This window comes from Phyllobates terribilis, unplaced genomic scaffold, assembly GCF_046119375.1.
Source record: "Phyllobates terribilis strain yellow unplaced genomic scaffold, ASM4611937v1 Scaffold_19__1_contigs__length_20705806, whole genome shotgun sequence".
Classification (NCBI taxonomy): domain Eukaryota; kingdom Metazoa; phylum Chordata; class Amphibia; order Anura; family Dendrobatidae; genus Phyllobates; species Phyllobates terribilis.
Window position 1 is genome coordinate 12,423,973 of NW_027362779.1, and position 72,089 is coordinate 12,496,061.

A 72,089-nucleotide genomic window follows, 5' to 3' on the forward strand; every position below is an offset into this window, starting at 1 on the left:
CATAGTGCTCCATACAGAATAATGGGCCCCACATAGTCCTCCATAGAGAATAATGGGCCCCACATAGTCCTCCATACAGTATTATGGGCCCCACATAGTCCACCACACAGTATAAAGGGCCCCACATAGTCCTTCATAGAGAATAATAGGCCCCACATAGTCCTCCATACAATATTATGGGCCGACATAGTCCTCCATAAAGTATTATGGGCCCCACATAGTCCTCCATAGAGAATAATAGGCCCCACATAGTCCTCCATACAGTATAATGGGCAACACATAGTCCTCCATACAGAATAATGGCCCCACATAGTCCTCCATAAAGAATAATGGGCCCACATAGTCCTCCATACGGAATAATGGGCCCCACATAGTCCTCCATACAGAATAATGGGCCCCACATAGTCCTCTATACAGTATAATGGGCACCACATAGTCCTCCATACAGAATAATGGGCTCCACATAGTGCTCCATACAGTATAATGGCCCCACATAGTCCTCCATACAGTATAATGGGACCACATAGTCTTCTATACAGTATAATGGCCCCACATAGTCTTCCATACAGTATAATGGGCCCCACATAGTCCTCCATACAGTATAATGGGACCACATAGTCCGTCCTCCATGCATTATAATGGGCCCCACATAGTCCTCAATACAGTATAATGGGCCCCACATAGTCCTTCATACAGAATAATGGGCCCCACATAGCCCTCCATACAGTACTATGGGCACCACATAGCCCTCCATACAGAATAATGGGCTCAACATAGTGCTCCATACAGAATAATGGGCCCCACATAGCCCTCCATACAGTATAATGGGCACCACATAGCCCTCCATTCAGAATAATGGGCCCCACATAGTCCTCTATACAGTATAACGGGCCCCACATAGTCCTCCATACAGTATAATGGGCCCCACATAGTCCTCCATACAGAATAATGGGCCCCACATAGCCCTCCATACAGTATAATGGGCATCACATAGCCCTCCATTCAGAATAATGGGCCCCACATAGTCCTCTATACAGTATAATTGGCCCTACATAGTCCTCCATACAGTATAATGGGCCCCACATAGCCCTCCATACAGAATAATGGGCACCACATAGCCCTCCATACAGAATAATGGGCCCCACATAGTCCTCCATACAATATAATGGGCCCCACATAGTCCTCCATACAGAATAATGGCCCCACATAGTCCTCCATACAGAATAATGGGCCCCACATAGTCCTCCATACAGAATAAGGGGCCCCACATAGCCCTCCATACAGAATAATGGGCCCCACATAGTCCTCCATACAGAATAGTCATTTCTCCATTATATTGTTGTATTATGTCTGTAGGATTAATATCCTCTAATACATTTTATTTCTTCATCATTTTATCACTATTTTAGAAACAACTGAGCTGTTGGATCCTGACAGTGTAATCTTAGAGATCCCGGAGATCCAAGAACCTGCCGGTGTAAGTATTATAGAGGTAGATGTCTGTGTATCACCAGATCACGGGGTGTAAATGACCCGTCCAGTATTATCCCCCATATAACCAGGGGGCGCCTCTATTATTAGAGGAGATGACACTATTGCATTAGATAATAGCGTTTATATTATAGGGAATCCGTCAGCAGGTTTCTGCTCACCTATCGGATCAGTGACATCAGATGGGACATAATATAGGGGGAGACGTTTCTGCATCTGGAGATTTTCTCCAGCAGCTTCTAGATCTTAATATCATTTCTTCTTCTTCTTCTTTTCTAGGACTTGATGGAATCATTGATCCTGGCGAGAAAGCCGCGTATGAGCGACTACGAAACATCTAAGCTGATCAGCAGCGGATCTTTTGGGTGAGATTTCAGTTGGCATAAGCCACATTTCTCAGGGTTCCCTATGACAATGCTTCAGCCTCTGTGCTCTGCCATTCAGTGTTATCATAGGGACATGATCTGAGGTGAAAGGTGATAATGTGACCTGGGTGAGGGTCCGGCAGACGTGGCATTGTGCAGACTTCCCATAGGTGATAATGTGACCTAGGTGAGGGTATGGCAGGCGTAGCATTGTGCAGACATCCATAGGTGACAATGTGACCTGGGTGAGGGTGTGCAAGATGTGGCATTTTGCAGACCTCCCACAGGTGATAATGTGACCTGGGTGAGGGTCTGGCAGACTTGGCATTGTGCAGACCTCCCACAGGTGATAATGTGACCTGAGTGAGTGTCCGGCAGACGTGGCATTGTGCAGACTTCCCACAGGTAATAATGTGACCTGGGTGAGGGTCTGGCAGACGTGGCATTGTGCAGACTTCCCATAGATGATAATTTGACCTGGGTGAGGGTCTGGCAGACGTGGTATTGTGCAGACCCTCCCATAGATGGTCTATGTAGTATTATCTCATGTATTTCTAGATGTGGATTTCTAGTAATGGTCGGACTTCTGGTATTAAACATTAGAACAGAAGATCATATAATGACTTCTATAGACGGACTGTTAATAAGGATTCACTATAAACCATGGTTTCTTCTTCTCTCCAGGTCCGTCCACTTAGTTCACCATAAAGACTCACAGAAGATCTTCGCTATGAAGAAAATTTCCAAGCGGGACCTGGATACTCCAAAACATGTGGAAGGGGCCTATCTGGAGAGGGACATCCTGACATTCGCTGACTGTCCCTTTGTGGCCTCCATGCTCTGCTCCTTCCCTACTAGATCTCACCTGTGTATGGTCATGGAGTATGTAGGAGGTAGGACATGTACATGTATTATATTCAGCCCATGTCTGCTGACATCTTATCACCGCTCATATCATTAGGACTTGTCCCTGTGGACGGTTACATCCCCGCAGAGCATTTACTATAGATATTATGGAAAGTCATTGATGTGTGTGATCTCCCTGTATGTCCGCACTGAGCACGTCAGTATCGCCAGCTGTAGACGAGATGAGACATCACTCTATTAGTGACATGGACGACATCTCACCATGACCTCAGACTAATATTCTGTGCTCTATACATTATATCTGTATATATTCTCTCCTGCCCCAATGTCTCCGCTCACTTCTCATGATCCATCGTGGTGATCTGCTGTATAAACCCCTCACCGCTCATATTTCCTTTCTTCTATAGGTGGAGACTGTGGGACCCTCCTAAGCACCAAGGGTCCTTTATCTGTCCCCTTGGCCCGCCTGTATTTTGCAGAAGCGATACTTGCTGTGGAATACCTGCACAGCTATGGTGTGTTGCATAGAGACCTGAAACCAGAGAAGTAAGTGCCCCCTGTAGTATAATAAAGGGGGAAAGTTATTTATTACCACACAGCCTGTGAGACTAAAACCATCTTCTCTTTCACAGCCTCCTGATTACACCGGCTGGACACATTAAAGTCGCCGATTTTGGGATTTCAAAAGTTGGTGTCATGATACCAGAAACCAACACCCACAGGGAATCATTGGAGGACATCGCCAGAGAGTTCCAGGACCATGAGGTTGGCATCACTTACAGGAACTTAGATGGTTCTTTACAAATCTCATCACACTATTGTCTCTTCTCTACGTTCTTCATTTCTAGAGAACTTTTCCACTGATATTTTATCTTCTGTCATTGGCTTTTTATGTAGAGAACTTGTCATAATAATAATTTCATCGATTCTTATCTTTATCTTCTGTTGGTTTCCAGGACTGTGGCACCCCGCTCTACATGGCCCCAGAAATCATCCTGAAGAAAGGCTATGGAAGACCTGCGGACTGGTGGTCAATGGGGATCATCCTGCATGAGTTTCTGGTGGGATATGTACCATTTCATGGGGATTCCCTATCTGAGCTCTATAAAAATATTGTCACTGGTAAGTAGAATAATCCGATCATTGCTTTGACTGGTTACATGAATTTAGTTATTTCCTCTACTTTATCTTACAGGCCAAAACAGAGGTTTTATTTTCTGTAATTTTCTATATAACAGGAGACATAATTTGGGATTGGGATCGCTCTCCTCCCCCCGATGCTCAGGACCTCATTAATGACCTGCTCAGAACAAATCCTGCACAAAGACTTGGGACAGGTAACTGATATACTGTATTAGTATTAATATTCACTTTTTACAACGAGGACTCATCGCTCCTGTCCATGAGGATCAGCACTCCTCTACCTGCTTGCCTATTTCTAGTTCTCCATAATATAACTTTTAGTTTGTTTCCTTCGGTTTTGTCATTACTTAAGATATACTGTTCAGATATGGAGCAGCCTCTAGCAATGTCCGCATCACTTTTGTTTTTCTTTTTCCAGGAGGAGCATTTGAGATCAAGAGTTATCCATTCCTGAGTGACTTAGAATTTGAAAACCTTCTAAGTCAGAAGCCAGAGTACATTCCTCGGCTTGTGTCAGATATGGACACCAGCTTATTTATCAGTAAGTAGAAGACATCATCTAGACTAAGCGGCTGTTTGTCTCATCTTCCATAATATGTGACAATCGGTTCCCATTAATAGTAGTGATAAATGGTGACTGTGTTATACTGACAACCACTAATAACACTTCATTACCTATGTATTGTAGATCACGCTGATACAGACAAGCCTATTGTCTCAGAGGAGGAGGACACAAGTGAGGATAATGAGAGCCTTTTCTTCCAAAATTTTACAACATCCTCTAAAAGGCTTTCTAAAGTAAGTGATCAATAAATCCAGAATACATAAAAAGACCTCTAAAAGTAAAAAATAGAATTTCATATCTTATTTTTGTCCTTATTTAGCTCTGTACCACCGTTATCAAGTCCCCTCCAGAGTGTACCCCGGCATCCAGCAGAAACATCTCAGAAATGTGAGTAGATTGTGGAGTCATTACTGGGAGCTACAGACTAATATATGTGCACAACACCAAATATAGGACATAAATACCATCATATCGAATGCAGCATCCACCGCCACATGATCAGCGGTCATTGCGCTTTTGGCTTCAGAATCCGCTGGAGATAACAGCCCATAATTGCTGCCGGTCAGGCATTGGTAGTATTGCCCACATTGTGGGACAGATGTAGTATTACATGCTGGCCATTATTGGTAGTTGTTTTCCGCTCTGCTCCATAGAAGGTAGTTTTGAGCAGGAGACCTTCCCCACTATGACTTTCATATGTCCTATTAGGCCTTATAGTCGGGGTTCTTCTAGTGAGACAATCCCTTTTATACTGAATTTACTTGTGATTGACACGTTTTTCTTCTTCCTAACAGGCAGAAAGGATCTTCTCCTGAATCTGCTAGAGACGATGCTATAACCAGCTTGCCGTCCTCGTCCCCATTGTCAGGTATGTACATGTCTATAGCACAAACAATGTGAATGTTATCATCAACGGTGAAATATTTCCACATGGATTTCTGTAATAGGTCTCCTATGTTATCTATGTTCCATGGATCCCAATTACTTTGCCCATGGGCCCATACTGTGTCTCCATTTCTGTAACTTTGTACAGTATTATCATGGATTCTGTGATACATTGTTGCATCCAGTAACCTCCGTCATCATAATGAGACATCGTCTCCTATAGTAGAATATCGCTCATTAGGGATGCACCACATGGCGGCACACAGGGCGCTCACTGCTCCATATTAGTGACACATCTAATGCCCCTCATATTAGGTCATGTCCGGTATATAGGACTTATTCTGCCCTATTGTGTAATACCAGATTATCAGGACTATAGGGGAAAGGACTAGAACAATCTATATACTATATACAGGAGCGATACAATGCAGACCCCATAACAATATGTCTTTAGTGAGTTGTTGTTTTTTCTTTTTTCTGATCAGAATTTCAAGCTGATGACGAAAAATCAGAAAATGGGAAAAAGGGGAAAAAGAGACGAGGTAAGTGTGAGAGTCATCTCCATGTTGTGTGATGTCGTCAGTGAGAATAATTCATGTGGAGCAGATGTCATCTGTCGGAGATGGGATTGTCACATGTATGATGGCTGACGATGATCCCTGACCTCTGTGTGATGAGATTCCTCTGCCGTCCGGCCACAGTGACCGCACAGTAGTATCATGTCATATGGAGTCCCATCACTTACATTATATTTCCTTCTCTTCTCATAGGTTCCATCTTCCGCCGGATCCTATCATCCTGCCGGCGTGGATTATCCAGGGCTGCTCGCGTATTTGCGTGTTGTCACCGTTCCCCTAGAGACATCTAAAAGACGGTAAACCTCCGCATCCAGCGCCCTGAAGTCCAGCAGATCCACCATCACTGCTGGAGCTGTACAGAAGGACCTTCACCATCTACCGGTGGCCTTCTGACTGTTACATCTCTGCCGGGACAATCTCAGTATCACCTCTGTCACCAGGCTCCGCGGTATTCATACTGCTCGCAGACGTGGCGGTTACTGATCACCTGGTATCTGACCCCGGCTGTTTTCCTGATTATAAGTTTGCCTACTGATTCTGTTCCTGGTTTTGTCCCTCCCTTCTATCCTATTATTAATAAAAAAAAATACAATTATTATTACTGAGATCTTGGTTCATCCATCAAACTTTACTCTGCATTTTGTTAACTGATAAAAATAATTTATTAACACTTCTGCTTTTAAAAGGATATATACAGTATGCTTATAATATATATACAGTATGCTGATTATATATACATGGTGACAAAGTCACTGGCAAAGTGCTGGAGGGGAGGTATGTTTCACTGAGGCTATTAGCTTCAGTGATTTGAAACCCATAAGTTTTACACCAGCACACTATGTGTTGAGAGGGATTAATCGGCCATTTTAAGGGCTGGGTTTTTGTGAACGACCATAGAACGGGTTGGGAGGTCATTCATCATATCTCCACCCCTGGGTGAGGACTAGGATATATATAGACGGCCTTCTAAGGCATTCAGTGTTCAGTAGGGCTGTAGAGAGGAACTCCAGCGCTTTGTGTCCTGAGAAGGAAAAGCTGAACTAGTGGATGGTTGTTCTCCTGAGCGGGCAGATCCCCACAGCAACACGGCTGTATGTTATGTTTTGTTTTTCCTTAGGTCAGAAAGCACGTATTTATTTTTGCTAACTCTTCACTGGCTTATGCAGCATCTTCAAATAAACCAGTGAGAGACTTAAGGAGACAGTGCTCCGGTGGCTACTTCTGTGTGCAACTGAGTGGGCCGATCTACCATAGTATATATAAGGCGGCATGCGTGTCTCTGTCTGAAGCTTCGATAGACTGCGCATGTGTGATGCGCAGCCTGGCTCCAGAGAGAAGCAGGCATCCAGCCGTTACAGGTAAGAGGAGGTGTATGGCGCCAGAGATCGCGGGATGCGTAGACACTGAACGCATACCGCGATCTCCGGCGCCATACTTACATTCTTACCTGACCGGGAGGAGCGTTGTCGCGGCGCCTCTCTTCGCTGGAGACCGGGGGCGGAGTGAAGGCGTCAGATCGACGCATGCGCATTGCGCTATCCGGCGCCATTTTACTGAAGACACATTTACAGTGTGTCTTCAGAAAAATGGCGCCGGACAGCGCGGTGCTCCAGCGCCGCACTTCTCCCTCGGCCTCCGGCAGAAGAGGGACGCAGCAGTGCTGGAGTACAGAGAAGAAAGGTGAGTATAACTGTTTTTTTTTGTGTATGTGTGTACAGTGTGAAAGGGATGAGGGGGCCACACATAACAGGATTGTGGGGTGAGGGGACCATGCATATATCAGGATTGGGGGGTGAGGGGTACCACATATACCAGGATTGGGAGGTGAGGGGTACCACACATACCAGGATTGGGGGTGAGGGGTACCACGCATATCAAGATTGGGGGTGAGGGGTACCACACATACCAGGATTGTGGGGTGAGGTGTACCACGCATACTAGGATTTGGGGGGTGAGGGGTAACACACATACCACGATTGGGGGTGAGGGGTACCACGCATACCAACATTGGGCGGTGAGGGGTGCCACACATACCAGGATTGGGGGGTGAGGAGTGCCACACATACCAGGATTGGGCGGTGAGGGGTACCACGCATACCAGGATTTGGGGGGTTAGGGGTGCCACGCATACCAGGATTGGGGAGTGAGGGGTGCCACGCATACCAGGATTGGGGGGTGAGGGGTAACATGCATAACAGGATTGGGGGGTGAGGGGTAACACGCATACCAGGATTGGTGGGTGAGGGGACCATGCATACCAGGATTGAGGGTGAGGGGTGCCACGCATACCGGGATTGGGGATGAGGGGTGCCACGCATACTGGGATTGGGGATGAGGGTTGCCACGCATATTGGTATTGGGGGATGAGGGGTGCCACGCATACCGGGATTGGGGATGAGGGGTGCCACGCATACCGGGATTGGGGGGTGAGGGGTGCCATGCATACCGGGATTGGGGGTGAGGGGTGCCACGCATACCGGGATTGGGGATGAGGGGTGCCACGCATACCGGGATTGGGGATGAGGGGTGCCACACATACCGGGATTGGGGATGAGGGGTGCCATGCATACCGGGATTGGGGATGAGGGGTGCCACGCATACCGGGATTGGGGATGAGGGGTGCCACACATACAAGGATTGGGATGAGGGGTGCCACTCATGCCGGGATTGGGGATGAGGGGTGCCATGCATGCCGGGATTGGGGATGAGGGGTGCCACGCATGCCGGGATTGGGGATGAGGGGTGCCACGCATGCCGGGATTGAGGATGAGGGGTGCCACGCATACCGGGATTGGGGATGAGGGATGGAGTGCCATGCATACCGGGATGAGGGATGGCGTACCATGCATACCAGGATGAGGGATACCATACACACCAGGATAGTGATGAGGGGTACCATACATACCAGGATAGAGATGAGGGGTGCCACGCATACCAGGATAGGGATGAGGGGTGCCACGTATACCAGGATTGGGGATGAGGGGTGCCACGCATACCAGGATTGGGGGTGAGGGGTGTCAAGCATACCAGGATTGGGGGTGAGGTGTACCACGCATACCAGGATTGGATGGTGGGGACAGGATGGGGACAGCACAAATACAAGGAGGGGGGCAGCACATACCAGCATGGGAGACCATATACCAATAAAAATGCTGTCCACCCGGGCGTAGAACGGGTTCAATAGCTAGTAGTATATATATACTGAATGCATATACCGAATTTTTCGGACTATAAGACGCACCGGACCATAAGACGTACCTAGGTTTTAGAGTAGGTAAATAGAAAAAAAATGTAAGCAAAAAATGTGGTCATTATGCCCTGTTAAGGGGGAGGGGGTCTGCTGCTTACACTGTTATAGGGGTAATGTCCCCCAATTCTGTTAATATCCCCCATCCTGGTATATTTATATACACACTGCTCAAAAAAATAAAGGGAACAATCAAATAACACATCCTAGATCTGAATGAATGAAATATTCTCATTGAATACTTTGTTCTGACAACAAAATCACACAAAAATCATCAATGGAAATCAAATTTATTAACCAATGGAGGCCTGGATTTGGAGTCACCCCCAAAATTAAAGTGGAAAAACACACTACAGGCTGATCCAACTTTGATGTAATATCCTTAAAAAAAGTCAAAATGAGTCTCAGTATTGTGTGTGGCCTCCACGTGCCTGTATGACCTCCCTACAACGCCTGGGCATGCTCCTGATGAGGCTGAGTATTGTGTGTGGCCTCCACGTGCCTGTATGACCTCCCTACAACGCCTGGGCATGCTCCTGATGATGCTGAGTATTGTGTGTGGCCTCCACGTGCCTGTATGACCTCCCTACAACGCCTGGGCATGCTCCTGATGAGGCTGAGTATTGTGTGTGGCCTCCACGTGCCTGTATGACCTCCCTACAACGCCTGGGCATGCTCCTGATGAGGCTGAGTATTGTGTGTGGCCTCCACGTGCCTGTATGACCTCCCTACAACGCCTGGGCATGCTCCTGATGAGGCTGAGTATTGTGTGTGGCCTCCACGTGCTTGTATGACCTCCCTACAACGCCTGGGCATGCTCCTGATGAGGCTCAGTATTGTGTGTGGCCTCCACGTGCCTGTATGACCTCCCTACAACGCCTGGGCATGCTCCTGATGAGGTTGCAGATGGTCTCCTGTGGGATCTCCTGCCAGACCTGGACTAAAGCATCCGCCAACTTCTGGACAGTCTGTGGTGCAACGTGACATTGGTGCATGGAGCAAGACATGTCAAATGAGCAATAAAAGAGAAGAAATCCGGCACCACCTCTGCTTTAAATACACCTCTCATTCAATGAAATGAAACTCCCGGATACATGGTGGTGCATGTCCAAGTAAACAGTCTAGTAATGCAGAAGCAAAAATAAAGGTAGCACTCAACAAAAGTTCCGAAGATGTCCTTTATTAGTACTAACAGTACATGTTGTCTGGCGGCATAGGATGGAGACCCCTAAGGGTGTGCGGGGGAGTGAGAGAGAGGACGATGGCCGTTTCGCTCCCTTCCGGATCTTGAACGGGTCCCAGGGAGCAAGACATGATGTCCCAGATGTGCTCAATCGGATTCAGGTCTGGGGAACGGGCGGGCCAGCCCATAACTTCAATGCCTTCATCTTGCAGGAACTGCTGACACACTCCAGCCACATGAGGTCTGGCATTGTCCTGCATTAGGAGGAACCCAGGGCCAACCGCACCAGCATATGGTCTCACAAGGGGTCTGAGGATCTCATCTCAGTACTTAATGGCAGTCAGGCTACCTCTGGCGAGCACATGGAGGGCTGTGCGGCCCTCCAAAGAAATGCCACCCCACACCATTACTCACCTACTGCCAAACCGGTCATGCTGAAGGATGTTGCAGGCAGCAGATCGTTCTCCACGGTGTCTCCAGACTCTGTCACGTCTGTCACATGTGCTCAGTGTGAACCTGCTTTCATCTGTGAAGAGCACAGGGCGCCAGTTGCCACTTTGCCAATCCTGGTGTTCTGTGGCAAATGCCAAGCGTCCTGCACGGTGTTGGGCTGTGAGTACAACCCCCATCTGTGGACGTCGGGCCCTCATACCACCCTTATGGAGTTGGTTTCTAACCGTTTTTGCAGACACATCCACATTTGTGGTCAGCTGGAGGTCATTTTGCAGGGCTTTGGCAGTGATCCTCCTGTTCCTCCTTGCACAAAGGCGGAGGTAGCGGTCCTGCTGCTGGGTTGTTGCCCTCCTACGGCTCCCTCCACGTCTCCTGGTGTACTGGCCTGTCTCCTGGTAGTGCCTCCAGCCTCTGGACACTACGCTGACAGACACAGCAAACCTTCTTTCCACAGCTCGCATTGATGTGCCATCCTGGAAGAGCTGCACTACCTGAGCAACTTCTGTGGGTTGTAGAGTCCATCTCAAGCTACCACGAGTGTGAAAGCTCAACCAACATTCAAAAGTGACCAAAACATCAGCCAGAAAGCATTGGTACTGAGATGTTGTCTGTGGTCCCCACCTGCAGAACCACTCCTTTATTGAGAGTGTTTTGATAATTGCCAATAATTTCCATCTATTGTCTATTCCATTTGCACAACAGCATGTGAAATTGATCGTCAATCAGTGTTGCTTCCTAAGTGGACAGTTTGATTTCACAGAAGTTTGATTTACTTGGAGTTATATTCTGTTGTTTAAGGGTTCCCTTTATTTTTTGAGTAGTGTATATATATATATATATATATATATATATATATATATATATATACTGTGGCTCTGGGTGGTGGGGGGAATGGCAGTGGCGGAGGAGCGGGGCACTGAAGGCAGCATGGCTGCGGTGGCTGCAGCCTTTACCTGAACGGGATTCGGGCATATGATCTGACGTGGCCATAGACTATAATGGTCCAGACAGAATGAATGTGCCCTCTGTCGTACAGGGGGACATTAAGTCATAGGGGGCACACCAGGCAGGGACCCGATATTACAGGGTGGCAGGAGGGCGACTATTGCAAACAACATAATTAGAGCTATGGGCCCTTATGTGCAGAGTATTCAGGGGCCCCATTATGCAATGCAGGCGGGATACAGAGTCCCAGCAGAGCTCAACAATGACGGATACAATGTTTTATAATGGAATTGACCTAATAACAAGGCACCAGTGTAATGGTATCAGGGGCCCCGGCAGCCGCCTGTACTCAGCTCCTATATATCAGGTGTAAGGGCCACATAGTAATGGTATCAGGGGCCCCGGCAGCCGCCTGTACTCAGCTCCTATATATTAGGTGTAAGGGCCACATAGTAATGGTATCAGGGGCCCCAGCAGCCGCCTGTACTCAGCTCCTATATATCAGGTGTAAGGGCCACATAGTAATGGTATCAGGGGCCCCGGCAGCCGCCTGTACTCAGCTCCTATATATCAGGTGTAAGGGCCACATAGTAATGGTATCAGGGGCCCCAGCAGCCGCCTGTACTCAGCTCCTATATATCAGGTGTAAGGGCCACATAGTAATGGTATCAGGGGCCCCAGCAGCCGCCTGTACTCAGCTCTTATATATCAGGGGTAAGGGCCACATAGTAATGGTATCAGGGCCCCAGCAGCCGCCTGTACTCAGCTCCTATATATCAGGTGTAAGGGCCACATAGTAATGGTATCAGGGGCCCCAGCAGCCGCCTGTACTCAGCTTCTATATATCAGGTGTAAGGGCCACATAGTAATGGTATCAGGGGCCCCGGCAGCCGCCTGTACTCAGCTCCTATATATCAGGTGTAAGGGCCACATAGTAATGGTATCAGGGGCCCCAGCAGCCGCCTGTACTCAGCTCCTATATATCAGGTGTAAGGGCCACATAGTAATGGTATCAGGGGCCCCGGCAGCCGCCTGTACTCAGCTCCTATATATCAGGTGTAAGGGCCACATAGTAATGGTATCAGGGGCCCCAGCAGCCGCCTGTACTCAGCTCCTATATATCAGGTGTAAGGGCCACATAGTAATGGTATAAGGGGCCCCAGCAGCCGCCTGTACTCAGCCCTTATATATCAGGTGTAAGGGCCACATAGTAATGGTATCAGGGGCCCCAGCAGCCGCCTGTACTCAGCTCCTATATATCAGGTGTAAGGGCCACATAGTAATGGTATCAGGGGCCCCGGCAGCCGCCTGTACTCAGCTCCTATATATCAGGTGTAAGGGCCACATAGTAATGGTATCAGGGGCCCCAGCAGCCGCCTGTACTCAGCCCTTATATATCAGGTGTAAGGGCCACATAGTAATGGTATCAGGGGCCCCAGCAGCCGCCTGTACTCAGCTACTATATATCAGGTGTAATGGCCACATAGTAATGGTATCAGGGGCCCCGGCAGCCGCCTGTACTCAGCTCCTATATATCAGGTGTAAGGGCCACATAGTAATGGTATCAGGGGCCCCAGCAGCCGCCTGTACTCAGCTCCTATACAGTGGTGGCCAAAAGTATTGGCACCCCTGCAATTCTGTCAGATAATACTCAGTTTCTTCCTGAAAATGATTGCAATCACAAATTCTTTGGTCTTATTATCTTCATTTAATTTGTCTTCAATGAAAAAACACAAAAAGAATTGTCCTAAAGCCAAATTGGATACAATTAGCAATAACTAAATCACACTTGCAGCCAGTTAACATGGATTATGTTATGATCTGCAACATAAACTAAGGAAAGAAAGGGAAAAGCTGTCCCTACAGTAAGACTAAGCTGAATCCCTACGATGTAGCGGGCAGCCTGTTCCTTGTGAACAGACCCGCCTTCGTCCTCGGCTAGTCTGAACAGAGACCTATAGAATAAAGGGAGGGGTCCCTAAAAGAACTAAGGACTGGGACAAAAAATGGAATCCTCCTAACAGAAGTTGTTGCAGAGCAAAAATACAAACTGAACAAAAGGTACTAGAGGTCCAGAGGACCAAGCAAACTAGACAGAGATAGGCACCGAAGCACCTGGCTAGAGAGACAGGCAAAAAACACTGAAGTCCAGCAAAGCCAGAAGGGCGGAGCTGGAATATATAGGCAGCTAGTCACGTGACCGCAAAACACAAGATAGCAAAAACTAACAGGAGGGTTCTAACAGATTAAAGTTGACTCAGCCTCTGTCCTGTGTCCTTGTGTGTACCACATTGAGCATGGAGAAAAGAAAGAAGACAAAAGAACTGTCTGAGGACTTGAGAAACCAAATTGTGAGGAAGCATGAGCAATCTCAAGGCTACAAGTCCATCTCCAAAGACCTGAATGTTCCTGTGTCTTCCGTGCGCAGTGTCATCAAGAAGTGTAAAGCCCATGGCACTGTGGCTAACCTATCTAGATGTGGACGGAAAAGAAAAATTGACAAGAGATTTCAACGCAAGATTGTGCGGATGGTGGATAAAGAACCTCGACTAACATCCAAACAAGTTCAAGCTGCCCTGCAGTCCGAGGGTACAACAGTGTCAACCCGTACTATCCGTCGGCGTCTGAATGAAAAGGGACTGTATGGTAGGATACCCAGGAAGACCCCACTTCTTACCCCGAGACATAAAAAAGCCAGGCTGGAGTTTGCCAAAACTTACCTGAGAAAGCCTAAAACGTTTTGGAAGAATGTTCTTTGGTCAGATGAGACAAAAGTAGAGCTTTTTGGGAAAAAGCATCAACATAGAGTGTACAGGAAAAAAAAAGAGGCATTCAAAGAACTGAACACAGTCCCTACAGTCAAACATGGCGGAGGTTCCCTGATGTTTTGGGGTTGCTTTGCTGCCTCTGGCACTGGACTGATTGACCGTGTGCATGGCATTATGAAGTCTGAAGACTACCAACAAAGTTTGCAGCATAATGTAGGGCCCAGTGTGAGAAAGCTGGGTCTCCCTCATAGGTCATGGGTCTTCCAGCAGGACAATGACCCAAAACACACTTCCAAAAGCACTATAAAATGGTTTGAGAGAAAGCACTGGAGACTTCTAAGGTGGCCAGCAATGAGTCCAGACCTGAATCCCATAGAACACCTGTGGAGAGATCTCAAAATGGCAGTTTGGAGAAGGCACCCTTCAAATATCAGGGACCTGGAGCAGTTTGCCAAAGAAGAATGGTCTACAATTCCAGCAGAGCATTGTAAGAAACTCATTGATGGTTACCGGAAGCGGTTGTTCGCAGTTATTTTGGCTAAAGGTTGTGCAACCAAGTATTAGACTGAGGGTGCCAATACTTTTGTCTGGCCCATTTTTGGAGTTTTGTGTGAAATGATCATTGATTTGATTTTTGTTTCATTCTCTTTTGTGTATTTTCTTTGCAAGAAAATAAAATGAAGATAATAATACCAAAGAATTTGTGATTGCAATCATTTTCAGGAAGAAACTGAGTATTATCTGACAGAATTGCAGGGGTGCCAATACTTTTGGCCACCACTGTATATCAGGTGTAAGGGCCACATAGTAATGGTATCAGGGGCCTCAGCAGCCGCCTGTACTCAGCTACTATATATGGCCACGGCCGAAAGTGTTGGCAATCTTGAAATTGTTCCAGAAAGTGAAGTATTTCTCCCAGAAAATTATTGCAATTACACATGTTTTGTTATACACATGTTTAATATTCTTTGTGTGTATTGGAACAAAAGAAAAAAACAAACAAAAGGAAAAAAGGCAAATTGGACATCATTTCATACAAAACCCCAAAAATGGGCAGGACAAAATTGATAGCACCTTTCCAAAATTGTGGGTGAACAACTTTGTTTCAAGCATGTGATGCTCATTCAAACTAACCTGTGGCAAGTAACAGGTGTGAGCAATATGAAAATCACACCTGAAACCAGATAAAAAGTGGAGAAGTTGACTCAATCTTTGCATTGTGTCTGTGTGTGCCACACTAAGTATGGAGAACAGAAAGAGAAGAGAACTGTCTGAGTACTTGAGAACCAAAATTGTTGAAAAATATCAACAATCTCAAAGTTACAATTCCATCTCCAGAGATCTTGATGTCCCTTTGTCCACGGTGCGAAACATAATTAAGAAGCTTACAAGTCATGGCACTGTAGCTAATCTCCCTGGACGTGGATGGAAGAGAAAAATTGATGAAAGGTTGCAACGCAGGATAGTCCGGATGATGGATAAGCAGTGCCAATCAAGTTCCAAAGAAATTCAAAGTTGTCCTGCAAGCTCAGGGTGCATCAGTGTTAGCGCAAATAAGCGCTAAGGCAGGAGACCCAAGAGAACCCCACTGCTGACACAGAGACATAAAAAGCTACACTGAAGTGTGCCAAAATGTATGCAAGCCAAAATCCTTCTGGGAACGCATCTTTTCGACAGATGAGACCAAGACAGAGCTTTTTGGTAAAGCACATCATTCTACTGTTTACGGAAAATGGAATAATGCCTACAAAGAAAAGAACACACTACCTACAGTCAAATATGGTGTAAGTTCAAAGACGTTTTGTGGTTGTTTTGCTGCCTCATGCACTGGGTGCCTTGACTGTGTGCAAGGCATCATGAAATCTGAAGATTACCAACGGATTTTGGGTCGCAATGTAGTGCCCAGTGTCAGAAAGCTGGGTTTGCGTCCTAGGTCATGGTTCTTCCAGGAGAATGACCCAAAACATACTTCAAGAAGCCCGCAGAAATGGATGGAAACATAGCGCTGGAGAGGTATGAAGTAGCAGCAACTATGAGAGACATGGAGCAGTTTACAAAAGAAGAGTGGTCAAAATTCCAGCTGAGAGGTGTAAGAAGCTTGTTGATGGTTATAGGAAGCGATTGATTGCAGTTATTTTATTCCAAAGGGTGAGCAACCAAATATTAAAGTTGAGGGTGCCAACAATTTTCTTCAGACCATTTTTGGGGCTGTGTGTGAAATTATGTCCAATTTGCCTTTTTTTCTGCTTTTTTTGTGTTGTTGCAATACACACAAAGAAAATAAAGTGTGTATAGCAAAACAGATGTAACTGCAATAATTGGGAGAAATACTTCATTTTCTGAAACAATTTCAAGGGAGTGAACACTTTCGGCCATAACTGTATGTGTAATATATACATATATACATACACACACACACACAGTTGAAACCAGAAGTTTACATACACTATATAAAAAGACACATCTGCATGTTTTTCTCAATATCTGACATGAAATCAGAATAAACCTTTCCCGTTTTAGGTCAATTAGGATTACCATAATTTTTAAAATTTGCCAAATGCCAGAATAATGAGAGAGAGAGAGAATGTTTAAGTCATTTTTATTACTTACTGCAAAGTCAAAAGTTTACACACACTAAGATTACTATGCCTTTAAACAATTCTGGACTGCCCATATGATGATGTAATGTGTTTGGAAGCTTCTAATAGTTTTTTTGGCAACATCTGAGTTAATTAGAGACACACGTGTAGATGTATTTTAATGCACACCTGAAACACACTGCTTATTTCTGTAGTATCATGGGAAAGTCTAAAGAAATCAGCGAAGATATCAGGAAGAGAATTGTGGACTTGCACAAGTCTGACTCATCCTTAGATACAATTTCAAGATACCTGACGGTGCCTCGTTCATCTGTACAAACAATTATACGCAAGTACAAACAAGATGGGAATGTACTGCCATCTTATCGCTCAGGAAGGAGACGGGTTCTGTGTCCCAGAGATGAACGTGCTTTGGTCCGACATGTGCATATCAACCCAAGGACAAAAGCAAGAGACCTTGTGAAGATGATGGCGGAAGCTGGTAAGATTGTGTCAATAACCACAGTGAAACGAGTACTGTATTAACATGGGCTGAAAGGCCACTCTGCCAGGAAGAAGCCATTACTCCAAAAGAAACATAAAAAAGCCAAATTAATGTTTGCAAATGCACACAGGAACAAAGACCTTAATTTTTGGAGACATGTCTGTGGTCTGATGAAACTAAAATTGAACTTTTTTGGCATAATGACCATCGCTACGTTTGGAGGAAAAAGGGAGAAGCTTGGAAGCCAAAGAACACCATCCCAACTGTGAAACATGGGGGTGGCAGCATCATGATCTGGGGTTGATTTGCTGCAGGAGGGACTGGTTCACTTCACTAAATAGATGACACCATGAGAAAAGAAGATTATGTGGCAATACTGAAGCAACATCTCAAGACATCAGCCAGGAAGTTAAAGCTTGGGCGGAAATGGGTATTCCAAATGGACAATGACCCGAAGCATATTTGACGCACCCCTGGGCCGGTGTCGCGCAGCGTTGCGCACGCGGGAGCTTACCCGGAGCCGGATCTGTTGAGGGTTGTAGTCTCGTGGCGGTGACCCGGTCCGTGCCCAGGGAGTCAGACTAAGTGGCGCTGTATCAGCGGTAGATGTTGGACGACTATGCCACCCGTTGAGTACAGCTAAGGAGCTGCTGCTGCAGGGCAGACCGCTGAGGCCGGTGGTAGGATTGTGCAGCGTGATAGTATAACCCCCAACGGGAGGGATATGGCCTCAGGGCAGCCGACGTGGATGATGGGGGTAGCAGGAACCACTCGGAGACGGTACGGTGTAGTTCAGGGTCTTTACTGGAGACAAAGATAGACCCTCCCGGAGTACTGGCTAGCGATTGGGGCCTGGTCAGTCCTTGAGCAGATGGGATCTCCCCTGACCAGGCGGAGTTGTAGGCCTCCCAAAATAACTGTACTCTTCTGGCTACCTTGCTAGAGGCGGGTATAAGTAGCCCACGTCCCTGAGTGTACCATGTGGTGCTCACCCGTATGGCCGGTGACTCGGGGCCTTCTAGTAGCTTCCACTCCACGACGGCGGTGCTGGTCCCATGCGTGTGACCGTGCCTTCGGGTTTCTTGGCCAGAGGACCTGAAATCCCCTGCCTGATGGATTCTGCTGCTGGGTAGGAGTTAGTCCCCACAGCCTCGGACTCCGGGTCCGGTAAGAAATCTTCTCAGTCAGGGCGAGCTCTGCAGCTGCCAGCCCCTGACTCCTTGTAACACTGCTCCCACAGAGCTCCTGTTGTTTCTTCCCATAGCTGCTTCTCTTCTCTGTCTCTTCTTCTGGCATGGCCCAGGAGCTGGGCCCAGCCGGAGCCACAGCTCCCTGTCAGCCCTCCTGGCTGAACTCTCCCTCTGAACTCCCCAACCCTGCCTCAGCCCCAGGTTTATATAGGGGAAGTCCTTCCCCTCCCAGGACTGGGCAGGAGGTGTGGCATGCATAGGATTCCTGACCAAGAGACCTCCCACCTGCTCTCAGACGTAATATCTCTATCACTGTGGCAACCAGACCCCTGGGGTGTCACATTCCCCCCTAGTGAAATTTAGTACTCCGGGACTAAACATATTTTTAGAAAAACATAACAAGGTATAAACAATAATAATACAATAAGAAAAACACATAAAGATGGTCACGGCGTGTCCGCAACCGGGTGCAGTTTTTGAAGAAAAGCAAGGTGTCCATTTCACCAAAACAGGGAGACGTAACCAGGTAGGGGTCTGTCCTGCCCCGAGTCCTTAACAGTCTTTAGTCCATTCCTGGGTTACGCTCCAACCATGTACAAAGGATTCCCGGTAAATCCACCAAAGACTCCCATAAATTACTAGAAACACATAATTATTTACAGGATATGGCCGCTCTCAGTCCTCGGCCAGTGGGGATAAGGAATGGCTGCTCACAGTCCTCAGCCTGGTTTAAGATAGGGGCACATGGGGAACAATTCACTAATCCCAACGGGGACCATATTTTAATTAGCAGCAGTCCTTGTACCCTTACGGGTAACTATTTACAGCTCTTTATTCACGCTACTTCCCTTCAGTAGCTATGTCCTCTTTGTGCTCCCTCCTGAGGGTAGTCCTCAGACCCGTCCGGGTCCTCTTGGCTTTCCTCGTATTGGTAGTACTGCAGCTCCTCCTCGGTTAGCTGGGTTAGTATCTCTGCGACAGTCCTCCTCCCAGGTGGCCAGGACTTTACCTCCCTTTGGGCTGCCCCGGTTAATTGGGCCACCAGGATGCTCACGTTTTGCTTCTCTGTGAGGGGATACACCTGGAAGAGGCTATCCAGCTTTTCTCTAAAGTCATGCAGGGTATGTGACTCCCCTGAGTACTGGGGTAGCCAGGCTGCCCCCGGGATATAGGGCATGGTGAAAGGCATGACCGCAACAGCGGTGGCGCTGGCGGGGGTTGAAGCGGTGAAGCTCTCCTCCGTATCCGACATCCTTCTCCCCCCTAGTGGACCGTGGCCTACCTTGCGATGATCCTCTTCCGTAGGCCGCGGCTCCGCAGTGGATCGTCAGGGTTGAGGACCTTCCGTCGCGCTCCTGTGACGTCGGCGTCTGCTGGGCTCCTTCCAGGACCTTACGCAACGTCCGGACGTGAGGCGGGGCTTCAGTTCTCGCGCGCTTTCGGAGTCCACGCCCCTCTTCTTCCCGCGCGGCGTCTTCAAGATGGCGTCCAACGGCGGGAAAACTCCACGGATGGCGGGAAGAAGGCAGAAGATGGCGCCGGATGGCGGGAAAACTTCGCGGATGGCGGGAAGAAGACAGAAGATGGCGCCGGATGGCGGGAATCTTCACCACTGGTAAGTTTGAACAGTCTTTTTCAGGCACGCAGTACCCGGTGGTTGCGGGCACGAGATCCTGCCGACTACGCCAAAAGTTGACGCACCCCTGGGCCGGTGTCGCGCAGCGTTGCGCACGCGGGAGCTTACCCGGATCTGTTGAGGGTTGTAGTCTCGTGGCGGTGACCCGGTCCGTGCCCAGGGAGTCAGACTAAGTGGCGCTGTATCAGCGGTAGATGTTGGACGACTACGCCACCCGTTGAGTACAGCTAAGGAGCTGCTGCTGCAGGGCAGACCGCTGAGGCCGGTGGTAGGATTGTGCAGCGTGATAGTATAACCCCCAACGGGAGGGGTATGGCCTCAGGGCAGCCGACGTGGATGATGGGGGTAGCAGGAACCACTCGGAGACGGTACGGTGTAGTTCAGGGTCTTTACTGGAGACAAAGATAGACCCTCCCGGAGTACTGGCTAGCGATTGGGGCCTGGTCAGTCCTTGAGCAGATGGGATCTCCCCCGACCAGGCGGAGTTGTAGGCCTCCCAAACTAACTGTACTCTTCTGGCTACCTTGCTAGAGGCGGGTATAAGTAGCCCACGTCCCTGAGTGTACCGTCTGGTGCTCACCCGTATGGCCGGTGACTCGGGGCCTTCTAGTAGCTTCCGCTCCACGACGGCGGTGCTGGTCCCATGCGTGTGACCGTGCCTTCGGGTTTCTTGGCCAGAGGACCTGAAATCCCCTGCCTGACGGATTCTGCTGCTGGGTAGGAGTTAGTCCCCACAGCCTCGGACTCCGGGTCCGGTAAGAAATCTTCTCAGTCAGGGCGAGCTCTGCAGCTGCCAGCCCCTGACTCCTTGTAACACTGCTCCCACAGAGCTCCTGTTGTTTCTTCCCATAGCTGCTTCTCTTCTCTGTCTCTACTTCTGGCATGGCCCAGGAGCTGGGCCCAGCCGGAGCCACAGCTCCCTGTCAGCCCTCCTGGCTGAACTCTCCCTCTGAACTCCCCAACCCTGCCTCAGCCCCAGGTTTATATAGGGGAAGTCCTTCCCCTCCCAGGACTGGGCAGGAGGTGTGGCATGCATAGGATTCCTGACCAAGAGACCTCCCACCTGCTCTCAGACGTAATATCTCTATCACTGTGGCAACCAGACCCCTGGGGTGTCACATATTGACAAAATGGGAACAAAGTGGCTTAAGAATAACAAAGTCAATGTTTTGGCGTGGCCATCACAAAGCTCTGATTGCAATCCTATTGAAAATTTATGGGCACTCTTGCTGCGAGCAAGGCGACCTACAAACCTGGATCTGTTACACCAGTTTTGCCAGGAGGAATGGGTCCAAATTCCGACCAACTATTGTGAGAAGCTTGTGGAAGGCTATCCCAAAAGTTTGACCCAAGTCATTCAGTTTAAGGGTGATGGTACCAAATACTAATGAAATGTATGTAAACTTTTGACTTTATATATATCAAAAATTGATTCTGCTATAACCAGAACCCTGGTAGGATAAACAAAAACATGAACACTTCAAATAATATTAACAATATAATTTTATTAGAACATAAAATAACAATAATTAAAATACCAGGAGCCTCAAATGTGAGGGACAAACAAATGCTGTACCCTATTCCTGAAGGAATTGAGGGTAAACTGATTAAATTTGCTGATGACACAAAGCTAGGAGGGATAGCTAATACTAGAGAAGAGAGAGAGAGGATTCAAAAAGACTTAAATAAACTGGAGCAGTGGGCAGCAACCAACAGAATGGTTTTTAACAGGGAAAAATGCAAAGTACTACATCTGGGCAATAAAAATGAAAAAAGCATATACAGAATGGGAGGAATAGAGCTAAGCAACAGTACATGTGAAAAAGACTTAGGTATACTAATAGATCATAGACCGAACATGAGTCAACAGTGTGATGCAGCAGCAAAAAAGGCAAATACAATTCTGGGATGTATTAACAGAAGCATACAGTCTAGATCACGTGAAGTCATTATCGGTCTTTACTCCTCTTTGGTCAGACCTCATCTGGAATACTGTGTACAGTTTTGGGCACCACATTTTAAAAAAGACATAGACAAACTGGAGCAAGTTCAGAGAAGAGCGACCAGAATGGTGACTGGTCTGCAAACCATGTCCTATGAGGAACGGTTGCAGGATTTGGGAATGTTTAGCTTGCAAAAAAGAAGACTGAGAGGAGACTTAATAGCTGTCTACAAATATGTCAAGGGCTGTCACATTGTAGAAGGATCATCTTTATTCTCATTTGCACAAGGAAAGACTAGAAGCAATGGGATGAAACTAAATGGGAGGAGACACAGATTAGATATTAGAAAAAACTTTTTGACAGTTAGGGTGATTAATGAGTGGAACAGGCTGCCACGAGAGGTGGTGAGTTCCCCTTCAATGGACGTCTTCAAACAGAGGCTGGACAGACATCTGTCTGAGATGATCTAGTGAATCCTGCTTTGAGCAGGGGGTTGAACCAGATGACCCAGGAGGTCCCTTCCAACTCTACCATTCTATGATTCTATGATTCTATATCTGCGCAGCAAGAGTAATAACCATATATTACCCCATTACTGAAATAATGTGACTATACAAATGCATTGCAAAACATTTCAACCTGAATAACCGCTCATGTGGCAAAAATAGAAAGAAAGAAATACATATGCTATTATAACGGTCACTAGACTATCACTGATGAGTTTGAGATACGCCTATAAAATGTAAAGCGGCAGTGCATATGATGATATAGAGTCGACTGTCCAGAAAAAAAGTGCAAAGTGCTTAGATAAATATAACGTATTGTTTCCAGCCTCAAAGAAACTAATGCATATAGCAGTTAATAATGTTAGTATATCTATCAGGGGAGACTGGGTACATAAAAGAGGCTGGGTACGGTCCCATAGAATAACTATAGTGTAATAGTGGCACTGTCCACAAATAGACAAAACAGCTCAACACATCATGAGAAAGAAATACCTGGTTAGAATGGCAGCTTCTAGGCAGGGTAAGCACGCGTCCCTCCACCCCGACGCGCGTTTCATCAACACTTCCTCAGGGGTCGTGCCAGGGAGGGGAACGCCAGATGTTATATAGGGAGCCTAATCCAATCATGAACCGAGCCGGAGAGAAAAAGTGTGTCACCTGACTTTCCGGTATGTGTTCTGGCTGGTATACGGCGTGAGACATTCTGTGCCCGCCCCAATACATGTGACTCTGCGGCTTCTGGCATTTGACCCGCAAGCCGGCAGTGCAGTCACGGACATGACGGCAGTGCGTGCCAGCAGGGTCTAAGAGCCAGAAACAGCCAAGGTCAGGGGGAGGCGCCCATAAATGCTAGCGCTCAGCAGCCATACACTCTAACCTGATCATACATAATACTAAGGTGTGAATAGGCAGAAATTATGGGATTCTATTGTGTCGTGAACAAATATACACACTGATTGGGGATTAGAATAATGTTAAGACTTTGCAGTAAGTAATAAAAATGCCTTAAAACATTCTCTCTCTCTCATTATTCTGGCATTTGGAAAATATCAAAAATGATGGTAATCCTAATTATCCTAAAACGGGAAAGATTTATTCTGATTTCATGTCAGATATTGATAAAAACATGCAGATGTGTCTCTTTATATAGTGGATGGAAACTTCTGGTTTCATCTGTATATGTATTGATTTCATGGCTCTAATGATTTTTGGGGGAATTGCTCAAGTTTTTAATGTAAGCATCAAAAATTGTAAAAAAATTTTTACACTTTTATATTTTTTACATATTTCTATGTCGCCAACAAATTCTGCAAAGTTCAGTTTTTTTCTCATTAATAAAACTTGCATTTTTCTAATCATTTATTGTATCATAAAATATTACACACAATGCAGATTGTTCAACTTTGCCAAAATTTGACTTTTCCCATGTGTCCACCAGTCTTGACCAGCACCGGCAAAATTTTGAAGCCTTGCGGAGCTTCTTGGGGAGAGGCTTAACAGCGCCGCAGGTTTTTCCAGCTAATCCTTCACTAAAACAGGCATGTAAAAGGCCAATCTTCATGAAATGGGACATAATCTTGTGTAACTGTCTGCCCAGAAACAATGTAGGGCTGACAATTATCTAATAGGTTTGAGGCCTTAAAGGGACTCTGTCAGCACAGAATGACTGTTCAAACCAAGCACAGGCACTCGATGCACTCTTGCTGCGGCCAAACATTTAAGTGCATCTTCTCATCTATTTCTATCCCTGTTACAAAATGGAGCGTCTGGTTGGATGCCCGACCACTGATCCATTCATTCTCAATGGAGCTGTTGGAAAAAGCAGAGCGCTCTGCAGCCCCAAAGGGCAAGAATGGAGGTCAGACTGAGCATGTGCACCGCTGCCCAATTCCAAAAGTGATAAAAGTGCCGCATTCTGCCCATCAGTGCCGCTCTAAGCTGTTGGACACCACCGATCACCTTGGATAGGTGATAAAGGGGTCGTCTGATGAAAAGAAGTTCTCTCGATTTATGTACGGAAGCATCGTTATAAAATACAGTTTTCTCTCATAAAATGTGAGATTTTAGTATTACGTTATACCAGGGATGGCCAATTTATTTTCCCGAGGAGCCCTCCACTGTTCTGGAGGGAAAAATCAACAGACTGAAATCAATTCTGCTCAATATTAGAATTGATACATTCCGCTGACTCGCTGCTACATGTTACGATAGAGCTTATTGTATCGTCTATCCTTACTTGTAGTGACTCGCCCCCTGGGCCGTGGGGCTCTCGGAACCGGACAACAGGGCAATGCTGGGAGTAGTAGTGGCGACCCGGTCCCGTGGCTCAGGGTGGTCAGACCAAATGCTGTGGCAGTGTATTTGTAGGTTTTGAAAGTCCGACTACGCCACCTGTGGATTGCGGTCAGGGAGGACCGCTGCTGCGGGGCAGACCACTGAGGCTGGTGTTGGGGGTGCAGCAGGGAATAGTACAACTCCCCATGGGAGGAGTGTAGCCTCAGGGCAGTGTAATAGGATGCTGGGGGTGATGGTGCAGGCGCAGCAGTAATCACACAGAGTCCAATAATGCAGTCCAGGGTCTTTTACTGCAGATCTTATCACAGACCCACCAGGAGTACAGGGAGGAATGGACCTGGGTGTCTGAGGGCATTCGGGCGAGCTCCACTGGTTAGGGTGAGTGGGTAGGCCTACCGTTCTCTCTCTGCCCTTGCTGACTATCTCCCCCTTTAGTGGTATGATAGCCCACGTCCCTGAGCTGGCCGTGTACTACGCCTGTATGGCTTGCGACTCGGGCCCTAGGTACCTATAGCTTGTCTGTGCTGTACCGGTCCCTCTGTGTGGCGGACCTTCCAGGCTTCTTAGGCCAAGGGACCTAAAATCCCTCGCAAGTAGATGATCTGCTGCAGGACTTGCAATTCTGACAGCCTCGGATCCCAGTGTCCGGTATGTTGTTCTCTCTCAGCCAGGACCAGCTCTCGTCGCCTCTGTCCCTGGCTTGCTGTTCCTCCTTAGCCTCCTGGACTCCTCAGCTGCCGCTGACCTGTCCCTCTCTTCTGGGAACCCTTCTGGATGCTTCAGAAGTGGGTCCTGGTCTCCCTAACCCTGCCCTTAGTACCAGCTTTTATAGGGGCAGCCTGCTCCCCCTACTGGCCTGGGACAGGAGGTGCTGCATGCTAATGGTCCATGACCAGAGTACCTCCCTCCTGCTCTCAGACACAGCCTTACAAGTTTGTGGCATCCAGGCCTGGGGTGACACAGTAGCAGCAAATCCACACCATATAATTCAGTGCTTTTTATAAATCATCTGCTCCCGTTATTCAATCATTGTACGATGATAAACAGCTCTTCACACACACATTATGATGCCCCCACAGTACATTCCCCCGACAAAGTATGATGTCTCCACAGTACATTCCACCACACACAGTATGATGTCCCCACAGTACATTCCCCCCCACACACAGTATGATGTCCTCACAGTACATCCCCCCCCCCACACACAGTATGATGGCCCCACAGTACATTCCTCCCCACACACAGTATGATGCCCACACAGTACATTCCCTCACACACACAGTATGATGCCCCCACAGTACATTCCCTCACACACACAGTATGATGCCCCCACAGTACATCCCCCCACACACAGTATGATGGCCCCACAGTACATTCCTCCCCACACACAGTATGATGCCCCCACAGTACATTCCCTCACACACACAGTATGATGCCCCCACAGTACATTCCTCCCCATAAAGTATGATGTCCCCACAATAGATTCCTCCACACACAGTATGATGTCCCCACAGTACATTCCCCCCACACACTCAGTATGATGCCCCCACAGTATATTCCCCCTCACACACATTATAATGCCCCTACACAGCATGATGTCCCCACAGTAAATTCTCACACACAGTATGATGAACCCACAGTAAATTCCCCCACACTCAGTATGATGTCCAAACAGTACATCCCCCCACACAAAGTATGATGTCCCCACAGGACATTCTCCACACACAGTATGATGTCCCCACAGTACATTCCCCCCCACACACAGTATGATGCTCCCACAGTACATTTCCCCCACACACAGTATGATGTCCCCACAGTACATTCCCCCACACACAGTATGATACCCCCACAGTACATTCCCCCCACACACAATATGATGTCCCCACAGTACATTCCCCCACACACAGTATGATGTCCCCACAGTACATTCCCCCCACAGACAGTATGATTCCCCACAGTACATTCCTCCCCACACACAGTATGATGCCCCCACAGTACATTCCCACACATACACAGTATGATGCCCCCACAGTACATTCCCCCAACACACTGTATAATTCCCCCACACACAGTATGATGCCCCCACAGTACATTCCTTCACACACAGTATGATGCCCCCACAGTACATTCCCCCCACACAGTATGATGTCCCCACAGTACATTTCCCCCCCACACACAGTATGGTGTCCCCACAGTACATTCCCCCACACACACAGTATGATGTCCCCACAGTACATTCCCCCCACACAGTATGATGCCCCCACAGTACATTCCCCCACACACAGTATGATGTTCCCCTCTATGCCAGTCTTTTCACCGAGCTAAATACAACTCTCAGCAAAAAAAGTTGTGGACTGGCTCCGTACCGTCTCTGGCCACATTCACCTGTCCACGTGTTTGTGGTTAGGCAGTCCTTCCACTGGGGAGGGCACGGGTAATGTTGTGGGACCCATGCTTGTGGAAGGCGGCGACAATACCGGAAAAAATAATGGCGGCTGGGGACCGAGTATAGATACCCAGTCGCCGCCGCCATAAGATTGTGGACAGCTTCCGACTCCACGAGCTTAAAAAGCCATATTTCAAGTGCAAGCAGCTGCCCAGAAATCTGGCAGTTTAGTGTTGCGGCCTGTGGGTGGGTGGATGGCTGCATACTTGCACTTGCATTTCAAGTAACAGAAAACTAAGCAGATGGTGGCCTCTATCATCATCATGGCCTCACCTCGGCACTATGAACTCTCCAGAAGGAGAAGCCAGGGCCCGCCGGAGTAGTCTCCGGTTCTCTGGTGGGCCCGTCCAACCCTGCCGAAAAGCTGCCCTGGCTAATAAAATTGTGGGGGAAGGTTTCCGGACATTCTGTGACTGCTTTTTTAATGTGGATCGGCCATGCTTATGCATGTTATTTCTCAAAAAGCATTACAGATCAGGCCATTGTCCAACTCTGTATTCAAGAAATAAAATGCGAAAAGAAAGATGTGTGTGTGTCAAAGCACCACCGACAAGTGCGAGTTGATGTTGGACGGACTGCCATTGCTTCTGCAACAAGCTGAATTACAGGACTTCCTGGGAGAAATGACACCCAGGGTAGATACGGTTTCCCTCTATGCCAGTCCTTTCACCGAGCTAAATACAACTGTCAGCAAAAAAAAGTTGTGGACTGGCTATGTACCGTCCCTGGCCACGTTCACCTGTCCAAGTGTTTGTGGTTAGGCGGTCCTTCCCAGTAAGTGCACTGGGGAGGGCACGGGTAATGTTGTGGGACCCGTGCTTGTGGAAGGCAGAGGCGATACCGGGAAATATAGTGGTGGCTGGGGAAAGAGTATGGACACCCGGCCGCCGCCGACATGAGGTTATGAAAAGCTTCCGCCTCCACAAGCCTAAAAGGCTACATTTCAAGTGCAAGTAGCTGTCAAAAATTTGTCAGTATAGTATTGCAGCCGGTGGGTAGGTGGGTGGCTGCCTGCATACTTGCACTTGCATTCCAAGGAACTGAACGCTGAGGAGGGACAAGGACGTGGACGGTGATTGTTGCAAGTCTGTAACGACAGGTCCATGGCGGGAGGCATCTTCGCATGCGCCAAGCATCTCTTATGATGGGCACACTTTTAGGCAGTGACCTGGGAGTCAGAGATGCTTCCATGCTGTTCCCATGTCTTTTCAGCACTGTATGCATGTGTCTGATGATGTGTCACACACCACATGGCCAGATAAGGTTGTAAAATGTTAAAATGACATTTCCTGGTGAATGCATTTGTGTTGGTTGAAAGCAATGCAAAAGTGCAAAAACGCATCAAAAACGCTACGTGTGAACATAGCCCAAGGTGTGGAGGAGTATTTTTGTTTTTGGTTATTTATTTTCCCTTATATACAAGTCATAACCCTGGAAAGGATGTTCCTTAACATACTTCCCAGGAAAATCCATTTTGGTTTCGTTTTTGTATGTTTTATTGTGAGTCCGTAAAAGTGGCGTAAATACTTTTGACAACGTTGTTGACAGCAGTGACCTGGGAGTCAGAAATGCTTCCAGGGGTCTTCCCCATGCTGTTCCCATGTCATTTGAGCACTGTTCCCATCGATTTGGGCAATTTTTAGGCCCTCTGCAGACCGCCGGGGGGAGCCGCCTGAAAAATGCTCGAGTTTCCCATAGACTTACATTGGGCTCATTGCTCGGGTCGAGCAGCCGAGTATTCCAATGTGCTCGACCCGAGCATCGAGCACCCGAGCATTTTAGTGCTCGCCCATCACCATTAATGACGTAAATGATTGATCACTTGGGGCACTTATCATTAATTCTTCAATATTTGTCACATTTGTTAGTCGTAATCTCTGCAACCAATGAGGTAAATTAAATGTTCTATGGTAAAAAAAAAGACACGTGAGGAATAAATATACACAATATTTCCCATAATATCACTGAGTAATATCTTTGGGAACTGTTCACAAGTAGCGTTTTTTCACATGATTTTTACAGTACCGGCTTGGTGAATGACATTTTTAAAGTCTCATTCACATGCTGCGATTTTTTTCTTGCGTTTTCTTAAAAATTTGCAGTATGTTAATTCTTTCAGGGGTTTTGCAGCATTTTTCACCCATTCAAATGAATAAACAAAAACCCACAAGTATAAACACTGCAAAAAGACAGCAAATAAGTGTGGATTGTATGCAGTGTTTTTCTTGTGTACAACCTGGTTTTTGATGCAGAAAAAAATGCTGCAAAAATGAAACGTGTGCACATTCCCTTATCCTGGTTGTGTTGTAATTGTAAATAAAAGAGGACGGCCAAAACAGCATATTGTTAGTCAGCATGTATTTATGCAGAGCCACCCCTTGAAGATTCCATCACAAGATTCCATGATGACATCACAGGTCATGGTTGGCCATTATGACATCACGGCTCACAGTCACTATATATACAATGTACACAGGGTCACGGCTGCCTTTGTTGGCTTCATAGTGACTGAGAGCACTTGCAGTTTCTCGCTATTCTATAGTGACTGATCGCACTTGCAGTTTCTCGCTATCCCATAGTGACTGAGCGCACTTGCAGTTTCTCGCTATTATATATAGTGACTGATCGCACTTGCAGCTTCTATGGCTGAATTACTTTTGGACAATCTTCAAGTAGAAGCTCTATGGGAGATTCTTACCACCAATCGCCCTGAGATTGTGCTTCTACCACCCGATGGCGTCCTCAGCTTCACTCACCGGCTGGTGATGGAGCTCGTAAGAGACTGCCTGACCAAATACCACCGAGGTCATCTCACCTCAGAGTATCTGACGGATTTACCTCAGAACATCAGGACATTACTACAGCAGGTAAGTGGCGGACGCTCCGCATAAAACTTCTCAATAATGGTTAATAATGGTGGGATAGAAGCAGGAACGTATTAAGAGTAGCCAGGGCCCTGGGCAGTTTAGGAGCCGTGGGCTCCCAGCACCCGATGTATCACATGACATGTCACAAGATTGCCTTTGATAGATCATGTGATAAGTCACGCGATTAACATGCAGGTGCTCGGGTGCACTACACATAACAGAGCGCTATACATAATAGAGCAGGGGTGGGAAAGTAATATTACTGAGGGGCCACATGAGAAATGTGACTGTTGTGTAGGCCGAATCAATAGGCTGAAATTAATTCTGCTCAATATTAACATATTAATTATATTTTATATTATTAACTGTTTCACTTAATATTGAGCAGAATTAAGTGAATTGACATCCCCTTAAATATTGTATAAGCCCAAGCACAGCCTTTTATATACTGTATGAGCCCACACATAGCCCTCTACAAACAGTTAGAGCCCACGCACAGCCCCTATATACAGTAAAAGCCCACACACAGTCCCCCTATATACAGTAAGAGCCTATACATAGCCCCAATGTACAGTATGAGCTCACAAACAGAATCCTATTTAGAGTATGAGCCCTCACATAGCTCACTATATACAGCCTAGTTCTCACATAGCCCTCTATATACAGTATGAGCCCTCACATAGCCCGCTATAAATAGCTGAGCCCTCACAAAGCCCTCTATATACAGTATGAGCCCTCACATAGCCCGCTATAAATAGCTGAGCCCTCACATAGCCCTCTATATACAGTATGAGCCCCCACATAGCCCGCTATAAATAGCTGAGCCCTCACATAGCCCCCTATATACAGCATGAGCCCCCACACACTTTAAATATTGCTTGGCAGCATGTATTTGTGCAGAGCAGCCTCTATAAGATTCCATCACAAGATTCCATGATGACATCACTAGTGATGGTCGGCCATTATGACATCAGAGCTCACAGTCACTGTGTACAATCTACACAGGGTCATGGCTGCCGTTGTTGGCTCCATAGTGACTGAGCACTTGCAGTTTCTCGCTATGGAACATTAGGACATTACTACAGCAGGTAAATGGTGGACGCTCCGCACAAATCTTCTCCACAATAATGGATAATAACGGTGGGATAGAAGCTTCTTCTTTCTTCCAATATAAGACAGGACAAGACCCCAGATATGTAGTCAATGTATCTGCAGAGAGGAGCAGATGTCAGATACAATGGCCGCCTTCATTGTGATCTTTCTCATCTCGAGATTATTCATTTGTGTTTCTTTTCTTCTTTATAGGCTGAAAAAAGATCTCAATATGGAGATTTGTCTTTTGTTAAAGAACTGGCCGAAAAAGTCCTGTGTGTACTGGAAGGTCCGGCCCGCTCATCGGAACGCCCGGTAAGGATCCATCATCTTTAATATCACAAGTCCTTGTTTTCTGATCTTCTCCAGATCACCAGTCAGATATCAGAAGATCTGGTGTTAGATCTTATCGGCCTTCCTGTCAGCCCCTGGCAAGCACAGGAGGTAATATGGCCGCCTGTCTCTGCTGATGGCAGTCTGTATTCTGCTGATGTAGTCACAGCTCAGTGGTGGGAAGTCTGTATTTCCGCCTCTGTCTCCCTCTATTATCCATATTAATGTTTTTGCAATGTTACCTCATCTTAATCCATTTTATCTGAGAAAAGTCCTCATGATGGCGTCTGATCTGTATAGTTACAGTTGGTGTGTCTGTAAATGCAGGTTCAGTCCTTCCTGATTTGTGGATTTGGTGATTTAGTGGAAGGTTCCTCGTGTTAATTCTATATATTCTATCAATCAGGAGACACCAGAAGGCGACACCGAAGACGAGCAAAATGTGACCCCAGAAACCCCTGACCCTAATACGAGTCAGCCGGGGCCGAGCAGCGATCTGACTACAGGTGAGCCGATCACACAACCTTCTACAGGAAATATCCGGATATTAAAGAGAACAGGGGATCAATTCACATTTACTCTTTCCACTCAAACATACAGAGAGCCAAAATGAAAAACTTGGAAAAAGTCACGAGCCAACCAGTATACTGGGTCCCACAAAGTCCTCCATAATGAATAATGGGTCCCACATAGTCCTCCATACAGTATAATGGCCCCACATATTCCTCCATGCAGAATAATGGGCCCCACATAGTGCTCCATGCAGAATAATGGGCCCCACATAGTCCTCCATACAGAATAATGGGCCCCACATAGTCCTCCATACAGAATAATGGGCCCACATAGTCCTCCATACAGAATAATGGGCCCCACATAGTCCTCCATACAGAATAATGCCCCACATAGTCCTCCATACAGAATAATGGACCCCACAAAGTCCTCCAAACAGAATAATGGGCCCCACAAAGTCCTCCATACAGAATAATGGGCCCCAGATAGTCCTCCATAAAGAATAATGGGTCCCACAAAGTCATCCATACAGAATAATGTGCCCCAGATAGCCCTTCATACAGAATAATGGGCCCCACATAGTCCGGCACACAGTATAATGGGCACCACAAAGTACTCCTTACAGTATAATGGGCCCCACATAGTCCTCCATACGGAATAATGGGCCCCACATAGTCCTCCATACAGAATAATGGACCCCACATATTCCACCGTACAGTATAATGGGCCCCACAGAGTCCTCCATACAGAATAATGGCCCAACATAGTCCTCCATACAATATAATGGCCCCACATAGTCCTCCATAAAGAATAATGGCCCCACATAGTCCTCCTTACGGAATAATGGCCCCATATAGTGCTCCATACAGAATAATGACCCCACACAGTCCTCCACACAGTATAATGGCCCCACATAGTCCTCCATACAGGATAATTGACCCCACATAATCCTCCATACAGAATAATGGGCCCCACATAGTCCTCCATACAGAATAATGGGCCCCACATAGTCCTCCATAGAGAATAATGGGCCCCACATAGTCCACCGTAGAGTATAAAGGGCCCCACATAGTCCTTCATAGAGAATAATAGACCCCACATAGTCTTCCATACAGTATTATGGGCCCACATAGTCCTCCATAAAGTATTATGGGCCCCACAAAGTCCTCCATACAGAATAATGGGCCCCACATAGTCCTACATACAGAATAATGGGCCCCACATAGTCCTCCATACAGAATAGTCATTTCTCCATTATATTGCTGTATTATGTGTGTAGGATTAATATCCTCTAATACATTTTATTTCTTCATCATTTTATCACTATTTTAGAAACAACTGAGCTGCTGGATCCTGACAGTGTAATCTTAGAGATCCCGGAGATCCAAGAACCTGCCGGTGTAAGTATTATAGAGGGAGATGTCTGTGTATCACCAGATCACGGGGTGTGAATGACCCGTCCAGTATTATCCCCCATATAACCAGGGGGCGCCTCTATTATTAGAGGAGATGACACTATTGCATTAGATAATAGCGTTTATATTATAGGGAATCCGTCAGCAGGTTTCTGCTCACCTATCGGATCAGTGACATCAGATGGGACATAATATAGGGGGAGACGTTTCTGCATCTGGAGATTTTCTCCAGCAGCTTCTAGATCTTAATATCATTTCTTCTTCTTCTTCTTTTCTAGGACTTGATGGAATCATTGATCCCGGCGAGAAAGCCGCGTATGAGCGACTACGAAACATCTAAGCTGATCAGCAGCGGATCTTTTGGGTGAGATTTCAGTTGGCATAAGCCACATTTCTCAGGGTTCCCTATGATAATGCTTCATCCTCTGCGCTCTGCCATTCAGTGTTATTATAGGAACATGATCTGAGGTGAAAGGTGATAATGTGACCTGGGTGAGGGTTCGGCAGACGTGGCATTGTGCAGACTTCCCATAGGTGATAATGTGACCTGGGTGAGGGTATGGCAGACGTAGCATTGTGCAGACATCCATAGGTGACAATGTGACCTGGGTGAGGGTGTGGAAGATGTGGCATTGTGCAGACCTCCCACAGGTGATAATGTGACCTGAGTGAGGGTCCGGCAGACGTGGCATTGTGCAGACTTCCCACAGGTAATAATGTGACCTGGGTGAGGGTCTGGCAGACGTGCAATTGTGCAGACTTCCCATAGGTGATAATGTGACCTGGGTGAGGGTATGGCAGACGTAGCATTGTGCAGACATCCATAGGTGACAATGTGACCTGGGTGAGGGTGTGGAAGATGTGGCATTGTGCAGACCTCCCACAGGTGATAATGTGACCTGAGTGAGGGTCCGGCAGACGTGGCATTGTGCAGATTTCCCACAGGTGATAATGTGACCTGAGTGAGGGTCCGGCAGACGTGGTATTGTGTAGACCCTCCCATAGATGATCTATGTAGTATTATTTAATGTATTTCTAGATGTGGATTTCCAGTAATGGTCGGACTTCTGGTATTAAACATTAGTACAGAAGACCATATAATGACTTCTATAGAAGGACTGTTAATAAGGATTCACTATAAACCATGGTTTCTTCTTCTCTCCAGGTCTGTCCACTTAGTTCACCATAAAGACTCACAGAAGATCTTCGCTATGAAGAAAATTGCCAAGCGGGACCTGGATACTCCAAAACATGTGGAAGGGGCCTATCTGGAGAGGGACATCCTGACATTCGCTGACTGTCCCTTTGTGGCCTCCATGCTCTGCTCCTTCCCTACTAGATCTCACCTGTGTATGGTCATGGAGTATGTAGGAGGTAGGACAGGTACATGTATTATATTCAGCCCATGTCTGCTGACATCTTATCAGCGCTCATATCATTAGGACTTGTCCCCGTGGACGGTTACATCCCCGCAGAGCATTTACTATAGATATTATGGAAAGTCATTGATGTGTGTGATCTCCCTGTATGTCCGCACTGAGCACGTCAGTATCGCCAGCTGTAGACGAGATGAGACATCACTTTATTAGTGACATGGACGACATCTCACCATGACCTCAGACTAATATTCTGTGCTCTATACATTATATCTGTATATATTCTCTCCTGCCCCAATGTCTCCGCTCACTTCTCATGATCCATCGTGGTGATCTGCTGTATAAACCCCTCACCGCTCATATTTCCTTTCTTCTATAGGTGGAGACTGTGGGACCCTCCTAAGCACCAGGGGTCCTTTATCTGTCCCCTTGGCCCGCCTGTACTTTGCTGAAGCGATACTTGCTGTGGAATACCTGCACAGCTATGGTGTGTTGCATAGAGACCTGAAGCCAGAGAAGTAAGTGCCCCCTATAGTTTAATAAAGGGGGGAAAGTTATCATTTATTACCACACAGCCCGTGAGCCTAAAACCATCTTCTCTTTCACAGCCTCCTGATTACACCGGCTGGACACATTAAAGTCGCCGATTTTGGGATTTCAAAAGTTGGTGTCATGATACCAGAAACCAACACCCACAAGGAATCATTGGAGGACATCGCCAGAGAGTTCCAGGACCATGAGGTTGGCATCACTTACAGGAACTTAGATGGTTCTTTACAAATCTCATCACACTATTGTCTCTTCTCTACGTTCTTCATTTCTAGAGAACTTTTCAACTGATATTTTATCTTCTGTCATTGAGTTTTTATGTCGAGAACTTGTCATAATAATAATTTCATCGATTCTCATTTCTACCTTCTGTTGGTTTCCAGGACTGTGGCACCCCGCTTTACATGGCCCCAGAAATCATCCTGAAGAAAGGCTATGGAAGACCTGCCGACTGGTGGTCAATGGGAATCATCCTGCATGAGTTTCTGGTGGGATATGTACCATTTCATGGGGATTCCCTATCTGAGCTCTATAAAAATATTGTCACTGGTAAGTAGAATAATCCGATCATTGCTTTGACTGGCTACATGAATTTAGTTATTTCCTCTACTTTATCTTACAGTCCAAAACAGAGGTTTTATTTTCTGTAATTTTCTATATAACAGGAGACATAATTTGGGATTGGGATCGCGCTCCTCCCCCCGATGCTCAGGACCTTATTAATGACCTGCTCAGAACAAATCCTGCACAAAGACTTGGGACAGGTAACTGATATACTTTATTAGTATTAATATTCACTTTTTACAACGAGGACTCTTCGCTCCTGTCCATGAGGATCAGCACTTCTCTATCTGCTTGCCTATTTCTAGTTCTCCATAATATAACTTTCAGTTTGTTTCCTTCGGTTTTGTCATTACTTAAGATTAAGATATACTGTTCAGATATGGAGCAGCCTCTAACAATGTCCGCATCACTTTTGTTTTTCTTTTTCCAGGAGGAGCATTTGAGATCAAGAGTTATCCATTCCTGAGTGACTTAGAATTTGAAAACCTTCTAAGTCAGAAGCCGGAGTACATTCCTCGGCTTGTTTCAGATGAGGACACCAGCTTATTTATCAGTAAGTAGAAGACGTCATCTAGACTAAGCGGCTGTTTGTCTCGTCTTCAATAATATGTGACAATCGGTTCCCATTAATAGTAGTGATAAATGGTGACTGTGTTATACTGACAACCGCTAATAACACTTCATTACCTATGTCTTGTAGATCACGCTGATACAAACAAGCCTATTGTCTCAGAGGAGGAGGACACAAGTGAGGATAATGAGAGCCTTTTCTTCCAAAATTTTGCAACATCCTCTAAAAGGCTTTCTAAAGTAAGTGATCAATAAATCCAGAATACATAAAAAGACCTCTAAAAGTAAAAAATTGAATTTCATATCTTATTTTTGTCCTTTTTTAGCTCTGTACCACCGCTATCAAGTTTCCTCCAGAGTGTACCCCGGCATCCAGCAGAAACATCTCAGAAATGTGAGTAGATTATGGGGTCATTATTGGGAGCTCCAAGCTAATATATGTGCACAATACCAAATATAGGACATAAATACCATAATATTGAATGCAGCATCCACCGCCCCATGATCAGCGGTCATTGGCTATTGGCTTCAGAATCCGCTGGAGATAACAACCCATAATTGCTGCCGGTCAGGCATTGTTAGTTTTGCCCACACTGCAGGAGATATGTAGTATTACATGCCGGCCATTGTTGCTAGTTGTTTCCATAGAAGGTAGTTTTGAGCAGGAGACTTCCCCACTATGACTTTGATATGTCCTATTAAGCCTTATAGTTGGGGTTCTTCTAGTGAGACAATCCCATTTATACTGAATTTACTTGTGATTTACACGTTTTTCTTCTTCCTAACAGGCAGAAAGGATCTTTTCCTGAATCTGCTAGAGACGATGCTATAACCAGCTTGCCGTCCTCGTCCCCATTGTCAGGTATGTACATGTCTATAGCACAAACAATGTGAATGTTGTCATCAAGGGTGAAATATTTCCACATGGTTTTTCTCTAATGGGTCTCCTATGTTATCCATGTTTCAAGGAACCCAATTACTTTGCCCATGGCCCATACTGTGTCTCCATTTCTGTAATTTTGTACAGTATTATCATGGATTCTGTGATACATTGTTGCATCCAGTAACCTCCGCCATCATAATGAGATATCGTCTCCTATAGTAGAATATCGCTCATTAGGGATGCACCATATGGCGGCACACAGGGCGTTCACTGCTCCATATTAGTGACACATCTAATGCCCCTCATATGAGGTCATGTCCGGTATATAGGACTTATTCTGCCCTATTGTGTAATACCAGATTGTCAGGACTATAGGGGACAGGACTAGAACAATCTATGTACTATATACAGGAGCGATACAATGCAGACCCCATAACAATATGTCTTTAGTGAGTTGTTGTTTTTTCTTCTTTCTGATCAGAATTTCCAGCTGACAACGAAAAATCAGAAAATGGGAAAAAGGGGAAAAAGAGACGAGGTAAGTGTGAGAGTCATCTCCATGTTGTGTGATGTCGTCAGTGAGAATAATTCATGTGGAGCAGATGTCATCTGTCGGAGATGGGATTGTCACATGTATGATGGCTGACGATGATCCCTGACCTCTGTGTGATGAGATTCCTCTGCCGTCCGGCCACAGTGACCGCACAGTAGTATCATGTCATATGGAGTCCCATCACTTACATTATATTTCCTTCTCTTCTCATAGGTTCCATCTTCCGCCGGATCTTATCATCCTGCCGGCGTGGATTATCCAGGGCTGCTCGCGTATTTGCGTGTTGTCACCGTTCCCCTAGAGACATCTAATAGACGGTAAACCTCCGCATCCAGCGCCCTGAAGTCCAGCAGATCCACCATCACTGCTGGAGCTGTACAGAAGGACCTTCACCATCTACCGGTGTCCTTCCGACTGTTACATCTTTGCCCGGACAATCTCAGTATCACCTCTGTCACCAGGCTCCGCGGTATTCATACTGCTCGCAGACGTGGCGGTTACTGATCACCTGGTATCTGACCCCGGCTGTCCTCCTGACTATGAGTTTGCCTACTGATTCTGTTCCTGGTTTTGTCCCTCCCTTCTATCCTAATATTAATAAAAAAAAAATACAATTATTATTACTGAGATCTTGGTTCATCCATCAAACTTTACTCTGCATTTTGTTAACTGATAAAAATAATTTATTGACACTTCTGCTTTTAAAAGGATATATAGAGTATGCTTATAATATATATACAGTATGCTGATTATATATACATGGTGACAAAGTCACTGGCAAAGTGCTGGAGGGGAGGTATGTTTCACTGAGGCTATTAGCTTCAGTGATTTGAAGCCCATAAGTTTTACACCAGCACACTATGTGTTGAGAGGGATTAATCGGCCATTTTAAGGGCTGGGTTTTTGTGAACGACCATAGAACGGGTTGGGAGGTCATTTACCATATCTCCACCCCAGGGTGGGGACTAGGATGTATATAGTCGGCCTTCTAAGGCATTGAGTGTTCAGTAGGGCTGTAGAGAGGAACTCCAGCGCTTTGTGTCCTGAGAAGGAAAAGCTGAACTAGTGGATGGTTGTTCTCCTGAGCGGGCAGATCCCCACAGCAACACGGCTGTATGTTATGTTTTGTTTTTCCTTAGGTCAGAAAGCACGTATTTATTTTTGCTAACTCCTCACTGGCTTATGCAGCATCTACAAATAAACCAGTGAGAGACTTAAGGAGACGGCGCTCCGGTGGCTACTTCTGTGTGCAACTGAGTGGGCCGATCTACCATAGTATATATAAGGCGGCATGCGTGTCTTTGTCTGAAGATTCGATAAACTGCGCATGCGTGATGCGCAGCCTGGCTCCAGAGAGAAGCAGGCATCCAGCCGTTACAGGTAAGAGGAGGTGTATGGCGCCGGAGATCGCGGGATGCGTAGACACTGAACGCATACCGCGATCTCCGGCGCCATACTTACATACTTACCTGACCGGGAGGAGCGTTGCTGCGGCGCCTCTCTTCGCTGGAGACCGGGGGCGGAGTGAAGGCGTCAGATCGACGCATGCGCATTGCGCTATCCGGCGTCATTTTACTGAAGACACATTTACAGTGTGTCTTCAGCAAAATGGCGCCGGACAGTGCGGTGCTCCAGCGCCGCACTCCTCCCCCGGCCTCTGGCAGAAGAGGACGCAGCAGCGCTGGAGTACAGAGAAGAAAGGTGAGTAAAACTGTTTTTTTTTTTGTGTATGTGTGTACAGTGTGAAAGGGATGAGGGGGCCACACATAACAGGATTGTGGGGTGAGGGGACCATGCATATATCAGGACTGGGGGGTGAGGGGTACCATGCATATATCAGGACTGGGGGGTGAGGGGTACCACACATACCAGGATTGGGGGGTGAGGGGTACCACACATACCAGGATTGGGGGTGAGGCGTACCACACATACCAGGATTGGGGGTGAGGGGTAACACACATACCAAGATTGGGGGTGAGGGGTAACACACATACCAAGATTGGGGGTGAGGGGTACCACACATACCAGGATTGTGGGGTGAGGGGTACCACGCATACCAGGATTGGGGGGTGAGGGATAACACACATACCACGATTGGGGGTGAGGGGTACCATGCATACCAGCATTGGGCGGTGAGGGGTGCCACACATACCAGGATTGGGGGGTGAGGAGTGCCACACATACCAGGATTGGGCGGTGAGGGGTATCACGCATACCAGGATTTGGGGGGTGAGGGGTGCCACGCATACCAGGATTGCGGGGGTGAGGGGTGCCACGCATACCAGGATTGGGTGGTGAGGGGTAACACGCATACCAGGATTGGGGGGTGAGGGGACCATGCATACCGGGATTGGGGATGAGGGGTGCCACGCATACCGGGATTGGGGATGAGGGGTGCCACACATACAAGGATTGAGGATGAGGGGTGCCACGCATGCCGGGATTGGGGATGAGGGATGCCACGCATGCCAGGATTGGGGATGAGGGGTGCCACGCATGCCGGGATTGGGGATGAGGGGTGCCACGCATGCCGGGATTGGGGATGAGGGGTGCCACACATTCCGGGATTGGGGATAATAATAATAATAATAATAATAGTTTATTTTTATAGCGCCAACATATTCCGCAGCACTTTACAAATTTTAGGGGGACTTATACAGACAATACAGAATAAGCATATCTCATATCGAACGGAGTGAGGGCCCTGCTCGCGAGCTTACAGTCTATGAGGAAGTGGGGGAGACACAAAAGGTAAAAAGTACATATATTGTATAATGCAGCCTTGATATACTGAATAGGATAAATAATAATACATGGACTGGTCGCCAGCCAGTATGTGTGCAGTCCTGACAGAGGCTTTTATGTGCATGGTTGGTTTGAACCCGAAGTTGAAGAAGATTTTAATATGGGGGAAAGCTGGGATGGACAGAGTGTGTTTAGGTGATACGCCAGTCTAAAGAAATGTGTTTTTAGGGTTCGCTTGAAACTGTGGTTATTGGGAATTAATCGAACTGTCCTGGGTAGTGCATTCCAGAGAATTGACGCAGCACGCGAGAAATCTTGGAGACGGGAGTGGGAAGTTCGGATTATGGAGGATTTTAGTTTCAAGTCATTGGCAGAACGGAGGGCACGTGTTGGGTGGTAGACTGAGACAAGGGAGGAGATGTAGGGGGGTACTGAAGCATGGAGCGCTTTGTGGGTAAGCGTGATAAGTTTAAAACGAACTCTATATTGGATGGGCAACCAATGCAATGACTGGCACAGGGAAGAGGCATCTGAGTAGCGGTTGGCGAGGAATATGATCCTGGCTGCTGCGTTCAGGACGGATTGGAGAGGGGAGAGTTTAGTAAGAGGGAGACCGATTAGTAGAGCGTTGCAATAGTCAAGACGAGAATGAATAAGAGCGACAGTAAGAGTTTTTGCCGAGTCAAAGGTGAGAAAAGTCCTGATTCTTGAGATGTTTTTGAGGTGTAGATGACATGAACGAGCGAGTGATTTGATGTGAGGAGTGAAAGAAAGATCTGAATCAAAAATGACCCCAAGACAGCGGGCTTGTAGCTGGGGAGTAATGGGGATGAGGGGTGCCACGCATACCGGGATTGGGGATGAGGGATGGAGTGCCATGCATACCGGGATGAGGGATGGGGTACCATGCATACCAGGATGAGGGATACCATACACACCAGGATAGTGATGAGGGGTACCATACATACCAGGATAGGGATGATGGGTACCATACATACCAGGATAGGGATGAGGGGTGCCACACATACCAGGATAGTGATGAGGGGTGCCACGTATACCAGGATTGGGGGTGAGGGGTGCCACGCATACCAGGATTGGGGGTGAGGGGTGCCACGCATACCAGGATTGGGGGTGAGGGGTACCACGCATACCAGGATTGGATGGTGGGGACAGGATGGGGGCAGCACAAATACAAGGAGGGGGGCAGCACATACCAGCATGGGAGACCATATACCAATAAAAATGCTGTCCACCCGGGCGTAGAACAGGTTCAATAGCTAGTAGTATATATATGCTGAATGCATATACCGTATTTTTCAGACTATAAGACGCACCGGACCATAAGACGTACCTAGGTTTTAGAGTAGGAAAATAGAAAAAAAATGTAAGCAAAAAATGTGGTCATTATGCCCTGTTAAGGGGGAGGGGGTCTGCTGCTTACACTGTTATAGGGGTAATGTCCCCCAATTCTGTTAATATCCCCCATCCTGGTATATTTATATATACACTGCTCAAAAAAATAAAGGGAACACTGAAATAACACATCCTAGATCTGAATGAATGAAATATTCTCATTGAATACTGTGTTCTGTACAAAGCTGAATGTGCTGAAAACAAAATCACACAAAAATCATCAATGGAAATCACATTTATTAACCAATGGAGGCCTGGATTTGGAGTCACCCCCAAAATTAAAGTGGAAAAACACACTACAGGCTCATTCAACTTTGATGTAATGTCCTTAAAACAAGTCAAAATGAGGCTGAGTATTGTGTGTGGCCTCCACGTGCCTGTATGACCTCCCTACAATGCCTGGGCATGCTCCTGATGAGGTTGCGGATGGTCTCCTGTGGGATCTCCTCCCAGACCTGGACTAAAGCATCCGCCAACTCCTGGACAGTCTGTGGTGCAACGTGACGTTGGTGGATGGAGCGAGACATGATATCCCAGATGTGCTCAATCGGATTCAGGTCTGGGGTACGGGCGGGCCAGTCCATAACCTCAATGCCTTCATCTTGCAGGAACTGCTGACACACTCCAGCCACATGAGGTCTGGCATTGTCCTGCATTAGGAGGAACCCAGGGCCAACCGCACCAGCACATGGTCTCACAAGGGGTCTGAGGATCTCATCTCGGTACCTAATGGCAGTCAGGCTACCTCTGGCGAGCACGTGGAGGGCTGTGCGGCCCTCCAAAGAAATGCCACCCCACACCATTACTGACCCACTGCCAAACCGGTCATGCTGAAGGATGTTGCATGCAGCAGATCGCTCTCCACGGCGTCTCCAGACTCTGTCACGTCTGTCACATGTGCTCAGTGTGAACCGGCTTTCATCTGTGAAGAGCACAGGGCGCCAGTGGCGACTTTGCCAATCCTGGTGTTCTGTGGCAAATGCAAAGCGTCCTGCACGGTGTTGGGCTGTGAGCACAACCCCCATCTGTGGACGTCGGGCCCTCATACCACCGTTATGGAGTGGGTTTCTAACCGTTTGTGCAGACACATCCACATTTGTGGTCAGCTGGAGGTCATTTTTCAGGGCTCTGGCAGTGCTCCTCCTGTTCCTCCTTGCACAAAGGCGGAGGTAGCGGTCCTGCTGCTGGGTTGTTGCCCTCCTACGGCCCCCTCCACGTCTCCTGGTGTACTGGCCTGTCTCCTGGTAGCGCCTCCAGCCTCTGGACACTACGCTGACAGACACAGCAAACCTTCTTTCCACAGCTCGCATTGATGTGCCATCCTGGATGAGCTGCACTACCTGAGCAACTTCTGTGGGTTGTAGAGTCCATCTCAAGCTACCACTAGTGTGAAAGCACAACCAACATTCAAAAGTGACCAAAACATCAGCCAGAAAGCATTGGTACTGAGATGTGGTCTGTGGTCCCAACCTGCAGAACCACTCCTTTATTGAGAGTGTTTTGATAATTGCCAATAATTTACATCTATTGTCTATTCCATTTGCACAGCAGCATGTGAAATTGATCGTCAATCAGTGTTGCTTCCTAAGTGGACAGTTTGATTTCACAGAAGTTTGATTTACTTGGAGTTATATTCTGTTGTTTAAGTGTTCCCTTTATTTTTTTGAGTAGTATATATATATATATATATATATATATATATATATATATATATATATATATATATATACATACACTGTGGCTCTGGGTGTTGGGGGGAACGGCAGTGGCGGAGGAGCGGGGCACAGAAGGCAGCAGCCACCTGCTGCAGCCTTTACCTGAACGGGATTCGGGCATATGATCTGACGTGGCCATAGACTATAATGGTCCAGACAGAGTGAATGTGCCCTCTGTCGTGCATCAGGTGTGTACGCCTACTGGAGGCGCAGTCTACTAAGCCTATGACCTCGTCAGTGCACACTACCGAATCCAGTTTTGTGGGGGAGTTCGGACCAAAGCCCCGACTGGTCCATGTGAAACTCCGTAAGGAAGAATGATGAGATACATACCTGCATAGACAGAGTATGAGAGTGATGAATGGATGGATAGATGGGGGCATTTTTGTCAGGTTTACACAGTGGCTGTTGGGCAGGAAAGAAATCACTTTGTGCAAACGTTGTCCTTATAGCCATGATTCCTTTTTCAGACCCCACCGCTCCACAATTTTACCACGGCCACTGATTTTACCTCGGCTCCCAGGAGGCTTCAGCCGCGCTCAACAGATTCGTCAACTTTCACAGAAGTCCAGTAGATTCTGCCCTATTTCTGGAAACCTCCATATGGCAAATATGGATGAGACAGACGGATGATTAGATGGATGACTGAGAAGAGGGCGCCCTGATAATGAGCATATATTACAAAGTCAGTACAAAAACAACAGGGGTCCCGGACCCTGGCCGTGTAGACTGATAACTGGTGTACTGCACTTACAGGGGGACATTAAGTCATAGGGGCCACACCAGGCAGGGACCCGATATTACAGGGTGGCAGGAGGGCGACTATTGCAAACAACATAATTAGAGCTATGGGCCCTTATGTGCAGAGTATTCAGGGGCCCCATTATGCAATGCAGGCGGGATACAGAGTCCCAGCAGAGCTTATATATCAGGTGTAAGGGCCACATAGTAATGGTATCAGGGGCCCCAGCAGCCGCCTGTACTCAGCCCTTATATATCAGGTGTAAGGGCCACATAGCAATGGTATCAGGTGCCCCAGCAGCCGCCTGTACTCAGCCCTTATATATCAGGTGTAAGGGCCACATAGTACTGGTATCAGGGCCCCCAGCAGCCGCCTGTGCTCAGCCCTTTTATATCAGGTGTAAGGGCCACATAGTAATGGTGTCAGGGGCCCCAGCAGCCGCCTGTACTCAGCCCTTATATATCAGGGGTAAGGGCCACATAGTAATGGTATCAGGGGCCCCAGCAGCCGCCTGTACTCAGCTCCTATATATCAGGTGTAAGGGCCACATAGTAATGGTATCAGGGGCCCCAGCAGCCGCCTGTACTCAGCTCCTATATATCAGGTGTAAGGGCCACATAGTAATGGTATCAGGGGCCCCAGCAGCCGCCTGTACTCAGCCCTTATATATCAGGTGTAAGGGCCACACAGTAATGGTATCAGGGGCCCCAGCAGCCGCCTGTACTCAGCCCTTATATATCAGGTGTAAGGGCCACATAGCAATGGTATCAGGGGCCCCAGCAGCCGCCTGTACTCAGCCCTTATATATCAGGTGTAAGGGCCACATAGCAATGGTATCAGGGGCCCCAGCAGCCGCCTGTACTCAGCCCTTATATATCAGGTGTAAGGGCCACATAGCAATGGTATCAGGTGCCCCAGCAGCCGCCTGTACTCAGCCCTTATATATCAGGTGTAAGGGCCACATAGTACTGGTATCAGGGCCCCCAGCAGCCGCCTGTGCTCAGCCCTTTTATATCAGGTGTAAGGGCCACATAGTAATGGTGTCAGGGGCCCCAGCAGCCGCCTGTACTCAGCCCTTATATATCAGGGGTAAGGGCCACATAGTAATGGTATCAGGGGCCCCAGCAGCCGCCTGTACTCAGCTCCTATATATCAGGTGTAAGGGCCACATAGTAATGGTATCAAGGGCCCAGCAGCCGCCTGTACTCAGCCCTTATATATCAGGTGTAAGTGTGGCACCCCAGGGGTCTGATTTCCACAGTAATAGCAATATTATGTCTGAGAGCAGGTGGGAGGTCTCTTGGTCAGGAATCCTGTGCATGCCACACCTCCTGCCCAGTCCTGGGAGGGGAAGAACTTCCCCTATATAAAACTGGGGCTGAGGCAGGGTTAGTTAGTTAAGAAGAGGAGCAGCTATAGGAAAGAAAGATCAGGAGCTCAGTGGGAGCAGTGCTACAAGGAATCAGGGGCTGGCAGCTGAAGAGCTCGCCATGATTGAAGAGTTACCACCGGACCCGGAGTCCGAGGCTGTGGGGACTAATCCTTACCCAGCAGCAGAAACCGACCGGCAGGGGATTTCAGGTCCTCTGGCCAAGAAACCCGAAGGCACGGTCACACGCGTGGGACCAGCACCGCCGTCGTGGAGCGGAAGCCACTAGAAGGCCCCGAGTCACCGGCCATACGGGTGAGCACCACACGGTACACTCAGGGACGTGGGCTACTTTTACCCGCCTCTAGCAAGGTAGCCAGAAGAGTACAATTAGTTGGGGAGGCCTACAACTCCGCCTGGCCAGGGGAAATCCCATCTGCTCAAAGACTGACCAGGCCCCGATCGCTAGCCAGTACTCCGGGAGGGTCTATCTTTATCACCAGTAAAGACCCTGAACTACACCGCATCGTCTCTGAGTGGTTCCTGCTACCCCCATCATCCACGTCGGCTGCCCTGAGGCCATACCCCTCCCGTTGGGGGTTATACCATCTACACTGCACAATCGTACCACCGGCCTCAGCGGTCTGCCCTGCAGCGGCGGCCTCATAGCCGCATTCAACGGGTGGCGTAGTCGAACACCGTACCATCTACTGCTAAACTCTGCCACACAGTTTGACTCCCTGGGCACGGACCGGGTCACCGCCACGAGACTACTACCCCCAACAGGCCCGGCTCCGGGTAGTCCCCGCGTGCGCAACGCTACACCAAGTAGGCCCAGGGGCGCGTCATAAGGGCCACATAGTAATGGAATCAGGGGCCCCAGCAGCCGCCTGTACTCAGCCCCTATATATCAGGGGTAAGGGCCACATAGTAATGGTATCAGGGGCCCCAGCAGCCGTCTGTACTCAGCTCCTATATATCAGGGGTAAGGGCCACATAGTAATGGTATCAAGGGCCCAGCAGCCGCCTGTACTCAGCTCCTATATATCAGGTGTAAGGGCCACATAGTAATGGTATCAGGGGCCCCAGCAGCCGCCTGTACTCAGCTCCTATATATCAGGTGTAAGGGCCACATAGTAATGGTATCAGGGGCCCCGGCAGCTGCCTGTACTCAGCTCCTATACAGTGGTGGCCAAAAGTATTGGCACCCCTGCAATTCTGTCAGATAATACTCAGTTTCTTCCTGAAAATGATTGCAATCACAAATTCTTTGGTCTTATTATCTTCATTTAATTTGTCTTCAATGAAAAAACACAAAAAGAATTGTCCTAAAGCCAAATTGGATACAATTGGCAATAACTAAATCACACTTGCAGCCAGTTAACATGGATTATGTTATGATCTGCAACATAAACTAAGGAAAGAAAGGGAAAAGCTGTCCCTACAGTAAGACTAAGCTGAATCCCTACGATGTAGCGGGCAGCCTGTTCCTTGTGAACAGACCCGCCTTCGTCCTCGGCTAGTCTGAACAGAGACCTATAGAATAAAGGGAGGGGTCCCTAAAAGAACTAAGGACTGGGACAAAAAATGGACACCTCCTAACAGAAGTTGTTGCAGAGCAAAAATACAAACTGAACAAAAAGTACTAGAGGTCCAGAGGACCAAGCAAACTAGACAGAGATAGGCACCGAAGCACCTGGCTAGAGAGACAGGCAAAAAACACTGAAGTCCAGCAAAGCCAGAAGGGCGGAGCTGGAATATATAGGCAGCTAGTCACGTGACCGCAAAACACAAGATAGCAAAAACTAACAGGAGGGTTCTAACAGAGTAAAGTTGACTCAGCCTCTGTCCTGTGTCCTTGTGTGTACCACATTGAGCATGGAGAAAAGAAAGAAGACAAAAGAGCTGTCTGAGGACTTGAGAAACCAAATTGTGAGGAAGCATGAGCAATCTCAAGGCTACAAGTCCATCCCCAAAGACCTGAATGTTCCTGTGTCTTCCGTGCGCAGTGTCATCAAGAAGTTTAAAGCCCATGGCACTGTGGCTAACCTATCTAGATGTGGACGGAAAAGAAAAATTGACAAGAGATTTCAACGCAAGATTGTGCGGATGGTGGATAAAGAACCTCGACTAACATCCAAACAAGTTCAAGCTGCCCTGCAGTCCGAGGGTACAACAGTGTCAACCCGTACTATCCGTCGGCGTCTGAATGAAAAGGGACTGTATGGTAGGATACCCAGGAAGACCCCACTTCTTACCCCGAGACATAAAAAAGCCAGGCTGGAGTTTGCCAAAACTTACCTGAGAAAGCCTAAAACGTTTTGGAAGAATGTTCTCTGGTCAGATGAGACAAAAGTAGAGGTTTTTGGGAAAAAGCATCAACATAGAGTGTACAGGAAAAAAAAGAGGCATTCAAAGAAAAGAACATGGTCCCTACAGTCAAACATGGCGGAAGTTCCCTGATGTTTTGGGGTTGCTTTGCTGCCTCTGGCACTGGACTGCTTGACCGTATGCATGGCATTATGAAGTCTGAAGACTACCAACAAAGTTTGCAGCATAATGTAGGGCCCAGTGTGAGAAAGCTGGGTCTCCCTCATAGGTCATGGGTCTTCCAGCAGGACAATGACCCAAAACACACTTCCAAAAGCACTATAAAATGGTTTGAGAGAAAGCACTGGAGACTTCTAAGGTGGCCAGCAATGAGTCCAGACCTGAATCCCATGGAACATCTGTGCAGAGATCTCAAAATGGCAGCTTGGAGAAGGCACCCTTCAAATATCAGGGACCTGGAGCAGCTTGCCAAAGAAGAATGGTCTACAATTCCAGCAGAGCATTGTAAGAAACTCATTGATGGTTACCGGAAGCGGTTGTTCGCAGTTATTTTGGCTAAAGGTTGTGCAGCCAAGTATTAGGCTGAAGGTGCCAATACTTTTGTCTGGCCCATTTTTGGAGTTTTGTGTGAAATGATCATTGATTTGATTGTTGTTTCATTCTCTTTTGTGTTTTTTCTTTGCAAGAAAATTAAATGAAGATAATAATACCAAAGAATTTGTGATTGCAATCATTTTCAGGAAGAAACTGAGTATTATCTGACAGAATTGCAGGGGTGCCAATACTTTTGGCCACCACTGTATATCAGGTGTAAGGGCCACATAGTAATGGTATCAGGGGCCCCAGCAGCCACCTGTACTCAGCTACTATATATGGCCACGGCCGAAAGTGTTGGCAATCTTAAAATTGTTCCAGAAAATGAAGTATTTCTCCCAGAAAATTATTGCAATTACACATGTTTTGTTATACACATGTTTAATATTCTTTGTGTGTATTGGAACAAAAGAAAAAAACAAACAAAAGGAAAAAAGGCAAATTGGACATCATTTCATACAAAACCCCAAAAATGGGCCGGACAAAATTGATAGCACCTTTCCAAAATTGTGGGTGAACAACTTTGTTTCAAGCATGTGATGCTCATTCAAACTAACCTGTGGCAAGTAACAGGTGTGGGCAATATGAAAATCACACCTGAAACCAGATAAAAAGTGGAGAAGTTGACTCAATCTTTGCATTGTGTCTGTGTGTGCCACACTAAGCATGGAGTACAGAAAGAGAAGAGAACTGTCTGAGTACTTGAGAACCAAAATTGTTGAAAAATATTACCAACGGATTTTGGGTCGCAATGTAGTGCCCAGTGTCAGAAAGCTGGGTTTGCGTCCTAGGTCATGGTTCTTCCAGGAGAATGACCCCAAACATACTTCAAGAAGCCCGCAGAAATGGATGGAAACATAGCGCTGGAGAGGTATGAAGTAGCAGCAACTATGAGAGACATGGAGCAGTTTACAAAAGAAGAGTGGTCAAAATTCCAGCTGAGAGGTGTAAGAAGCTTGTTGATGGTTATAGGAAGCGATTGATTGCAGTTATTTTATTCCAAAGGGTGAGCAACCAAATATTAAAGTTGAGGGTGTCAACAATTTTGTTCAGACCATTTTTGGGGCTGTGTGTGAAATTATGTCCAATTTGCCTTTTTTTCTGCTTTTTTGTGTTGTTGCAATACACACAAAGAAAATAAAGTGTGTATAGCAAAACATGTGTAACAGCAATAATTGGGAGAAATACTTCATTTTCTGAAACAATTTCAAGGGAGTGAACACTTTCGGCCATAACTGTATGTGTAATATATACATATATACATACATACACACACATACAGTTGAAACCAGAAGTTTCCATCCACTATATAAAAAGACACATCTGCATGTATTTCTCAATATCTGACATGAAATCAGAATAAACCTTTCCCGTTTTAGGTCAATTAGGATTACCATAATTTTTAAAATTTGCCAAATGCCAGAATAATGAGAGAGAGAGAATGTTTAAGTCATTTTTATTACTTACTGCAAAGTCAAAAGTTTACACACACTAAGATTACTATGCCTTTAAACAATTCTGGACTGCCCATATGATGATGTAATGTGTTTGGAAGCTTCTAATAGTTTTTTTTTCTGTAGTATCATGGGAAAGTCTAAAGAAATTAGCGAAGATATCAGGAAGAGAATTGTGAACTTGCACAAGTCTGGCTCATCCTTAGATACAATTTCAAGATACCTGACGGTGCCTCGGTCATCTGTACAAACAATTATACGCAAGTATAAACAAGATGGGAATGTACTGCCATCTTATCGCTCAGGAAGGAGACGGGTTCTGTGTCCCAGAGATGAACGTGCTTTGGTCCGACACGTGCATATCAACCCAAGGACAAAAGCAAGAGACCTTGTGAAGATGATGGCGGAAGCTGGTAAGATTGTGTCAATAACCACAGTGAAACGAGTACTGTATCAACATGGGCTGAAAGGCCACTCTGCCAGGAAGAAGCCATTACTCCAAAAGAAACATAAAAAAGCCAAATTAATGTTTGCAAATGCACACAGGAACAAAGACCTTAATTTTTGGAGACATGTCTGTGGTCTGATGAAACTAAAATTGAACTTTTTTGGCATAATGACCATCGCTACGTTTGGAGGAAAAAGGGAGAAGCTTGGAAGCCTAAGAACACCATCCCAACTGTAAAACATGGGGGTGGCAGCATCATGATCTGGGGTTGATTTGCTGTAGGAGGGACTGGTTCACTTCACAAAATAGATGACACCATGAGAAAAGAAGATTATGTGGCAATACTGAAGCAACATCTCAAGACATCAGCCAGGAAGTTAAAGCTTGGGCGGAAATGGGTATTCCAAATGGACAATGACCCGAAGCATATTGACAAAATGGGAACAAAGTGGCTTAAGAATAACAAAGTCAATGTTTCGGCGTGGCTATCACAAAGCTCTGATTGCAATCCTATTGAAAATTTATGGGCACTACAAACCTGGATCTGTTACCCCAGTTTTGCCAGGAGGAATGGGTCCAAATTCCGACCAACTATTGTGAGAAGTTTGTGGAAGGATATCCCAAAAGTTTGACCCAAGTCATTCAGTTTAAGGGTGATGGTACCAAATACTAATGAAATGTATGTAAACTTTTGACTTTATATATATCAAAAATTGATTCTGCTATAACCAGAACCCTGGTAGGATAAACAAAAACATGAACACTTCAAATAATATTAACAATATAATTTTATTAGAACATAAAATAACAATAATTAAAATAGCAGGGGCCTCAAATGTGAGGGACAAACAAATGCTGTACCCTATATCTGCGCAGCAAGAGTAATAACCATATATTACCCCATTACTGAAATAATGTGACTATACAAATGCACTACAAAAGATTTCAATCTGAATAACCGCTCATGTGGCAAAAATAGAAAGAAAGAAATGCATATGCTATTATAACGGTCACTAGACTATCACTGATGAGTTTGAGATACGCCTATAAAATGTAAAGCGGCAGTGCATATGATGATATAGAGTCGACTGTCCAGCAAAAAAGTGCAAAGTGCTTAGATAAAAGATAACGTATTGTTTCCAGCCTCAAAGAAACTAATGCATATAGCGGTTAATAAAGTTAGTATATCTATCAGGGGAGACTGGGTACATAAAAGAGGCTGGGTACGGTCCCATAGAATAACTATAGTGTAATAGTGGCACTGTCCACAAATAGACAAAACAGCTCAACACATCATGAGAAAGAAATACCTGGTTAGAATGGCAGCTTCTTGGCAGGGTAATCACGCGTCCCTCCACCCCGACGCGCGTTTCATCAACACTTCCTCAGGGGTCGTGCCAGGGAGGGGAACGCCAGATGTTATATAGGGAGCCTAATCCAATCATGAACCGAGGCGGAGAGAAAAAGTGTGTCACCTGACTTTCCGGTATGTGTTCTGGCTGGTATACGGCGTGAGACATTCTGTGCCCGCCACAATACATGTGACTCTGCGGCTTCTGGCATTTGACCCGCAAGCCGGCAGTGCAGTCACGGACATGACGGCAGTGCGTGCCAGCAGGGTCTAAGAGCCAGAAACAGCCAAGGTCAGGGGGAGGCGCCCATAAATGCTAGCGCTCAGCAGCCATACACTCTAACCTGATCATACATAATACTAAGATGTGAATAGGCAGAAATTATGGGATTCTATTGTGTAGTGAACAAATATACACACTGATTAGTGATTAGAATAATGTTAAGACTTTGCAGTAAGTAATAAAAATGCCTTAAAACATTCTCTCTCTCTCATTATTCTGGCATTTGGAAAATATCAAAAATGATGGTAATCCTAATTGTCCTAAAACGGGAAAGATTTATTCTGATTTCATGTCAGATATTGATAAAAACATGCAGATGTGTCTCTTTATATAGTGGATGGAAACTTCTGGTTTCATCTGTATATGTATTGATTTCATGGCTCTAATGATTTTTGGGGGAATTGCTCAAGTTTTTAATGTAAGCATCAAAAATTGTAAAAAAAATTTTACACTTTTATATTTTTTACATATTTCTATGTCGCCAACAAATTCTGCAAAGTTCAGTTTTTTTCTCATTAATAAAACTTGCATTTTTCTAATCATTTATTGTATCATAAAATATTACACACAATGCAGATTGTTCAACTTTGCCAAAATTTGACTTTTCCCATGTGTCCACCAGTCTTGACCAGCACCGGCAAAATTTTGAAGCCTTGCGGAGCTTCTTGGGGAGAGGCTTAACAGCGCCGCAGGTTTTTCCAGCTAATCCTTCACTAAAACAGGCGTGTAAAAGGCCAATCTTCATGAAATGGGACATAATCTTGTGTAACTGTCTGCCCAGAAACAATGTAGGGCTGACAATTATCTAATAGGTTTGAGGCCTTAAAGGGACTCTGTCAGCACAGAATGACTGTTCAAACCAAGCACAGGCACTCGATCCACTCTTGCTGCGGCCAAACAGTTAAGTGCATCTTCTCATCTATTTCTATCCCTGTTACAAAATGGAGCGTCTGGTTGGATGCCCGACCACTGATCCATTCATTCTCAATGGAGCTGTTGGAAAAAGCAGAGCGCTCTGCAGCCCCAAAGGGCAAGAATGAAGGTCAGACTGAGCATGTGCACCGCTGCCCAATTCCAAAAGTGATAAAAGTGCCGCATTCTGCCCATCAGTGCCGCTCTAAGCTGTTGGACACCACCGATCACCTTGGATAGGTGATAAAGGGGTCGTCTGATGAAAAGAAGTTCTCTCGATTTATGTACGGAAGCATCGTTATAAAATACAGTTTTCTCTCATAAATTGTGAGATTTTAGTATTACGTTATACCAGGGATGGCCAATTTATTTTCCCGAGGAGCCCTCCACTGTTCTGGAGGGAAAAATCAACAGGCTGAAATCAATTCTGCTCAATATTAGAATTGATACATTCCACTGACTCGCTGCTACATATTACGATAGAGCTTATTGTATCGTCTATCCTTACTTGTAGTGACTCGCCCCCTGGGCCGTGGGGCTCTCGGAACCAGACAACAGGGCAATGCTGGGAGTAGTAGTGGCGACCCGGTCCCGTGGCTCAGGGTGGTCAGACCAAATGCTGTGGCAGTGTATTTGTAGGTTTTGAAAGTCCGACTACGCCACCTGTGGATTGCGGTCAGGGAGGACCGCTGCTGCGGGGCAGACCGCTGAGGCTGGTGTTGGGGGTGCAGCAGGGAATAGTACAACTCCCCACGGGAGGAGTGTAGCCTCAGAGCAATGTAATAGGATGCTGGGGGTGATGGTGCAGGCGCAGCAGTAATCACACAGAGTCCAATAATGCAGTCCAGGGTCTTTTACTGCAGATCTTATCACAGACCCACCAGGAGTACAGGGAGGAATGGACCTGGGTGTCTGAGGGCATTCGGGCGAGCTCCACTGGTCAGGGTGAGTGGGTAGGCCTACCGTTCTCTCTCTGCCCTTGCTGACTATCTCCCCCTTTAGTGGTATGAAAGCCCACGTCCCTGAGTTGGCCGTGTACTACGCCTGTATGGCTTGCGACTCGGGCCTTAGGTACCTATAGCTTCTCTGTGCTGTACCGGTCCCTCTGTGTGGCGGAGCTTCCAGGCTTCTTTGGCCAAGGGACCTAAAATCCCTCGCAGGTAGATGATCTGCTGCAGGACTTGCAATCCTGACAGCCTCGGATCCCAGTGTCCGGTATGTAGTTCTCTCTCAGCCAGGACCGACTCTCGTCGCCTCTGTCCCTGGCTTGCTGTTCCTCCTTAGCCTCCTGGACTCCTCAGCTGCCGTTGACCTGTCCCTCTCTTCTGGGAACCCTTCTGGATGCTTCAGAAGTGGGTCCTGGTCTCCCTAACCCTGCCCTCAGTACCAGCTTTTATAGGGGCAGCCTGCCCCCCCTACTGGCCTGGGACAGGAGGTGCTGCATGCTAATGGTCCATGACCAGAGAACCTCCCTCCTGCTCTCACACACAGCCTTACAAGTTTGTGGCATCCAGGCCTGGGGTGACACATTCCCCCCTAGTAAAGTTTAGTACTCCGGGACTAACAAGAAACACGAATACCGGGTATAAATTATAACATAAACACAACAGAGAAGAAAACAACAAACAACACCACATATTGAGTTCTTTAGGTCACAGCGTGGTCTGTGACCGGGTGTCCGTTTCACCCAGTAAGGCGAAGTCTTAACCGGTGCGGGGACATGTCCAAAGCAAACCCCAAGCGTTGGCCCTGGGCGTGGCTGCAAGGCGAAGCAAACTACTTTGGACCACTCGGGGCCACGCCAGACAGGTTTTTCTTCCGTGGCCGTCTTCGCAAGAGGCACCAAGTGCAACTATTTACAAGGTAGTTCGGTTATCCAAAGTTCATAACCTGTCAGTCCATATATGTAGAAAAACTGGAGAAAACACTATTAGTTACAGGTAAAAAACATATTAAATATATACATGGTACGTTTAGATCTCGCACTTATATCCTCCAGCGAGCTGGTGTTTGTCCCCTAGTGCTGCTGGTTGATCTCCTTAACCCACTGTCTGGTGGTGGACCAACCTGGCTTTCCCCACTACCATTGAGGGAACAGCTACTAGCTAGGTTCATAGGTAGGGCAGGCAGCTGTCCGCAGGTTCTTTGGCTTACCGCAGGCATGGCAGGCTCACTGTCAGCAGAGGGATGACTCTCCTGGGCTGCTGGCATGGGTTCTTCTGCCTCTGGGGCTGCTTGTGTGTCACCCTGGCCTGGATGCCACAAGTGTAATTAAAGCTGTGTCTGAGAGCAAGGGGGAAGTTCTCTAGTCAGGGGAACATTAGCATGCAATGCCTCCTGTCTCAGGCCAGTAGGGGGAGCAGGCTGCCCCTATAAAAGCTGGTGCTGGGGGCAGGGTTAGGGAGAACTGGATGGCCTGTCTCAGCATTGAGACTTGTCCCAGAGCAGAACAGGGACAGACAGTTGCACTGCACCTAAGAGGAAGTGTGGCAGGAGGAGAGCCACAAGCCAGAGACAAGAGGCGAAGCAAGCCTGTCTTGGCAGATAAGAGACTGACTTTACCAGACTTTGGTGTCTGAGGCTGGGAGGATTCCACATCCTCCAGCAAAGAACCAGTCCGCAATGGACTGTATATTCCTTGGCCTAAGAAGCCTGGAGGCCCTGCCACAACCGAAGGGACCAGTAAAGCCGTACAAGGCTGGGAGCAGAAAGGAACCCACGTCGCAGGCCATACAGGCGAGAATACACAGAAAGCTCGGAAACGTGGGCTGTTACCCTATAACGAGGAGATAGCCAGAAGGAGCGCAGAAAGCACGGTAGGCCTACACCCTCACCCTGACCAGGGCCAATTTCCCCGTTGCTCTCAGACATCCAGGTCCCCTCCTAGCTGGGACTGTTTATGGGTCAGTTTACCTGTTTCAGTAAAGACCCTGGACTGCAACCTATTGTCTGTGTGCTCCTTCGCGCCTCCAGCACTACCGGTACTGGGACTCTCACCACCATCACTCCCAACATCCATTATACTGCCCTGGGGCCGCACTCTTCCCGTGGGGAGTCACACTACCCTAGCTGCACACCTCATCAGCCCCAGCGGTCTGCATGCAGCGGCGGTTCCTAATAACCGCAATTCACGGGTGGCGTAGTCGGACATAAATATCAGCACATAATGGACTACCACTGGCCTGACCACCCTGAGCCACGGAACCTGGTTGCCACTACTACTCCCATCGGTCCCCCACTGCCCGGATCCGAGTGCCCCACGGCCCAGGGGGCGAGTCAGCTTTGGCGTAGTCGGCAGGATTTCGTGTCCACAACTACCGGGTACTGCGTGCCTGAAAAAGACTTTTGTAACTTACCTGTGGCGAAGTTTCCCGCCGTCCGGAGTCGTTTCCCGCCATCCGGAGCCGATTCCCGCCATCAGACGCCATCTTGGACCGTTTCCCGCCGTCTTCTGCCGTCTTCCCGCCATCCGCAGCTGTTTCCCGCCATCGGACGCCATCTTCAGGACGCCGCGCGGGAAGAAGAGGGGCGTGGACGTCAAAACCGCGCGAGATCCGAAGCTCCACCCACCGCACCGACGCTGCACAAGGTCCTGGAAGGGAGAGAGAGTGACGCTGACGTCATCAGGACGCGACGCCAGGTCCTCGTCCATAGCAGCAGCAGCGGAGCCGCGGCCTACAGAAGAGGATCGTCGGAAGGTAGGCCACGCTTAACTAGGGGGGAGGAAGATGTCGGACACGGAGGCGCCCACTACCACCAACGCAGCTGCAGCAGCGGTGATGCCATTTTCCCTGCCCTACATCCCTGGAGCGGCCTGGCTGCCCAAGTACTCAGGGGAGCCCCATGCCCTAACTGACTTCAAGGAAAGGCTATACAGTTTGTTCCACGTTTACCCCCTGACAGAGGAACAGAAGGTCAGCATACTGACAGGGCAGTTAACTGGCGCAGCCCAAAGGGAGGTAAAATCATGGCCCACTGAGGAGAAAAGGACTGTGAAGGGTATTCTGGCCCGGCTGTGGGGTACCTTTGACACACGTACCTCTGCTGAGATTAAAATGAGGTTCTATGGATGTAAGCAGCGGGCACAGGACAGCATCAGAGACTATGCCCTAAATCTGCCGGAAGCCCTGAGGGCTATTCAACAAACTGACCCTGGCAGTGTGCAGGAAACGGATAAGCTGCTAACAGAACAATTCATAGAAGGTCTGCTGTCTAGCGCCCACAGGGCCCAACTGCGCCTCATGTTCTTTCAGAACCCCGACCTGACCTTTGCCCAATTTAAGGACAGGGCCATCAGGGTGCTCCGTGAATCTGCAACCAGTGGCGCTATAAACCCCTGGCGCCCTGCTCTCACCTACCACCAGGAGGCGGCGCTCTCCTCTATGGACCCCGTGGGGGCTGATGCACAGGCCCTGAACCAAGCCCCGTCGAAAGACCTGCACCACCAAGTCCAGGAGCTGACCAGGAGCGTCGCGGCGTTGACCAGGACCGTCCAGGCGTTACAAGTGGACCCGTCAAGACCCATCGAGCTGGCTTCAAGTCCAGAGGATGTCCCGTGGCGTCGACAGAGGAGGATCCCGTCGTTCCGAGGGAGGCCCACAGACCGCTACGCAGAGGATGGACAGCCCATTTGCCGTCGATGCAACCAGCCTGGACACACTTCCAGGTACTGTAATTTAAACGGGTCCAACCTGGGGCAGAGGGCCAACCCCCAGGCATAAGATCACCAGGCCCTTATAATTGGCGTGATAAGTACGTTGGGGGGCGCCCGGTTTTACCCGTGGTGCTGGACGGTATCCCCATGAGCGCCTTGCTGGATACTGGGTCGCAAGTAACCACTATCCCTTATGTACTTTTTAAGCAGTATTGGACTGATGCTGATATTGTCACGGGTGTGTCGCCACGAAGATCGTCACGATTACACAGCCTGACTTCTCGCAGCTGACTTTTTGGTGCTTGGTGTTTTCGGCAGTGAGGGAGTTAATTCTCTCTCTCTCTGTGCTAGACGAGGTCCAGCCTCACCCAGCTGCAATCAATGTTGCTGTAATGAGACTCCTTCATATGCCTGCTGGTCTGTTTGGGAAGTGTCGGTGAAAGCATTTCACACAGACTTACAGAGCGGATCGTTGTATTTGGAGTTTCTGAGATAAGTGTATTTGGAGTGTTTTTTCCCTTCCTCGCTTTATCATTTATCTCCTTTCCCGTTGGAGTTCCCTCTGTTGTAGTTGTGTAGTTTTTGTATGCAAGGTGGTTTTGGTTTTTCCCTTGTACTGTCTCGTTCGTCTAAGTACTGTGTGTGGGCATATTATTACTTGTCCTCTTTTGTTGTGATCGGGGTCCTTCTCAGGACTAGATTACTTAGGTGCAGGGATCCTCAGGAGGTAGGGGTTACGCTGGCGGCCTGGACCTCTGTACCTTTAACAGTACCTCCAGGTTGAGGGATTAGTCAGGGCCCCAGCTTAGGGTCAGCTTAGGCTCCCTACCTCCAGTATACAGAGACAGCGTGACAGATATCACACGGTATCCAGACAGTAACTTGAGCATCATCGCCAGTAATGTCTTACCCGTGCCGCAGATGGGGTTCAAGGAGATGACCATTAAAATTGGTAAAGTTGAACAGCCGGCACAGGGAGTAATTATTGTGGACATTGACCGTCGTGAAAGTCACCCTAAAATAACTGTGGGTACTAATGTAATTGAAAATTGTCTTTCAGAGGTAATTGTAATTCTACAACAGGTGGCGGTGAATGCTAGTTCCAGCCAACAGAGAGTCCTCAACAAGGAGATAAAAGCGCTGATGAGACGGCAGCAGGTCGAACTGTCTGGTGGTGAGACAAGGTTGAGGGATTAGTCAGGGCCCCAGCTTAGGGTCAGCTTAGGCTCCCTACCTCCAGTATACAGAGACAGCGTGACATTTTCACCGACCCACTTAGTTTTTCTCCAGCTACCATGGATCCAGTAGCCGGTCTAGCTCGGCAGTTGCAGAGTTTGTCCATGGAGCTGGCGGACGTTAGGTCCAAGGTTTTGCATCCTCTGGAGCAAGCCGGACCAGAACCAAAAGTAGCTCTCCCTGACAGGTTCACTGGGGGGCGGGACAAGTTTTTTGTTTTCCGGGAGGCATGCAAATTGTACTTTCGGCTGCGGCCTCGGTCATCGGAGAGTGAAGAACAAAGGGTGGGAATTGTCATCTCGCTCCTACAAGGGGACCCACAATCTTGGGCGTTCTCTCTTCCCCCGGGCTCCCCGGCTCTCCAGTCAGTGGATAGGTTTTTCGCTGCTCTGGGACTCGTATATGATGACCCAGATCGGATCTCCCTTGCTGAGTCTAAGTTACGTAGGATCCAGCAGGGAGATCGTCCGGCGGAGGAATTCTGTTCGGAGTTCCGTAGGTGGGCCACGGACACCCAGTGGAATGACCCGGCTCTTAGGAGCCAGTTTTGTCAAGGTTTATCCGACAAATTACAGGATGTGTTGGCACAGTATGACTCTCCCGCGTCACTGGAAGCCGCTATGGCCCTGGCTATTCGCGTTGACAGACGGCTTCGGGAGAGGTGCGGGATAACTCGACCCCCTGTGATGACTCCACCTCCTACAAGGTCCCCTCATATGGTGGTTCCCCTGGTCAGTCCAGAGGAGCCTATGCAATTAGGAGGGACATCTTTTCGGGGGAGGGGACCGGTGGTGTGCCATAAGACAGGAAGGTGTTTCTTCTGCGGGAGAAAGGGACATTTTATTGGGGGGTGTCCATCCCGTCCCTTGCAGAGTGAAGAGTCGTCGGAAAACTGTTGATCCCAGGTTGTGTGGTGGACGGCAATCTGGGAATAGGTATTTCGTCCCTAGGTTCGTCTCAGTTTCTCGTACCGGCGGAGGTGGTGGTGGGTACGAGAACTGAGAGGATATCTGTTCTTCTGGATAGTGGGGCCGGGGCTAATCTGGTTGATGCTCGGTTTGCCCGGGTTCAAGGTATGCGATTGAGTGAGTTGGCTAAACCCATCCCCATATTCTCGATCGATGCCAGGCCTCTCGGTCAGGGAAGTTTTTTGCAAGCTGTGCATGACGTAAAACTTCAAGTGGGGGCGATACATAAAGAACTGTTGTCTTGCTACGTGTTGGAGGGTCTTCCCGCTCCTATAGTGTTGGGCCTTCCTTGGTTAACTAAGCATAACCCGGTTATTAATTGGCAAACCAGAGAGATAAGCCAATGGAGTAAATTCTGTAATATAAACTGCATGAACACGGTCATCGGTGCGGTTACTCCTTGGGTCTTACCTCCATTTCTGGCGGACTTTGAGGATGTATTCTCGGAGAAAGGGTGTCAGGAACTACCTCCTCATCGCGAGTATGACTGTTCTGTAAAACTGCTCCCTGAGGCCAAGTTACCTAAAGCTAGGTTGTATAACCTTTCTGGTCCTGAGAGGCAGGCCATGAAGGATTATATTTCAGAAAGTCTGGCTAAGGGGCATATTAGACTTTCATCTTCACCGGTGGCTGCGGGGTTCTTCTTTGTTAAGAAGAAAGATGGAGGCCTACGCCCTTGCCTGGATTTCCGTGAACTTAATCGGATTACGGTCCGAGATCCGTATCCACTCCCACTTATTCCCGATCTCTTTAATCAGATCGTGGGCGCCAAATGGTTCTCTAAGTTGGATCTCAGGGGGGCGTACAATCTGATTAGGATGAAGGAGGGGGATGAGTGGAAGACGGCGTTTAACACTCCGGAGGGGCATTATGAGAACCTTGTCATGCCATTCGGTCTGACTAATGCCCCGGCGGTGTTCCAACACTTTGTTAATGACATTTTTCGCCGCCTGGTGGGACAGTTTGTTGTCATATATCTGGATGATATCTTAATTTACTCGCCGGATCTGGTGTCTCATCAGGAGCACGTTAGGCAGGTGTTACAGATCTTGCGGGATAATAAACTGTATGCCAAATGGGAAAAGTGTGTGTTCGCCGTACAGGAACTCCAGTTTTTAGGCTTCCTGGTTTCAGCGTCCGGTTTTCGTATGGACCCTGGGAAAGTGCGGGCAGTTCTTGAGTGGGATCGGCCAGAGAATCTTAAGGCACTACAACGTTTCCTGGGGTTTGCTAATTATTACCGGAAGTTCATTCGTAATTTCTCGTCCATGGTTAAGCCTCTCACAGACATGACTAAAAAGGGGACGGATTTTTCTAGGTGGTCTGACAAGGCTTGTCAAGCATTCTCCTCCTTGAAAAAATGTTTTGCCTCGGCACCCATACTCATTCAACCTGATGCGTCACAGCCATTCATTGTAGAGGTAGACGCTTCCGAGGTAGGGGTGGGAGCAGTATTGTCACAAGGTTCGTCCCCTGGTAAGTGGCATCCGTGCGCCTTTTTCTCTAAAAAATTGTCGTCCGCTGAGAGGAATTACGATGTCGGCAATAGGGAACTCTTGGCCATTAAGTTAGCCTTTGAGGAGTGGCGCCATTTTTTGGAGGGGGCAGTCCATCCGGTCACCGTCATCACCGATCACAAGAACCTGCTATATCTGGAGTCCGCGAAACGTCTGAATCCCAGACAAGCTAGGTGGTCATTGTTTTTTACCAGGTTTAATTTTGTCGTTACATATCGTCCTGGGTCAAAAAATGTAAAGGCGGATGCCTTATCTCGTAGTTTCCCTGGGGCCGGGAATACGGACGACCCGATTCCTATCCTTCAGGAGGGGGTGGTGGTTTCGGCAGTATGTTCTGAGCTGGAGGAGGAGGTATTGGAGGCTCAGGGGGATGCCCCTGTTGGACCTCCAGGGAGACTGTTTGTTCCAGATCAGTTGCGACAAAAGGTGATCGAGGCACACCATAACTCAGTTTTGGCAGGACACCCGGGGAGTAAAGCAACTGTGGATCTCCTCTCGCGTCGGTTTTGGTGGCCTAACTTACATAAGGAGGTGGTAACTTTTGTCGCGTCCTGTGGGGTTTGTGCGCGCTCTAAGACCTCACATACCCGTCCGTCTGGGGCCCTCTTACCTTTGAAGATCCCGGAGCGTCCTTGGACTCATCTGTCTATGGACTTTATTACGGACCTCCCTCCGTCTTCGGGTAAAACGGTCATACTCGTTGTAGTGGACAGGTTCAGCAAGATGGCACATTTTATCGCTCTTCCGGCTCTCCCTAATGCTAAAACTCTTGCGCAGGTGTTCATTGGGGAGATTGTGAGGCTTCACGGGGTACCCTCCGATGTGGTGTCTGATCGGGGGTCTCAGTTTGTGTCCAAGTTCTGGAAGGCGTTTTGTGCACGGCGGGGGATGCATTTGTCATTTTCATCGGCTTTTCACCCTCAGACCAATGGTCAGACGGAACGTATGAACCAGAGCTTGGAGACATATCTCCGGTGTTTTGTGTCAGAGAACCAGGAGGACTGGGCTTCTTTCTTACCTCTGGCAGAGTTTGCTCTTAATAATAGGCGGAGCGAGTCCACTGGTAAGTCCCCGTTTTTTGGGGCATATGGTTTTCACCCCCAGTTTTGTACTTTCAGTAGGGGGGGCTCTTCGGGGGTTCCTGAGGAGGAACGATTTTCCTCATCACTCGCTTCAGTATGGAGAGGGGTGCTGAAGAATCTGAATACTATGGGGAACCGATACAAACGTATGGCTGATAGGAGGAGAGTGTCTGGTCCGGACCTAAGTGTGAACGATCGGGTATGGTTGTCTACCAGGAATATTAAACTTAAGGTTCCCTCCTGGAAACTGGGTCCCAGGTTCATCGGGCCGTACAGAATCAGTTCTATTATTAATCCGGTGGCATTCCGTCTTGACCTCCCCCCTACGTTTAAAATTCACAACGTGTTCCACAGATCGTTGCTTAAGAGGTATGTGGCGCCGGTGGTACCGTCACCTTTACCTCCCCCTCCAGTGGTGGTCAATGGTAACTTGGAGTTCCAGGTATCAAGGGTCATCGATTCACGTTTTAATCGCCGGTCCCTTCAGTACCTGGTTCATTGGAAAGGGTATGGTCCTGAGGAGAGGATGTGGGTTCCTGCGTCGGATATTAACGCAGACCGATTAGTTCGGGCCTTCCACATGACTCACCCGGATAAACCTGGCCCTGAGGGTCCGGAGGCCCCTCGTAGAAGGTGGGGTACTGTCACGGGTGTGTCGCCACGAAGATCGTCACGATTACACAGCCTGACTTCTCGCAGCTGACTTTTTGGTGCTTGGTGTTTTCGGCAGTGAGGGAGTTAATTCTCTCTCTCTCTGTGCTAGACGAGGTCCAGCCTCGCCCAGCTGCAATCAATGTTGCTGTAATGAGACTCCTTCATATGCCTGCTGGTCTGTTTGGGAAGTGTCGGTGAAAGCATTTCACACAGACTTACAGAGCGGATCGTTGTATTTGGAGTTTCTGAGATAAGTGTATTTGGAGTGTTTTTTCCCTTCCTCGCTTTATCATTTATCTCCTTTCCCGTTGGAGTTCCCTCTGTTGTAGTTGTGTAGTTTTTGTATGCAAGGTGGTTTTGGTTTTTCCCTTGTACTGTCTCGTTCGTCTAAGTACTGTGTGTGGGCATATTATTACTTGTCCTCTTTTGTTGTGATCGGGGTCCTTCTCAGGACTAGATTACTTAGGTGCAGGGATCCTCAGGAGGTAGGGGTTACGCTGGCGGCCTGGACCTCTGTACCTTTAACAGTACCTCCAGGTTGAGGGATTAGTCAGGGCCCCAGCTTAGGGTCAGCTTAGGCTCCCTACCTCCAGTATACAGAGACAGAGTGACAGATATCACACGGTATCCAGACAGTAACTTGAGCATCATCGCCAGTAATGGCTTACCCGTGCCGCAGATGGGGTTCAAGGAGATGACCATTAAAATTGGTAAAGTTGAACAGCCGGCACAGGGAGTAATTATTGTGGACATTGACAGTCGTGAAAGTCACCCTAAAATAACTGTGGGTACTAATGTAATTGAAAATTGTCTTTCAGAGGTAATTGTAATTCTACAACAGGTGGCGGTGAATGCTAGTTCCAGCCAACAGAGAGTCCTCAACAAGGAGATAAAAGAGCTGATGAGACGGCAGCAGGTAGAACTGTCTGGTGGTGAGATCGGTAGCGTAAGACTGAGTGACCCATTCCCCATTTCCATGCCTCCCAAAAGTGAAATGATGATCTGGTGTCGGACTGCAATCGGGTTGAGAGGTAGAGACTACCAAGCCATGGTAGAACCCGTGTACTCAGACAGCAGGCCCACCATTTTGACAGCCCGTGGGGTGGTTGATGTCCGTCATGGGAGGGTGCCCGTCCGCATCCTCAACATTGGGGAGAGGGAAGTACACTTACCCAGATACGCTACACTCGCCAAACTGTTTGTTGTCGAACACAAAGCTATCAGGGCCGTGGAACCCTTGCTTCCATCTCCACAGGCGGAGGGTAATGGCTCCCAGAAACAAAAGGAGGACTGGTGCCAGAAACTCCACGTGGGTGCTGACTCCACTCCCCTGCACCAAAAACAAGGAGTCTACCGGGTGGTACAGGAGTACGAGAGAGTCTTTAGTAAGCACCCGCTAGACTTCGGCAGAGTAAAAGGGATAGAACACCACATCCCCACAGAGAGCCTCCCACCAATAAAAGAAAGACACCGACCTGTACCCCCTGCACATTATCAGAACGCAAAGGGCATGCTAAGAGAGATGAAAGAAGCTGGGGTCATTAGAGACAACTGTAGCCCCTGGGCAGCCCCCTTGGTTCTGGTCAAAAAGAAAGACGGCACCATGAGAATGTGCGTCGACTATAGACAAATCAACCGTATCACCCACAAAGACGCATATCCGCTGCCTAGAATAGAAGAGTCTTTAGCCGCACTAAAATCAGCTAACTTGTTTTCTACTTTGGACCTTACTAGCGGGTACTGGCAGGTTCCTGTGGCAGAGGCTGACAAGGAGAAGACCGCCTTCACCACCCCGATGGGACTGAGCGAATTCAACTGCATGCCTTTCGGGCTCTGCAACGCACCAGGGACCTTCCAGCGGCTGATGGAATGCTGTCTAGGGCACCGAAACTTCGAGACGGTCCTCCTTTACCTGGACGACGTGATCGTCTATTCGAAGACCTACGAGGACCATCTCAAGCACCTGGCCGAGGTGTTCGAAGCCCTGGCAGGCTATGGCCTGAAGGTGAAACCATCGAAGTGTCACCTGCTGAAACCAAAGGTCCAGTACCTAAGGCACGTGGTAAGCGCGGAAGGAGTGGCCCCCGACCCTGACAAGGTCACGGCAATCAAGAGCTGGCCAAGCCCCTCGAACATCAAAGAGGTGAGACAGTTTCTCGGGTTGGTAGGCTACTAACGAAGATTCATCCCCGGGTTCACCAAGATGGCAGCTCCTATGCAGGACCTCCTGATCGGACAGTCTAAGTCCAGGAGTCAAAAGCCACCCTTCAAGTGGGATAAACTGGAAGAGGAGTCCTTCCGCCAGTTGAAGATGGCCCTCACAGGGAATGAGATCCTGGCCTACCCTGATTATGGCCAGCCTTTTATCCTCCACACAGACGCCAGTAATGTGGGACTGGGAGACGTACTGTCCCAAAACCAACAGGGCAGAGAAAGGGTGATCGCGTACGCCAGCCGGAAGCTGAGACCCACCGAGAGGAACCCGGAGAATTACAGCTCCTTCAAGCTAGAATTCTTGGCGGTGGTGTGGGCCGTGACGGAATGCTTCAAGCATTACCTGGCCTCCGCAAAGTTCACCGTGTACACGGACAACAACCCGTTGACACACCTGGACAATGCAAGACTGGGTGCCCTAGAACAGCGGTGGATGGCCCGTCTCTCCAACTATGACTTCGTGATGAAGTACCGGGCCGGCAAAACCAATGCCAACGCAGACGCCCTGTCGAGGATGCCTCACTTACCTGAAGGTGACGAAGACCCAGAAGAGCTGGAGGAGGTAGAACTCCCCGCGTTTCACCGGTATGGAGTCGCTCAATACTCCCACCGCGTGAAAGAGGAGGATCTAACAACCGTGATGATCAATCCCCTACCTCACCACAGCTGGGCCGAGACCCAAGATAGTGACCCTGCAGTCCGCCTGGTGAAAGATCTGCTGACCCGGGAAGACGCCCGCCTAGATCCAGATGCCCCAGAGGAAGCCAAGCAGCTATGGAAAGAGAAGAGCAAGCTGTTCCTCTACGAAGGCAAGTTGTGCAGAAGGATTGTCAACCACCGGACGCATGAGCTGACCTGGCAAGTCGTGGTTCCAAGGCGGGATGCAGCTATGGTCCTGGGAGCTTACCATGACAGAGCGGGACACTTCGGTTGGAAGAAACTGGAGTTTCAGCTAAGAGGAAGGTTCTTTTGGGTCGGCATGAGAGGAGCTGTAGAAAAGTGGTGCAGAGACTGTGGCCCTTGTCACCTAAGGAGGAAGGACCGCACCAGCCAGAAGACACCCTTGAGGCCCATCGTCACCACGCAGCCTCTTGAGCTGGTAGCTCTAGACCACGTCAAGTTGGCTCCAAGCCGGTCAGGGTACATCTACGCCCTGACAATCGTGGACCACTATTCACGTTTTCTCATGGTGGTCCCGGTAAAGGACTTGACAGCCCAAACAGCGGCCAGAGCCTTCCAGCAATATTTCTGCCATCCACACGGGTATCCGGAACAGGTCCTGACAGACCAGGGTCCAGCGTTCGAGGCTGAAATCTTCCAGGAGTTCTGCAACCTCTATGGCTGTAAGAAGATTCGGACAACGCCTTACCATCCACAAACCAACGGGATGTGTGAGAAGATGAACAATATAGTCATTGATCTCCTGAAGACGTTGCCCCTGGAGGAACGCAGCCTGTGGCCAGAAAAACTGCCGGACCTAATAGACCTATACAACAATATCCCGGTGAATGCTACAAACTGCACCCCGGCTTACCTGATGCGAGCTAGACCAGGTAAGCTGCCCGTAGACCTGGAGATGGGAGTCCTAATACCTGAGGACACCTCCCCGGATGCGGACTGGGATACGGAAAGGCAACTGCAGTACAAGAAGGTACAGGAGAGTGTGGAGAAGAGCCTGGCCCAGGTGAGAGAGAGGCAAGAAAAACTCTTCAATCAACACGCCCCTGCTGGTCCCCTAGAACCTGGTGAGCAAGTCCTAAAGCGAAAAAGAAGGCTACATAAGTTGGACGACCAGTGGGAAAGGGAACCCTACACCGTACTGCAGTCTGACCACGACAACCCAAAGGTGTGCGTAATCACCAAGGACGGAGGAGAAACCACTAGTGTTGTCTCCAGAGACCACCTCAAAAGATGCCCCGAGCAACTCCGTAGTGCAGAAGAGGATCAGAGTGACCTTGAACCCGCAGAGGACAAGGAAGAAATGATCAGCACCGTTCTCGGAGAGTTCCCTCAGTCCTGGACTCGCATAAATGATGCCATAGTGGTACCTGTCCTGCATTTCCTGCAACCGGCACAGCAACAACCAACACCAGAGCCGGAAAGTGAAGAGGAGCAAGCGGTTCCAGAGGCAGAAGAGCCTGTACCAGCAGCCCAGGAGAGTCAACCCTCTGCTGACAGTGAGCCTGCCATGCCTGCGGTAAGCCAAAGAACCCGCAGACAGCTGCCTGCCCTACCTGTACACCCAGCTGGTAGCTGTAACCCTAACGCTAGTGGGGAAAGCCAGGTTGGTCCACCACCAGACAGTGGGTTAAGGACTCACAGGTTATGGACTTTTTATAACCAGGACCTTGTATGGACTGCGTTCGGAGCCTAACCAAGGAATGAACTAAGACTGTAAAGGACTTGGGGTAGGACAGACCCCCACCTGGTTAAGGCTCCCCGTTGTGTTGGTGATATGGACACCTGGTCACAGACCACACTGTGACCTTAAGAACTCAATCTGTGCGTCACTTGTATACTAATGTTTTATGGTATGCATATTGTCTTTGTATATTGTTTAGTCCCGGAGTACTAAATTTCACTAGGGGGGAATGTGTCACCCTAGCATGGATGCCACAAGTGTAATTAAAGCTGTGTCTGAGAGCAAGGGGGAGGTTCTCTAGTTAGGGGAACATTAGCATGCAATGCCTCCTGTCTAAGGCCAGTAGGGGGAGCAGGCTGCCCCTATAAAAGCTGGTGCTGGGGGCAGGGTTAGGGAGAACTGGATGGCCTGTCTCAGCATTGAGACTTGTCCCAGAGCAGAACAGGGACAGACAGTTGCACTGCACCTAAGAGGAAGTGTGGCAGGAGGAGAGCCACAAGCCAGAGACAAGAGGCGAAGCAAGCCTGTCTTGGCAGATAAGAGACTGACTTTACCAGACTTTGGTGTCTGAGGCTGGGAGGATTCCACATCCTCCAGCAGAGAACCAGTCCGCAAGGGACTGTATATTCCTTGGCCTAAGAAGCCTGGAGGCCCTGCCACAACCGAAGGGACCAGTAAAGCCGTACAAGGCTGGGAGCAGAAAGGAACCCACGTCGCAGGCCATACAGGCGAGAATACACGGAAAGCTCGGAAACGTGGGCTGTTACCCTATAACGAGGAGATAGCCAGAAGGAGCGCAGAAAGCACGGTAGGCCTACACCCTCACCCTGACCAGGGCCAATTTCCCCGTTGCTCTCAGACATCCAGGTCCCCTCCTAGCTGGGACTGTTTATGGGTCAGTTTACCTGTTTCAGTAAAGACCCTGGACTGCAACCTATTGTCTGTGTGCTCCTTCGCGCCTCCAGCACTACCGGTACTGGGACTCTCACCACCATCACTCCCAACATCCATTATACTGCCCTGGGGCCGCACTCTTCCCGTGGGGAGTCACACTACCCTAGCTGCACACCTCATCAGCCCCAGCGGTCTGCATGCAGCGGCGGTTCCTAATAACCGCAATCCACGGGTGGCATAGTCAGACATAAACATCAGCACATAACGGACTACCACTGGCCTGACCACCCTGAGCCACGGAACCGGGTTGCCACTACTACTCCCATCGTTCCCCCACTGCCCGGATCCGAGTGCCCCACGGCCCAGGGGGCGAGTCACTTGCTCTTCTTGCTCTCCGGTAGGCTCCTGCTGGGTAGGCTGAAGGAAGTGTAGGACGGGTACCAGTATTGCGCCATTTATCTGAGTCCAGGTCCGGGGGAACTCTCCGAGAACTGTGCTGATCATCTCTTCCTTGTCCTCTGCGGATTCAAGGTCATCTTGATCTTCATTTGGACTCTGTAGTTGCTCGGGGCACAGACCCACCAGGAGTACAGGGAGGAATGGACCTGGGTGTCTGAGGGCAATCGGGCGAGCTCCACTGGTCAGGGTGAGTGGGTAGGCCTACCGTTCTCTCTCTGCCCTTGCTGACTATCTCCCCCTTTAGTGGTATGATAGCCCACGTCCCTGAGCTGGCCGTGTACTACGCCTTTATGACTTGCGACTCGGGCCTTAGGTACCTGTAGCTTCTCTGTGCTGTACCGGTCCCTCTGTGTGGCGGAGCTTCCAGGCTTCTTAGGCCAAGGGACCTAAAATCCCTCGCAAGTAGATGATCTGCTGCAGGACTTGCAATTCTGACAGCCTCGGATCCCAGTGTCCGGTATGTTGTTCTCTCTCAGCCAGGACCAGCTCTCGTCGCCTCTGTCCCTGGCTTGCTGTTCCTCCTTAGCCTCCTTGACTCCTCAGCTGCCGCTGACCTGTCCCTCTCTTCTGGGAACCCTTCTGGATGCTTCAGAAGTGGGTCCTGGTTTCCCTAACCCTGCCCTCAGTACCAGCTTTTATAGGGGCAGCCTGCTCCCCCTACTGGCCTGGGACAGGAGGTGCTGCATGCTAATGGTCCATGACCAGAGAACCTCCCTCCTGCTCTCAGACACAGCCTTACAAGTTTGTGGCATCCAGGCCTGGGGTGACACAGTAGCAGCAAATCCACACCATATAATTCAGTGCTTTTTATAAATCATCTGCTCCCGTTATTCAATCATTGTACGATGATAAACAGCTATTCACACACACATTATGATGCCCCCACAGTACATTCCCCCGACAAAGTATGATGTCCCCACAGTACATTCCACCACACACAGTATGATGTCCCCACAGTACATTCCCCCCCACACACAGTATGATGTCATCACAGTACACCCCCCCACACACAGTATGATGGCCCCACAGTACATTCCTCCCCACACACAGTATGATGCCCCCACAGTACATTCCTCCCCATAAAGTATGATGTCCCCACAATAGATTTCTCCACACACAGTATGATGTCCCCACAGTACATTCCCCCCACACATACAGTATGATGCCCCCACAGTACATTCGTCCCCACACACAGTATGATGCCCCCACAGTACATTCCCACACACACAGTATGATGCCCCCACAGTATATTCCCCCTCACACACAATATAATGCCCCTACACAGCATGATGTCCCCACAGTAAATTCTCACACACAGTATGATGCCCCCACAGTAAATTCCCCCACACACAGTATGATGCCCCCACAGTACATCCCCCCCACACAAAGTATGATGTCCCCACAGTACATTCCCCCCCACACACAGTATGATGCTCCCACAGTACATTTCCCCCACAAACAGTATGATGTCCCCACAGTACATTCCCCCACACACAGTATGATACCCCCACAGTACATTCCCCCCACACACAATATGATGTCCCCACAGTACATTCCCCCACACACAGTATGATGTCCCCACAGTACATTCCCCCCACAGACAGTATGATTCCCCACAGTACATTCCTCCCCACACACAGTTTGATGCCCCCACAGTAAATTCCCACACATACACAGTATGATGCCCCCACAGTACATTTCTCCAACACACAGTATGATGCCCCCACAGTACATCCCCCCACACAAAGTATGATGTCCCCACAGTACATTCCCCCCCACACACAGTATGATGCTCCCACAGTACATTTCCCCCACACACAGTATGATGTCCCCACAGTAAATTCCCACACATACACAGTATGATGCCCCCACAGTACATTTCTCCAACACACAGTATGATGCCCCCACAGTACATTCCCCCCACACAGTATGATGTCCCCACAGTACATTTCCCCCCCACACACAGTATGGTGTCCCCACAGTACATTCCCCCACACACACAGTATGATGTCCCCACAGTACATTCCCCCCACACAGTATGATGCCCCCACAGTACATTCCCCCACACACAGTATGATGTTCCCCTCTACGCCAGTCTTTTCACCGAGCTAAATACAACTCTCAGCAAAAAAAGTTGTGGACTGGCTCCGTACCGTCTCTGGCCACATTCACCTGTCCACGTGTTTGTGGTTAGGCAGTCCTTCCACTGGGGAGGGCACGGGTAATGTTGTGGGACCCATGCTTGTGGAAGGCGGAGACAATACCGGAAAAAATAATGGCGGCTGGGGACCGAGTATAGATACCCAGTCGCCGCCGCCATAAGATTGTGGACAGCTTCCGCCTCCACGAGCTTAAAAAGCCATATTTCAAGTGCAAGCAGCTGCCCAGAA